The 66,137-nt window shown below is 42.1% G+C and overlaps 2 protein-coding genes across 2 annotated transcripts in view; one reads left to right on the top strand and one right to left on the bottom strand.

Annotated features, from left to right (window-relative positions):
- Positions 1-10,865: 10,865 nt before the first annotated feature.
- LOC111224624 (protein bicaudal D homolog 1-like) lies at positions 10,866-60,306 on the bottom strand. The gene is made up of 12 exons (XM_022749174.1): positions 60,088-60,306; positions 32,174-32,386; positions 31,068-31,220; positions 29,974-30,278; positions 28,923-29,097; positions 25,265-25,762; positions 24,995-25,173; positions 23,058-23,448; positions 22,474-22,668; positions 21,106-21,257; positions 20,496-20,706; positions 10,866-10,919 (listed from the first exon to the last, which is right to left on the bottom strand). Exons 1-12 carry the CDS (start codon positions 60,304-60,306, stop codon positions 10,866-10,868), a joined length of 2,745 nt encoding a protein of 914 aa, XP_022604895.1.
- Positions 60,307-62,337: 2,031 nt separating this feature from the next.
- The window catches only part of strap (serine/threonine kinase receptor associated protein), an 8,816-nt gene continuing 5,016 nt past the window's right edge, over positions 62,338-66,137 (top strand). The window contains exons 1-3 of the mRNA XM_022749823.1: positions 62,338-62,782; positions 64,374-64,509; positions 65,813-65,894. Of these exons, the coding sequence (XP_022605544.1) occupies positions 62,671-62,782; positions 64,374-64,509; positions 65,813-65,894 (330 nt within the window). The 5' untranslated portion in view covers positions 62,338-62,670. The remainder of the gene's footprint in view (positions 62,783-64,373; positions 64,510-65,812; positions 65,895-66,137) is intronic.

Consider the following 66,137-nt stretch of genomic DNA (forward strand, 5'->3'; position numbering starts at 1 on the left):
TGCCCCTCTAGGTAGATACGTAGATATGTGCCACAATAGCTGTGTCATCCGAATATTTCCGGATGTGGCAGGACTCTGAGTTGAATTTAAAGTCCACCGTATACAGGGTGAACAGGAATGGAGCAAGAGCAGTCCCCAGACACAGTTACCCAGTCTGACGTACTGTGGTCGTCTTGTCAGGTAATCCACAATCCAGGACATGAATTAGGGATCCACCCCCATCCCTTCCAGCTTGCCTATGCCTCTGTCTCACTCTCCACTCTGCCACACCTCCTAATCAGCCTCACTGTCCTCACCTGTTGCCCGAAGCTGCACTCTAGCTCCAATCAGGCCAGTATATATGCATCCCGGGTTCACTCGCTCTTTGCCCGATTGTTCTAGTATCAGGCAAGACTTTCCAGCGTTCATCTCCAGACTGACTTCCCGTTATCGACTTCTGCTCGTCCCTGACCATCCTGCCTCGTCTGTGCCCCGGTAAACACCTCAGCCTTCTGTCCCCAACCACGAGTTCTGCGTGTGCGCTTCCTTGTCCCCATCTGCCTGTCCCTGTGGCTGTTTGGCGTTCTCCAGCTCCGACGTCACAACGTGAGTGCTTCCCTGCTCGTTTCCCGATCCTTCATCTGACTCCAATTACCCGCCTGCCTGCTCCTTCCTGGTCTGTCTGCCCTACTGACTGCTCACCTGGTTCTGATCCTCCTGCTCCCTCGACAACGTCTCCAGCCCGCTCCCTAATGCTTGGCAACGCCAGCCCCAGCCTTCGTGTCCACGAACTTCCCCCTGTGTGTGAGCTCATTCACCTCGCTCCACTCACCTGACACACAGCTCTCCAGCCCTGGAGCCCTTCCTCTATCCCCAATACCCACCTGTGTGCAATAGCTCTGCTGGTTCTTTAATAAAGGTCAATATCAATCCTAATTGTGGTGTGTGGTGCTGCAACTGGTTCCTACCAACAATTGTTACATGTCTTTAAGACTGGGGGGTTGGATGGTCCAAAGGCACTTGAGAAATCAAAGAATGTAATCCTCATGTAACCACCTGGCTCATCCAAGTAAGAATGGTGCTCGTTGGAGCATTTAAAGGACGGCATCATCCACTCCAATATGTTCTTTGTAGGTGAACTGTAGGGGGTCTAGTGCATGTTCAACCTGTGGCGTCAGAAAGTGGAGAAGCAGCCGCTCGAGGGTCTTCATGATGTGTAATGTGAGGGCCACCGGTCTGTAGTCATTTATCTCAGCCGGTCGTCCTACTTTAGGTACCGGAACAAGACATGATGTTTTCCACAGGACCTAGACCCACCCTATTTGAAGGCTTAAGTTAAAGATCCTCTGGATAGGCTCAGCCAGCTGGGCTGCACAGTCCTTTAACAGCCTCGGACACACACCATCCGGGCCTGTTGCCTCTCCAGGATGTAGCCTCTTGAGCTCCGCCCTCACCTCCTCTGCTGTAAAGGACAGGAGAATTGACTCCAGTGTGGAGGGACTTGCAGCTGCAGTGTCAGGTTGTGGAGGAGATGCCATAGGAGAAGCTGAAGCAGTGGGAGAGAGAACTGGTGAGGCTGTGTCAAACCTGGTGTAGAACAGGTTGAACTCATTGGCCTTGTCCACATCACCTGATGTTGCCTGGCTGTTCTTCTCTTTATAGCCAGTAATGGTCCTCATCCCCTTTCACACCTGTCTGGTGTTGTTGTGCTGCAGCTTCCTCTCCACTTTCTTTTTGTAGTCCTTTCGCCTGCTTTAATCTCTTCAGCTCATGTCGCACACACCTGAGCTTCTCCCTGTCTCCATCCCTGAAGGCCTCCTTTTTCTGCTTGAGGAGGGTCTTGATGTTACTGGTGATCCAGGGTTTGTTGTTTGGAAAGCAGTGTACAGTACAGTCCTTGCTGGTATTACAGTGTCCATACAGAAGTTAATGTAGTCTGTGGTACATTCAACCATTCTATCAAGGTCAGGGTATTTGCTTTTATCATTTTCCTGTGACTTCAACAGTGCATTCCAATCTGTGCACTCAAAACAGTCTTTTAGACATTCACTAGCCTCTGGGGTCCAGTTCCTTAATGAGTGCGTGGTTGCAGCCTGCCTCAGTACACAGGGCTTGTAGGAAGGCTGAAGAAAAACCAGATTATGATCTGATCTGCCAAGTGGTGGTAGAACTGAAGCAGTGTAGGCCTCCTGGACATTTGCACACAACAGATCCAGTGTCTTATTTTCCCTTGTGGGACAGTCAACATACTGAGTGAAGCCAGTCAGGTGAGAGGTGAGAGTGACATGGTTAAAATCCCCTGATATTGCAATGAATGCATCAGGGTGCTGGGTGTGTACTCTCGCAACAGTCTCATGAATGATGTCACACGCGACTGCAGGCTCTGCTCGTTGTTGGATGTAAGCAACAATGGCGACGATGTGTGAGAACTTCCTCAGTACATAGTATGGTCTAAGACCAACTGCCAATAGTTCAATATCCCAACAACAGATCTTCTCATTCATGATGATGTGACCGGGGTTGCACCATCAATTGTTCACAAGCAGAACCAGTGCTCCACCTTTATTCGTTTAACCAGGTCTCCGTGAAACACATGAGACTACACTCACGATATGCTCGCTGGTTCTTCACAATAGTGAAGGTCTTTGACTCTAACACTGTTCCTCTCAATGGAAACTGTACAGCTGCTTCATTGTAGGTTGGTGTTGATCCACTGAAAGGTTCACTCTTGTAGAAAGGTGAAGACCTGGGCCCATATTCACAAAGCATCTTAAGGCTTAGTGCTTTTTTTATTATTATTACTGCAGGATGTTGTGCATGTGTTTTCACCGGCACAGATAGTCTTTCATCAACCTATCACTGTGGTTCCTACAAATGAGCTCGTCCATGAAAATTGAAGTCAGCCATAGCAACAGAGTCTCACTCTTAGCTCAGGAGTTTTCACTTTTCCTTACTAAAAGTTGGTCTCGGCAGCTTTGTGAAGAAAACTTTTAGTTAAAAACTTTTAGCGCTATGTAGGAGTACTCTTAGTGGTAAGATAAAATGCTTGGTCAATATAGGCCCTGTTCTCCAGTTTCAATGTCCATATTATGGCTGCTACTGTGTAGTGACTGAGGTTTGGCTGGACTCTCTGCTCAGCCTCTATCAGTGTCAGGCTATGATTTATCACATAGTCCACCAAAGTGGTCCTATTGTCATCTGAAATATGTGTCAGTCTATTGCCGGATCTTCTTTGTTCTGGCTTTTGTCCTCCACCTCCTCTCTGTCTGCCTCTACCTCTTACTCTTACTCTTCTTCTCACTCTCACTGCTTCCATGTTTGCACATGGAAGCAGTGAGAGTCTATATGTAGCGTATGTAACGTTTATTGAGTGAACAAATGATAACATGACACATGTTTGCCCTTTCAGAACTAGCAAACATGCTGATTCTTTTGCACTTCTTATATTTGACTCGAACCAAACTGAATGTGTGCTTCATGGTTTACACGGATGATCTGATCCTCATCTACTAATGAATTAATCAACACTTACTGAACTGGTTCAGAGCACCTGGCAGCACATTTCACTCATAGCATCACTTCTGTGTGAAGCCTACACCCAGCATGCAGAATAACATCACACAGACCAGAGTAAAGATGGCTGCAGAGATCCCTGGTGCCACAGATGTAGAATTAGGAGTGTGGTGAAACTGCTTTTATTTTACATCTTGGTTGATTCAAGTGTATAAGAAAGCTGCTCCAATAAAAAGAGACAGGGAGCAGTGAACAGGTGGGGGTGATGTCTAAAAATTAACAGCTAACAAAAAGACTGCAAGTCCTTGTCAGCATGAAATGCTGTACTTGCCAAAGAAACTGGGCTAGTCCACTGCCATGAACAGGAAAGACCGGACCAGGCGCTAAGAACCAGTTCAAGCTGAGTAGGCCTGTGGAGGTAAAGCTGTTCCTTTAACCTAAATCCAACAGCTCATTTGTTGTTATGTATGTCTGACCAGCTGCACAGGAATTCCTGTAAGCCCATTATTCAATCTAACTCTCTTCCTATGCCCATTTTAAGTATGTATGTATATTAAGTATGGACCATACAACGTTAGACACAGATCAGAGGGAAGCAACACTCAGGTGGGCTGGTTGAAGGCAGTAGTCTGGGTTTTAGTAACACAAAGATCTAAAGTCCAAATTTCAATACAACCCATAAACCCTACGAGGTTTGTAAGGGGTCACTGCTGAAGCCTTAAAAACACACTGTGACAAATTCTCACACTGATGAAATACTGAAGTCATGACCCTCCCGTTGTAAGTGGTGCTGCCCACGAACGCTTAGTATATCTGATATAATGTGTATATATAAGTGGAGGTGGGCTGAGGATGTAAAACAACTGGTTCATAGTTTGTCCAGAAAAAAATCTGAAATAAATGATTGAAAATGTTTCCAAGCTTTTGACTCTTAAATGCACAGTATAACTTCTGCCTCTAGGGGTCTCTCAATCAAAACAATAACAAAAGATGGTGTTGTGTGACATCAGCGTATAGTGTATAATAGCATGGGGTCATGGGAGTTGTTGTCTTCACCACCATTACTGTAAGCTCCTCCCAGTTTGGATTCCTTCAGTGTCAGTGTTTCAGGAAATCAAACAGAAACAGTGATTGTAACCGTTAAAAACACTGAATAAAGCAGTTTACCTTTAAAAATCAGAGATTCACCGACGCTCTTAGGTGACACAGGACAGGACGTCTCCAGCAGCTGGGAGCTGAGCTGTCTAACATTTCCTCAGCTTGTTTCTCTGATAACTTCAGATCCAGACGTCCGATGACTAAAATCCTTCATCTGTTTCAAATATAGAGCTGAAAACCACCAAGGTGTAAAAAGTGTATGTGTCTTAAAACTAGATAAAAGTCAATGTTGAGCTTCTGTCAGACAAACACACTGTTATACATGATCATAGAGGTTATGATGTCAGTGATGTGAGAATTCATGGAAACATTTGGGATAATGTAAGAACACAACTCAACAACATAAAGAATACAGGTCTATTTGTTTTTAGACATTTTCATGTGGAAAAGTTACAGATTAGAACCTTAAAGTAAGAGAATTAAAAAAAGAAAAGACACTGGAAACTCCTCTGTCTACATCTGCTGCAATGAGTCACCAATCCTCATACATTTGCGCCTCCTAGTGGTTGAAAGATTAAACCCACCAGTATTCATTATTTTTCTGCCCCACAGCATCATGTTTAGAGGAAAAATATAAACCACAAGTGAATTAAAAACCACTGTCACTAATTTGACGATGCAAATGCAGCATAAAAGGAACAACAGAACATCTCTGGCTCAGGGTGAACTGCAGTGACTGAACTGAATCATGCTACTGCTACAAGATGTGGTCATGTGCCCAGAATATCTCAAAATGTAGCTACCATGAAATATGAATGAGCACTTTAATGCTTCTCAGATAAAGGCCCAGTGTATTTTGTTCAGTATTACATTTCATACAGACTCACAGGGACCTCATTGTGGTTATAGACCTGATTCCCTAAGTTCAGGCCTTAACTAATGTCTCATCTGATCTTCTTCTTCGTAGCAGCTTTGAGCATCTTTGTTCCATTAAGGGGATACAGAGACTTAAAGAGAAACATGTTTTGTTCAGCATCATCCTTCAGCTCCACTCAGGCGTCCTCACCCTTACCAAATATGAGATCTTCGTCACCCCAGCCATGGGCTTTTAATTCTTTTTGATTCCCTTGAGAAACCTGTGGATGACATCACAGATGCCACATCTGTTTCTCCACGGATACAACACAACAGAAAAAGCACGTGTCAGTATGTGCAGTTTATTTCACATTTGAAAGGAAAATATTATGAAACAATCATTTTGCAACAATATTGCTCATTAATGTTGAAGCATCTCTTCTTCACAGTCACTTTTTATGAAGTACAGAGCAGTGACATCCTGACAGTTCAGCACAGTATTATGAGATCATAGAAATTCAAGCCTCCATCTGCATTCTCAGAGACAAAGTGGGACTAATGCAGTGCTGCAGTGTTTGGTAAAGTCATGAGTTGAGTAAACCCCCTCCTCACATCTGTCCTGTGGAAAAATCCACTCGTTATTAGTCTGATCACAGCTTAATAACCCTGATTGGAGCCTGAGGAGTTCAGGACCTGAAGTAAAGTTCACTGAGGTGACTGCTAGTCCTTTCCAAATGATCCACATTATTTTTTTCCCCAGACTCCATCTCATGTCCAGTTGAGTCCTGTTGGCTTCAGCGTCCGTGCGTCAATCAGCATCTGTGGATTGACAAGCCTGACTGTTTTCATTCAATCTGAAGCTGAGCTCTGTCAACTAAACAAAGCGGACATGTAGATGACTGATACACTGTCGGCAGCTTTTTGATGCTAACATCACACACAGCAGGTTTTGGAATGCGTTGCTTCAATTTGTGCTTCTCTCTTTTAGTGGTGAAGAGGCAGGTTTTATGTATTGGAATAAAACATGTAAAACTAGAATCACCTCCTCGTGGTCCTCTGCCTCCTCCTCTCAGACTAGTTTCAGGTTACATCCCTGTTTATCCAGAGTCATAGAAAATATGAACCATTAGTGTGAAATTTTGTCATAGTTGCTGTGAAGTCTTGAGTAATGGCCAAAAAGTGTTTTGTGAGGTCAAACTGACCTTGACCTTTGACCTTTGACCACCAAAATCTACTCAGTTCATTTTTGAGTTTATAGTGAATGTTTGTGCCAAATTTGAAGAAGTTCTTTCTATCATTACTGAGATATCATGTCTATGCGGATGGGATTGACGTACAAACTACGTATGAATGTGTGGACAAATTAATAGAGTGTAATGTTTTAAAATGCTGTAATCTCAAAGCACTGAAAGCTAAAACATATACACTGGCACATACTTCATGAAATACACATAGTTGTATGGTGCCATACTGGATGCAACACACAGAAATACACATTTTGGGACTCCAAACCAAATGTTTACACATGCGCACACACACACACACACACACACACACAGAGAGAGAGAGAGAGAGAGAGAGAGGCAGACTTGATTAATGTGGTTTTGATGATTCAAAAGACTGAATGAATGAATATATGGATAAATAGGTGCTGGGGTTCTGGCCCTGTCAGTAGGTTCAAGTGTCACAGTGTCACTTCTCCAAAGCATGTAAGTGTGAGCCAGGGACTCCTCGTGGGATGGTTTACTAGTGGCCAAGGTCCTCTGGAGAAAATGTTGGGGGAGTCACAGAGACAGATGACCATGGAGGTGGGGTGCGGCAAGCCAGACAGGAGGCACTCACGGCAGGGCGTCTGCTGTGCGGACCAAGGGACAGTGATCCAAGAGAGTCGACACACTGCTGCTGAGAACAAAAGGTAGAGATCATGGTTGAGCAACGATGTGAAACATAGGCGTCCAGTGGCTTTACATAGACCATAATGCATTGCAGCCACCTGCTGAGTAGTATGGCAGGGTTTGGTGTGCGCATATAACAAAGGAATGCTGTGAGTTTATGGTTAAAAAATGAGAAGAAAAGTAAACTTGATCATGTAAACACATTTCTTTCAGCATATCTGCTTTTTAGAGACAGTAGAGGATGACAGGAAATGACCCAGACTGGAGTCAAGCCCAGGTCACTATGATGAGGACACAGCCTTGTAAGATACCACCACTAAAACACATATTCCTTTGTAGTTTGTGAACATATACAAGTCTCATTTCCCTCAGTGCTTTTGTCATCAATACTGTTACAGTGGCATGTGTTCCTTTTCCTGTCCTATCCACCCTGTAGCTCTGCCCAGGCTGTTTCTCATTACTCCATGAGATGCCCCTGGCCTGGGAAGGAAGGGTTTAAAAGCTGTGGTGCCAGCATCAGACAGGACAGAGGCTTCCAGCATGGGGACAGCTGGTCTTGCTGCCTGTCAGCCTGGGGTTTTGTTTTGTGTCTTAATTTAGTGTCCTGGTTGTTTTTCATATTCATGTTAAATAAACCCTTTGTTATTTTAGAGGTGTCTTGTGAGTCTGATTTGGGTCACTGGTGGAGTGTTGTGTGACCCTTAGGATCACCCAAGGGTTGGCGTTAAAATACACATCCATATGTTTCAATCATTCATTCAACAAAAAAGTTGCCTCTGAACATAATCCAGCCAGCAATCATGTTTCAGTAGTATATGAATGTAACTCTGCTCAGGGCAGGCAGGGCATGAACCAACCAAACTCACAACGAATACACTGTGACCCATCCCCACATCATGGTCTGATTTTGACATTCGATGGTACAGTGGTTAGCATTGTCGCCTCACAGCAGCAGTGTTCCTGGGTTTGAACCTGCTGGGCCAGTGGGGGCCTCTCTGAGTTTTCATGTTATCCCCTTGCCTGCGTGGGTTTCAACCGTGTGGTCCAGTTTCCTCCAATAGTTCAAAGACATGCAGGTTCAACCAGTCCTCCAACCTGAACAACAATCTGCCATTTTTTTTAACCCTCTGATACAACCCCTAAGAGTGTCTCCTGAAATAGCGCACCTATGGCTGCAGGTGTACTGGACCTTGGTTGTCATGGTTACAATAATAAACACGCAAGTGTTAGAGAGTGGCGTACCTACCTTCGTCACCGTGGTTACTATAATAATGGTCATGGCTTGGTTAGGTTTAGGCTCTAAAACTACTTGTTAGGTTTAGGCATTAGAACTACCTGGTTAGGTTTTTGCACTAGAAGCACTTGGTTAGGTTTAGGCATTAGAACTACCTGATTAGGTTTAGGCTCTAGAACTACTTGGTTAGGTTTAGGCACTAGAACTACTTGGTTAGGTTTAGGCATTAAAACTATCTGATTAGGTTTAGCTCTAGAACTACTTGTTAGGTTTAGGCACTAGAACTACCTGGTTAGGGTTAGGCACTAGAACCACTTGGTTAGGTTTAGGCACTAGAACTACCTGGTTAGGTTTAGGTTCTAGAACTACTTGGTTAGGTTTAGGCATTAGAGCTACTTGGTTAGGTTTAGGCATTAGAACTACTTGTTAGGCTTAGGCATTAGAACTACTTGACTACTTGGTTAGGTTTAATATCATGATTTAGGTTAAAATAAGTACTTCCTCAACATTAGATGATCTTTGTTGTCACGGTTACAATAACAACAACGTTGAATGGTCATGGTTAATAGAAACACCATAAACTGCTACTTCCACATGAGAATCGAACACTGCTCTCCTGTGTCATATTCATCTATCCACCACAACCTGACATGGACTTTGTCTCTCTTTATATTACGTCCCCGCACTTTTCCCTTTGCTCTTGTAGTAATTACTACGACCACTAGATGCCGCCTAGCAACAAAACATAACTATGGGATATAATAACCTGCTGCACAGATGACCTATGGGCTCGTTTTTTACAGGAGGACAGTCTTTTCAGTCCTGTGAGAGAGAGGCAACCTGTGCTGGGTGTAACCTGACTCTCGCCCATTGTCAGCTGGGATTGGCTCCAGCCCCCCCACAACCCTCAAAGGATAAGCAGTATCCCATGTGGGGCTAAGATTTGACTCACTTATTCCCTACATTTGCCTAAACATTAGCCCACATGATGTCAGTAGACACTGAGGATGACTGTAAACAGAAAACAGGTGAAGAAGAATCTACAGTTATGCCAAGGGTTCTGTGGAATTATATTTGGGCACAATGGTGTTTGCACTAATTGCTAGTGTCAGCATGGTAACATGCTCATGCTCACAGAGACAATACTAAGATGCTGATGGAACCAGGTATAATGTTCACCATCTTAGTTTAGGTATTGGACAAATTGAAATTTCTGACCTGATAATGGCCCAAGATGAAAAGTCAGAGGATCCCCAAAGTGATTTCAGTTCCTCTTGAGTAGAACATGAATGTCTGTCATTAAGGATTATCCTCTAGGGACCATGAATGTCTGTTTACATTCAGATTTCATGGCAATCAATCCAATAGTTCAAATTTTTCAGTCTGGACCAAAGTGGTGGCTGACTCACCAACAGACTGACATGGTTCACTATAACCATACTGCTAGCATAACTAAAAAAATCCAAAAACAATAGAGTACCCGCCAACCTGGCCACATTTTGCACATCAGTTACTAAGCCTTAACTGTTGTCTAACATTCTCATAATATTCTTTAACATCATTCCTTTATCTTTTCATTAGAAAAGGAAGTGCTCCAGGATATCTGGGATTTAGACTTACATTTTAAAGGAGCACTCAACTGGTCCTTTGACTCACAGGCAATATTTTGGGTCAAAGCATTCTATAATCTGAGAAAAACTAGAATCATCTCCTCGTGGTTGTCTGCTTCCGCCACTCAGACTAATTTCGGGTTACATCCTTGTTTATCCAGAGTCATAGAAAATATTATAAATATGTGAAATTTTGCCATAATTGCTCTGAGAAGTGTTGAGTAAGGGCTGAATATTGATATTGACCTTGACCTTTGACCATTAAAGTCTAATCAGTTCATCCTTGAGTCCCAGTGAATGTTTGTCCCCAATTTTAATAAATTCCATTGAGGCATTAATGAGCTATCATGTCCACGAGAATGGGACGGGCATGTGAACAACTTGAAAACCGGCTCTGGCTGTCACCGGCGCAGAGGACATAAAAATCGGACAATTAGTGATATAAGTGGGGTGATTTAGGGAGGGCAGTTAAAAACCTGTCTCTAGAGTCTGCTGGTCGCTGTGTGTGTGTGTGTGTGTGTGTGTGTGTGTGTGTGAGTGTGTGTGTGTGTGAGTGTGAGTGTGAGTGTGAGTGTGAGTGTGAGTGTGAGTGTGTTTGTGTGTGTGTGTGTGCGTGCGTGCGTGTGTGTGTGACTGTGATGTTGGTGTTACCTGCCAACAGAGCTGAGGAGACCCAAACCCTCAGCTGTGGGGGGGGTATGAGGAACGCCACTGTGGCAGAAGACTACTGACAATCTGCAAAAAACTGACACTGTTAGATGAACACAAAACACAGACACACAATGTAAACACTTCAGATGATGAAGGCTTGTCGAAAGGAAGAAAAGGAAGGGCTCAACACTTACCCACACATCAGTAAGACTAAGCTTGATTCGGATTTAATGTTAAGAGTGAGATGAGACGTTGTGTTGAAGGGCTGTATGACCTAAATATACTGTAAAGTTGAACTTATGACTGTTAGGGGAATTATGAAAATGAATATTCCCGGTGTGGAAGAATGTAAGAGAGTGATCATCAGTCACCCAATGACAAAATACGACACACAAAGTATTAATTCTTAGATATTTACAGTATAGGCTATATTAACATAACACTGTACAGTTAAAGCTTTAAAATACTTGGTATTTACACGTGCATATAAAGTGGTCAGAAAGCAAACAGGCATTGGACACATTCAGTGGTATGACATTTAACAGTCTGGATGTCTGGACAGGGCATTAGCTCAGAGGTGCTGCTTACAGGAAGCATGACCAGCACAGGTCTGACTTTTGGAGTTTTAGCTAGACAGACATTTCTTAGAAATGAGTTAATCTGAATTTTAAATACAGGGGCTGGAGCCACAGAGTCACTTTCTCTGACTAAGCAAGCTCCATTAATGTCATCATGGGTGCATTTAACAATAAGAAGACCAAACATGGCAGCCGGTTAACTCCAATAAAGGCTCAACTGGATCTCATCCTCAAACTGTAACAGTTTAAAGTTGGTGTTTCTCAAACTCCAGCGACAATGGTGATCCTGTTTCCACACTCCTGCCAGTAATGGTGAGGAATAATAGTGCAACAGTAATGAGCTACAGTGTGTTATAGAGAGCAGAAGACCTGATATCACCTCAGGACTCAGTACTGCTCCACCAGCTTCTGTAACTCTCAGACTGAGGGTTTCTTTCCTCTGGTTTTCTGAAAAGTGAATGACTATAGTCATCATAACTGTTGGTTTCTCCTTTATCCATGATGTCATCTCTCAAACATTTACTCTGTTATTGCTACTGTCTAAAAGACCTCCACACCATTCAGCCCTTCCTTTACTCCTGTTCTTACAGATTAGTCACATTAGCCAGTCAACTAGCCTCAGGTCAGTCTGCAAAGGTCTTGGGCTTGCAGGGAGTAGTGTTTGTTAAATCAGCAATGATTTTAAAAATGTATAATCTTTGACTAGACACTGTTAGCTACAATCTTCACTGCTGAGCAACATTACAGGATGTTATAGGACTTAGTTGTTAGTAATTTCTTATGTGATTCTGAGGTTTTCTTACATCTTCACTATGAGGTACATTCTTACTTTGGCGCTCTGTACTGTTACAGTATCACTAAAAGCCTCCTGAAGAGAAGAACATTTTTTGAGTTAACCTATCTTTCTTACTTTTTATTTTATATACAACACTCATGGTCACAAATCCACCTACAACTGTCTCAACTAAGAGGTATTTTCACTCTATTGATGCGTGTTTATGCGATTTGGCAATATATGAAACGTTTTGAGCAATAACAGGTTTTTTCTTCCATCGAGAGACCAACTTTGACAGGGCACAGATACATAGGGAACCAGATGATTCACCGTACCTTGTGTAGCTGTTACAGTCTTAATATGCAAAGGTTTCTTGGTTATCTAGTTAGTATAGCTGCCTTTTAAGAATTCTAGTCTAGAACATATTTGACTGTCATGGTCACAAACTGAAGAGGAATTGTTACATTTTTTTTTTGTCATAGTTTTTCACCTGCTCTCCAACTGGAAAAACTGACTGTTCTTTGGTTCTGTACAGAAGCCGAGAGAGGCCACACTCGCAAATATTTTTTCATCCCAGTATCTCAGTATCATAACAAAGCTCGTTATCCCAAGATAATGAGATATTATCAGGAGAAAACGTTTTTTTTCTATCTCAAGATAACGAGAAAATTATCCTGTTGTCTTCAGATAACAAAGCTTGTTTTCTCATTATAATGACTTTGTTAATCAAAGATACAGTAGATAAGTGTAATAATCATTCAAATGTTAATACCAGGATCAAATGTTTATGCCTCTGAGACTATTCATTTCAGAAAAATCCTATTAGCTACTTGAAATTTCAAAAGGCTGCCATTTTCCAAGATGTCCGCCGTTTCCAGAATAGGAAACACATATTTTACCACAGAGTTTTCCCATTGGAAAGATTTCAATGATTTTGCAATTGAATCCTATGTTTTTGACCATAAGGATGCCAAATTTTCTATTCTTAATGTTAATTAAATATTATTTTAAATAATTAAAATTCTTTTTATCCTGACAAGGTTTTTCACTCTGTATGATTGTTCTAATTCAGCAGGACTTTAAATTTGCAAAATGTAGGTAAACAGTTAAAATTTTCACAAGTTTCATTTTTTACAATGTACTAAATTTCACCGTCTACATTGTTAAAATGTTTGATTTGACACCCAGATCATTCATATGGGAAAAAATGACATTTCCTTGCCATAAATGTCAGCCATCTTGGAAACTGTGGCCATCTTGAATGGCTATGACTGTGTTTTATCAAAAGAGTAATACCCAAGGAGGATTTGTGCCAAATTTACTATACTCTTATCCACATTTGAAAAATTTCTCCTGAAATATGCCGTTATCTGCTGCACTATGAGGATTGTTGCTAAGGACAACTGTTACTCATGACTTAGTGTATGAGCTTCAGTCGAAAACGTTTTCTCCTGATAATATCTCGTTATCTTGAGATAACAAAGAATCAATTTCTCCTGATAATATCTTATTTTGGAAAAACAAAAACTAATTTTCTCCTGATAATATCTTGGAATAATAAGCTTTATTTTCTTGAGATAACGGGATAAAAAAAGTATTTGCGAGTATGGCCTTTCTCAGCTTGCGTAGTTCTGACCCCTCTCTGAGATGATTTCTCACCGAAGATCAATTCTGAGTCGCTTTATGAAATGTCTGTATGGCAAAACTCATTTCATTTGGCTGTAATGAAGTCAGCATTTTCAAGAACACCTGATGAGTGTGCGCATGATGACACCTAATACTGTCACCAGTACAGTATTCTAGGGAAAATACCTCAGTATAATGTTTCTCTCTAACCCTACATCACATTTATTTAAACCATGGAGAATGTTTAACTGTATCATTCAATCCAGAGATATTAGGACACCAATCAAACTGCAGCCAATCAACTTCAACACATGTCTGTTGCATGAACTCTTTCCCTTTAGGTCCACAGAGATCACTCTAAAACAGCATATGAATGACACTGGTTTTCCAGTCATGGGGCAGAAAACAACATTTGACAGACTTCATGTTGTCTCTCACTGGTTAAATTTAAAAGTTTTGCAGAGGTTTGTAGGTCTGATAGGAGGGACGTGTGTGTCAGTGAGTGAGTGTGTAAGTGTGCATCTGTTTAGACAGAGGGAGGGGGGTGTCACAGAGAGGAGATCACACTGGGTTCCTTCTTTTACCTCAGCCAACATACAGATTACATCCACACCAGATCCTAATGTTCCTTCGTTTTGAGTCCTCTTTTCTCAACTCTGCATCCAATAAACATAAATATGTTGGATGTCCAATCGAGCTGTGAATGAAGAAATATTATATTATAGATAAATATTAGTCTGTCTGAGTAATCCTGCAGCACAGCTGACAATCACACTAAGATATGAACCAAAAGAATCTGCGCTTGACTGAAAATATCTCAAACTAGCATCAGGTAACTTCAGGTAGCCCCAAACCATTTCCAGTGATCAATGAGGTACCTTGGTTTGACCCATTGTCTAAAACTGATCAACATTACTGTTGATAACTGTCAAAATCTCACTGTGGTGTATTTTAATGTTTTTCTTTCTTTCTAGCTGGAATGCTGACATGATATTCTGCATCATTATCTCCTGAGCATCTCATAACATATATTATGGGAAGGATTTTAAAAATACAAACTCCCCACAGGACACTCTTAGTGACCTATAGGTGGGACATTATATTATAGGATGTTTTATGAATGTGAAGTCTCAAAAAAACATGATTTACAACAACTGAGAAAGGATTCTTACAAATACACTAATAGGGGGACGACCATTTTATTGAATAGAATAGCTGTAATATACTGAAGCTTCCAGCCACTGCACACTGCAGCACTCCAGCAGGTGAGCAGTAGGTTCAAGGAGGTTATTTTCTCAGCTATATACTGGGTAATAATGTATGAAGTGCAGGGCACACCAACATGATCTGCTGCTAATATTATAGTGTACTGTATTTGGCAGGTGGTTCTAGATCAGGGGCCAGTTTCACAAAGACAGACTCTATTCAGACTCTATTCAGATAGACTGAGTCTAAATTAAGTCTTAAGTCTAAGTCTGTCTTATTATTTTTTTCAAAATAAACAAAATGGTCGCCCGAGGAACTGCATTTAACTGCTCAGCTCCATTTTTAGCAGAAAAGGTTTGTCTTTTGGAAGAATTCAACAGTTACAAGAGTGTATGAAGAGTGTAACAACAAAGAAACATTTTGGAAAAAAAATGGCTGCTGTCTCTAGAAACTATTTCCCATCTCGCTGGGTGCTACAGGTCAGCGCAGGTGTCACTGTCACTGATTGTTACCATGGTAACATTGGTATTTGGCCTGAGTTAGCCTGTGAGTTATTTGTCTAATGTTTTGGCTTAAAATGAGTCAGTCTTACTTGTATTAGACTGTATGACTCTATGAGCAAAATGAAGACTGGACCAACACTACAGGCCAGTGGGAAATATCTTCGTGAAAGCGGCCCCTGATCTAGCAAGTTAGTTTGCACACTGTAAAATAAGTGAAAACCAGTAGCTGAGAGGAAGGCAAAACAAAAAATCCAATCCAAAATCAAAAATCAATCAGCACTCTGTAGAAAGCGCCCATCAGTGAAGTATGTGATTTGTATTAAACTTTGTAAACAACTGAAACACTAGTTTGGTCCTCTAATGGAAGTAATGTACATTTCCTCCTGACAATATGATTTGAATGACTCATGGAGGTCAGGCTTCAGAGAATGGATCAGCTCTGGTGCTGACTGCAGTGCAGTACAGATCAGGGAGGGATGTACTGTGAATGAACATTCAGTCCCACACTGAGTGTGTCTAAAACATTTTATGCTGATACATCTTTCAAAAGAAAATGTCAGTCGAGCAGGAGCTTCACTGCCATTTGCAACTTTAAAAATCAGATTACAGACACAGAGCTTCAATGGTTTAGTTAGAAAAAAATGAAGGCAAGATATTGTCCAATCATGGCAAAGACAACTGCCTGTCAAATGTGATTTTGCCCCATGTTGCATATTGAAAAACTTGTGTGTTGTAGGCATGACGGTGCATCCATTTACAGTATTAGACAGGGGTAAATATTCAGCAGTGATAGGTTGAAAGAAAGAAGAAGAGTGGTGTTTAAAGGTTCCAACAATGGAGGAGATAAAGAAGGAAAGTTGAAGAGGATGTGGGCTGCACCCAGCACCCAGCACCCAGACAAAAAAGATCTACTGACAGTTACAAGTATTGTCTCACAGCTGAGTCATTATCCAACCCACAGAAAGTGATTCAAGATAAAAACAAATACACAAAACGACAGCACTTTAGCCTGAGGCGCAGATGTGGAAATGAAAAATAAAGGAAGCACATTACAAGGTTTTGTGTCCAGACAAAAGACAATCAGCCAGAGCAGGTATTAGTTATTAGGCTACACTGTGTTGGTTCTGTATAACAGGTTCTGTAAGGCACACACAGACACAGGGAATACGGTATCATGTGTGCTGGACTGGTGGGACCTCAGATATGATGTTAGTCAACAGTTAAAGTACATCAATAAGTTTCAGCTCAAAAGAGAAGATCAACATCAATGAATGAGTGAATCGAGTACAGAGGTAAGGATGTACTGGTGTCTAGGAGCTAACCACATGCTGGGGGGTGTATTCTCATTATGGAGATGCTGTCTGGATATGGGGTCTGAACAAAACAGGTTCAGACCTTCATTACGAGCAGCAGAGCAGGAAGAACTGTTCATGTCAAAAAGTTAAAGATGTCAGAAGTCTCTGACAGCTACAATATCCACCATTCATCAGGAAGACTTAAGGGAAGTGTGAACAAACTAGCGGAAAGATGGTTTCAACTGCTCAAAATCTGAAATGAACTTAAATTCAGTCAAAAGGACCTATTTTATTTATCTGGCTTCACTTTCAATAAGCTGCTACAAAAGTGTAAACCAATAAAAATTTGGGTAATTCAGGCTTTTTATATGGTGTCATCTTGTGTATTGTGATCGCGACCAACTGCTACAGTTATCTAGTTCTTTCCACACATCTGAGACTTATCTCTGTACTGGACACACTGTACATGAAACTGATATCAGTCTTCTCCTGTGACTATACGTAAGATGTAAAACCTCTTAAATCTGAAGACTGTTCTTTTAAAGGTCCCATATAGTCTAAAGGTAGATGTCCATGTGTTGTTTGATTATAAAGCAGGTCTAGGTTCTGTATTAATACTGTGAAACTATCAAAGCTCAGTCCACAGAGAAATGCACACAGCCTGAATTCAGAAACTTAAAACTAGCTGTCAAGACTTCTGAAACTTTGTGATGTTGCAACGAAGCAGTCACCGCTCTCAGCCATGCCCTAAGCCCCGCCTACCATCCACCCTCTTCTGATTGGCTCACCGACCTGTTGTTATTAGAGAGTTATTATCCAGAGAGAAGCCTGAGAGAGGAGATGTAAAACTACACTGAGATGGTTTTTGGTTCTTAAAAACCACAAATATATCTTCTTATGGATCAACACTTATACAAACAACACAAATAAAAACAATGGAAGTGTAAAATATGGGACCTTTAAAATCGATTTGAACTTAACACTAACCTTAGGTGCTTTCTAACCTGGGAGGTCTGCTCTCCCAGCGAAAAAATATATCGTGATGCTTGTAGTCATTCTGGTTTGGTTGTTAAGCGATTCCAGGTCGAATGAAGTTTTTCACATTCCCTGAGTTTGGTGCAGTGCCATGAACGAACCTTCACATAACCTGAATACATTCATTCTGTATTGCTGGACAAACCTCTGCAGATGACCTCAGAGGCACAAGAGGGTGCTACATCATTGGTGTGATAGTTCACTGAAGTCAGCCATGAAGGTGTGTCTAAAAAGTCTGTGATCACTTCCTCTTCCTGTAACTGTGTGGATATAAAGATACTAAGTCATGTGGTCATGTGGTTACACTCTCTTATTTCATCTTGTTTTATTCATTTTTGAGAAAAAAAATAATCACTGTGAAATCTTTCATTTAAAAATGTAATCACCCAAAACTATCACTGAGATTCATTCCCTCCTTTACTTGTGGCATTTCCAAATAAAACATGAGGAGAAAGCGACTCAGACTACTGAGACACACCTCAACCTGTACAGTGACTAGACTATGGGCTTCAGCTGATCCTACAGTGGTCATATGCCATGTTTGAGTGCTCTCCACTCCACTTCCTCCTTCTCATAAGTTCTTCTCTTCCAGTCTGCACCTCTATCAGATACATTTTTCATATGGAAGGGGAAGGAAATCTGCAGAATCAGAGCATCCAAACGTGAACATGCATAGCTGAGTACATGGCTATAAGAACAAACCACTGGGTGGTGCTAGTGAGAGACAAAAATGCTAATTGCTAAAGGTTGAGTTGTGATGATGGCAACAACCCGAGGCAGGAAATGAAGAATAGTCATTGAGATGCACAGGTTTGTGTTGGAAAGCAGTGCCCACCCTGACAATATATCCAGTGAATACCAGTGACGCGTTCGTCACTCCTTACCCACAGCTACTTCATCATACAAGGTGTGTGTGTGAGTCTCTGTGAGATTATTGTGTGAAATCAAAGTTGAAACCCTAAAGGAGTCAGTATGCTTCAAACTAATTTCTTGTGGGAAACTCAAACACCATCCCCTCACACTCTTACAATACTGGAGTTTAGGAGGCTGTGTCCAATAAGTTTTGTACCTTTTTGAAAAAACTATCCAACAACCACACTGACTTGATCACACGATTGGCCAAGTGTGCGTAGGTGTAAAAACCTGCAGGCTTTTTTGTACCATTCACTATCATTAACCCCACCTTTGAATGTGGCCGCCCAAATGATACACACTGTTGTCTCCAGACACGTTTGGAGGACACTTTGTACCTAGTTCATTTGAACCATACTGAACCCTTAAGTATCTGAGTACAATGCAGTATATGAGACTCACTACTATTAAAAACAGAGTGGATATTACACTGAATATAGAGGACAGTATTTAATGTATCATGGCCCTCATTCAAAGCTATGAAAGTGTCCGCCAAGTGTCCCATCAATGTCTGAATGTCTCTGTCTCTTTTAATCACTTCATGCATGTGTGGTCTCAACCTGAAGAACATAAACACTAAAAATTCCCAATAAAAAGTCTCTTTTTTTAAACGCCCTCCTGTGGACCAATCAGCAGTCTCAGAATAAAAGGAAGGCGCTTGTGCTCCTCATGTCAAATCCCTGAGCAAGTCACTGAACATTCAGAACCCATTGGCCAAGGCTTAGGCACAGGAAAACAGGGACTGGGAAACAGGAAACCACTCTGTCCTCCTCTCTGTGAGCCCCCAATCTCTCAGGTGAAGAAAAGAGAGGCATGATGGGAGTTGCAGTTTCAATAAGGAGCCTGGTGGAAAAGGCTGAAAAAGGCTTATAGCAAAGGATTTACAGTGGGGCAGGTCAGTGCCGGGGCCGGTAAGAACTGTAGTATCTGGGGTACAGGGGTGTGTAGTGGGAGGAGTGGCTGTAGGAGGTGGAGGTGCTAGAGGCGAGGTAGGAGCTAGAGGGTGTAAAAGCAGGAGAGGAGCTGTAATAAGCGGAGGAATAGCTGTGGGAGGAGGAAGGGGAGTAGGACGAGGAGTAAGGGGAGGACGAGGAAGGAGTGTAGAGGACAGAGGAGCGTGTCAGGCTAGAGAGGGGCCGAGTTCGAGGTGAGGGGCTCCACGTGGAGCGCCTGAGCCCCAGATTAGGGGAGCGGTATGGAGAAGAGGGGGCAGATCCTGGCTGGGTGGGCCTGGTGGTGGTGGTGGTGGTGGTGGATGGTGGTGGAGAGGTGTGTGTGTCTGAGATGTAGTGCCTGGAGATCCCCAAGCTACGGGGCAGAGTCGGGGAGATATTGACATTGAAACTCTGGGAGTCAACCACAAACGTCCGCACCCCAAGGGTCCACTGGGAATGAGCCAGCTTCAGAGGGGTTGAGGGTGGGGTCCGCACCGAGGGAGTGGAGGGGGCCTCCAGAGATGGGGGGCTCTCTGGCACTAGAGGGCCAGCCAGTGAAGTGGCCACTGGTGATGACGGACTGCAATGGGGTATGTGTGAGGTAGGGGAGGTAAGAGCTGAAGCCAGGGCTGCAGTAGCTGCACTGACCATGGACGGGCTGAGCGGCACAATGGGATCATCAGGAACAATTGATGTAGGACTAGTAAGGCCAGAAACAGGGAGGCTGCCAGGGGCCAAAGCTGAAGTGGAGCCTTGGGCTGGCTTGGAGGCCGAAGCCGAGGACAGGGCACTTACTTTGGGGGTGCTCGTCTTCCCACGGATCAGCCTGCCCCCACGGGTGCGGTGGGTCTGCTCTTGATCAAAAGCCAAATCCTCCAGGCGCTGGGTAAGGGCGAGTTTCTGCTGGATGGCCATCCGGAGGAGGGAGTTCAGAGTCTTCTTCTCATCCTCAGCTGCAGCCAGCTGTCTCTGCATCTCATCCAGCTGGGTCACATACTCGTCACATCTGAGGAGAGCAAGAAACAAAATGAGAGAGGGATGAGGTCAAAGAAATGACTGTGCCCAAGAAACAGACCTGGGAAGAGCATCTATCTTCTTATCTAACTCACAACAGATAAGTGAATTCTTTAAGACTTGAACATTTCTTGACTGATGGATTAGATGCTCTGTGTTTTCTTGAACGTAACCATAGAAGACGTGATATTTCAATATTAATGCTGCAGTGATTGACATTTTCACCACTTGGGGGCAGAGTAAGTCCAAAACATGATGACAAAAAGCCCAAACACATCATCGCTTTATGAAGTTATTATGGGATTAGAATTCATCAGGAGTCACTTTCTGGACAAAAACTCGAAACTGCTCTGTGGTCTCCTGACAGTATTTCTTGTATCTGGTCTCTGACCTGGTGGCGAACATTGCTCGCAGGGAGGAGAAAGTGGCGGCGTCCTCCTTCAGTGCCTTCAGCTCGTTCCTTAGCTTCATCATGGTGTCAGTCACCATGGACTTCTCTGCCTCATACTTGCTCTTAAGGTTGGCCAGAGCCACCTCTGCCGTCTGGGTGAACACACACACACACACACACACACACACACACACACACACACACACACGCATGTATCATGAATTGTTTTATGCAGTGTCCAAATATGTTGCTATGAAAAACAAAGATCTCACTTCACTTGAATGTGTGCCACACCTAACATAACAACTCTTGAAATGAGTAGTGTTTGTATTGTATACAGCAAATGAGTATAGTTTGCACTGTGTGCAACTCCAAATCAGTGAAGGTCGTCAGAGGTGTTGGTAGACATTTTCTCAGTGGATAATGTGAACTCTAGCTGCTGCATTGAATCACTGATACACACAGGCCTTAGAAAGAAATCATATAAAACAGGCAATATAAACTAATTGCAATGGGGGAAAGGTTCAGGACAGTCAAGTGAGTACTTCAATCAACCTTATTGGTTGATGCGCTTTGGGAGAGTGTAGGCCAGTAAACAGTCAGGCTATAAACTGCTGGGCTCATTCCCTAAAGGCGTCGTTAAACCCAGCACTGGTGGCTGTGTTTGGATTTTTCATTTCTAATAAAGCCATTGTCTTTTGAAATGTCTGTGCAAATATCTGCTTTAAATATCACAGGAAAAGAAGCAGAGTAGCAACTGATATCAAAGCATATATCATATCATATCCTTCATTTATCAAGACTTTATCAAGAGATCTTGGACCCACGACCAAAACATGACAATAACATCAGCTGCAGGTAAAGACAGCCTATATTCATTTCCTCATGGGGCTGACATAATGGATGGATGGAAGGATGGATGGATGGATGGATGGATGGATGGATGGATGGATGGATGGACAGATGTATGTGTGGATGGATGGATGGGTGGATGGACAGATACGTGGATGGATGGATGGATTGGAGACTTGGAGCAGATTTATGGGGATAATATTATTGCATTCAACACATTGTGCATCGTTTCATACAGTACTCTGATTGGTTAGTTTGCAGTCAACAGTCATAATAGAGTCATGTTTATCAACTCTTTGTCTGACAGCCTAAAATCTGAACAAAAGAGTCTTTAATCGTGCACTTTGCTGAACTTATGTGAGTGTTCTAGCCTAATGTCTTTCCTGTACCTTCTTGGCTGTCATGCCAACATATGATTTTTTGGGGGTTTTTTTGCCCCATAGACCAAAATGTTGTTAGACTTATATCGTTCTGCCCTACACTCACATGAACACGTCACATGTCAGCCCTCTGTACCTGTTTGTTAGCCTTGAGCACCAGTCTGAGGGTGGCTATCTGCTCTCTCTTGGTGCTGAGCAGAGACTTGAGCTTCAGGATCTCCTCCATGCAGCTCTCCTTGTCCTTGTCCAGCAGAGGGGCCAGTTCCCTGGCTGCAGCTCTCTGTCTGGACAGCTGCAGAGACCGGTCCACTGCCCGCTGGAGGTGCTTCACCTGGGGGAGGGGAAGGGGAGAGAGGTGGAGGGGAGACATTTTGAGGGTGAGTCTGGCTAAAAGGAGAGAGTTAATCTGTGGAAGAAAAGAACAGAGGAGAGATGAACAGGAAGGAAGGAAAGGAATGAAAATACTCAGCTGAAAAAAACAAATTACATGAAAATCAGACTTTAGTTAACAGAGATGTCAGATCTTAGTGAAGAGAAAAGAGAGAGATGGAGGAAAATAAATGGGGGGAAAAGGACAAAAGGGTGAATCTGGAGGGAGGGGGGTTGAACTAGACAGAGACAGTTATCTGAAAATAATGATCCATTTGTGCTGAAGGTGAAAAGTGTCAGAAAAGAGGACTGACAGGACAAAGTGACACCAGCACAAGAACTGTGTTCTACCTGGTCTCTGATGATGGCGTTGAGGTTATAGATATTCATGGGCTCCTTGCGCAGCTCACCGGCTGGCTCCATGGCAGGCGATGATGATGATGATGACGATGAAGAGGCACTGATACTGGGTGACCGGGTCGGAGGAGTGCAGGCCGTTGGGCCCTGCTCAGATGGCATCTGCAGGCCCTCTTTGTCTCCCTCCTTCTCTTCCCCTCCACCCTCCCTCGACAGGGGCTCTTTGGATGGAGACTCCGAGGGGCTCCGCGACTCCCCGGGACTTGAGGTTGTGGAAGCGACAGCGGCCAGCCGCCTGGCAAGGCGTGGTGTGAGGAGAACTTTGCTGTTGTCCGAGGACATGGCTTTGAGACTGGCACTGAGGCCCCTGAGCCCTCTGCCTTGTCTACAAGCAGAAACAGAATGAGAACAGCTTTTTAACACATACAACCTTTAATATGTTAGTGATTATCTGCTGCAGGTATCCACTAAGTCTGAGTTTGAGGGCTCTATCTTATACCCTGCACAAAGCGTCGCAAAGCGGGACACAAGCGTCTATTCAGTTTCAGGCCAGTTGTTATTTTCCGATCGAGCTACCACGTTGTTTAAATAGCAAATACACTTTTCCACAATGGGCGTGTTGGTCTTAAAATGAGGGGAGGTGAGGAGCATTGTTGGTGCATTACTATCTTAAAGCAGAAGAAAGTGATTGACCAACAAAAACCTGGTCTGAAGTCAGTGTTGCAGTATTTCACTGTTATAGGAGCATTATCAAGAGAGTAATATACGCCTTCATACACAGGCGCACAGAGCACATGCACTCTGCCTGTTACACACAAGCAGAGTGAGCTGAAGATGCTCTTAGATGTTGGTATAAGTCAGGTGGAACATTACAACACAGCCTCAGAAGGTCGGAGCTTCTGTGTGACGTGTGTTGTATGACGTGGTCATGTGTCATGGATATCTCTATGTGAGACTGGAGGATTTACCATGTAGTAAGAAAGCTTCTCCACAGTGTTCCACATTCATCACCTCAATTTGTCCACAGTTTTATAATGAACTGAAGATTTATTCGCACGTCTCATCATATCACATCAAATATTTCTAACATTGTGATTTGTGCCGTTACTTCACTGTGGAGCTGAGTGAAACACCGGTCCATTATAATAGCAGTACACCAAGCTGCAGCACACCTGGTTTTTAAAGGGAATGGGAGATGCGCCCTGATTGGTTTATTGGATGTTACACCCAAAACACTCCTATGAATAATTTAAAGATTAAGTACAACCCATTGAACCATGCACGTTGAGCAGCGTCTGTTTTTCCCGTCGTTAAAATAGCAAAAGTGACAAGCACTGAATGCACTTGTGCCACACGCTCCAGACCATTAGCTTTGGATCGTTAAAATAGAGGGCTCTTCACCACCCTGTTGCCAGTGTGGTGAAGAGCCCTAACTTATGCCTCTCAAAGTGTGGTCTGCTAGCCAATAGCATCTTGCCAGTGGTAGCCTGTAAACATATTCTTGAATTAATAAAGCACTGTGCCTTTATAATTTTCCTTCAGATTTCTCTGTAACTCCTGTGAATTTCCACTTGGAGATGAATAAACTCTTGTCTTATTCAGACTCCCAGTGAAAATTGGCTGCAGACAAGGAGCCAGACTACAGGCACATTCAGAGCATTAAAAAACCAGCCTTCTGAGTAGGTTGACTGTGTTTGGAGCTGCAATGGCACCAGAGAGAGCTCTGGCAAAAGTACTGTCCAGCATCATCAGGAGAATCTGTTGATGACTCTAATCAATGATGATATTAACAAATTAAATGAACAGTTTAGACTAAATCTAGATTTTATTGTGAAATGTGTCACTTTGAGCCTCGGTCCCTGTCACTTTGAGAAATCGAATTCCCCTCTTTTACTGCTGTGTGTTTGTCATTGACAAAACAACAGTCAGACCTGTAGTAGTCCAGCATGACGCGGTTGGGCGTCTCATTGTTGCACAGACAGACGTGATGGTAGAGCTGGGCGAGCTCCTCACTCAGCATCACCAGCTCGTCTTGAGCTGCAATCAGCGCCCCCTGGCTCTCATTGGCTGCGGACTGAGCTGCCTGCAAATCCAACTCCAGACTGGAAATCTGAGGGAGGAGGGACAAGAAGAAACCCTTCATCTTCATGTAACCATCTCTCGATCTGTTCAGACAGACACAGTCGGTCTACAGTGGTTACCTTCTCACGTCCCTCCCGGCAGCTCTTCTCCAACGAGGCGGCCTGCCTCTCCATCTTGTGCAGCTGACTGTTTCGTTTTGGCCTCTCCTCCGCCGCCGCCTCCTCACACTGAGCCAGCCTTTCACGGAGGCCCTTCACCTCCGCCTTTAGCTCCACCACCTCTGTCACAGCCACACGGTACTTGCACTGCATGATCTCCAGACCCGGCGTTTGGTATGAAAACACCTGATTTCTGTTCAGTGTCTCGCTCCTATCCTCCCCAGTCTCTCCCTCTCCCTCAGCCTCCTCCTCATCTCTGCCTAGCTCCATCAGGGCGTCGGGGTTGAACTGGGAGATGACACTGCTGTGGGCCCTTCGATGCAGGCGGCGGAGGGCGGTGACTTTCTGGGTAAGGCGGAGCCCCTTTTCATACTGCTCGGTCAGGGCCCCCTGGGTGTGTTGGAGCTGAGTCTGGGACTCCTGCAGGCTCGTCATCAGCGTTACTTTCTCACGCTCCACCTGAAGGAGGAAGCAGCAGGAGAAGAGAACGCCATGTATTGATGTATTAATCCCAGATGTTTTGTATATTTTTTACAGGCTCAGACCATCTAACACATCAAATTTAGACTTTGACATTGATACTGACAATGGGCACAGCCAAAAAGAAAAAACAAAAATTTTTGTATCTTATTCTGAAAGACAGTTTTGCAGATGTAAGGTTCAGATAACAGTCAAATTCCCAACAGACTGTCTTCAATTCACCTATCATAATAATCAAAGGGAGAAATCTAGTCCTCGTCCTCAGTTTGTTTGTATCTTGTGCTGCATTAGCCCTCGCACAAGGACAATCGTGTATGCATGTGGATGATGTGATACACATTAATTGCTAAGTGCAATAGTGAAATACATTGTAATGTTAGTGTTTTAGTTCATTGTGTAATGGATCAACAGGCTCAAACTCAGTTTCTAAAGATGGTGCTAAATCCTCAGAAGAAGGACAGTACTCAACTTAAACTGTTTATCCACACACTGCATGGATGTTTTCAGCAGCTGGTGACTCCCATTTCTCTACACTAAGTTCAACTGTCCAGACACTTTTCTTTACAGTTAATGTCACATCTCACAACATTTTTACTGCAACATGATCACTCAGAGAGGAAGTTAGAAGACACAGACTGTCTTTCTTTTTTTAAAGTAACTTTTTCAAGCATTAATACTTTGTTATTCATTTGCCTTTATTACAGTCCTAGTGAGAGAGAGAGAGACGGAGAGGACATGCTGTAAAGGGCCACAGGCTGGACTCGAACCTTGGCCACCGGGGCAAAGACTAAGACCAAATGTCACACGCTTCACCAGGTGAACCACCTGAAAGATAGTCTGTCTCGGGCCCCAGACAGACTGTCTTTCTTATCGAGTCTCTCACACAGAGCACAGCCTCCGTCTGGATCCACAATAGTTTAGTCTTTATTTACTTCAACTTCAGAATGTAACAGACTTTTATTAGAGGCAGGTCTTTATGTCTAACTCCCTCTGTTTGATATGTAGAGTTGGTCATAGTCGTTAGTACAAAGCCTCGTTACCAATGACTTCTCTCTCTCCCTCCCTCTCTCCTGCTCTCTCTGCTTCATGTGTCTTATGTTTAGTTATTCCTCTGCCTCCTTTAGTAATAATGATACATGGAATGAAAGTCTTATATTTGCTGTAATGGAGGAGAGGCTCAGTGTATTGGGAGTGTTCCTCCTCTTCCCTGCAGTTCCTGAGCAGGAAACCAGAGTGGCTCAATAGACTGCGGCTTGGCACTCCACTGACCAGTGGTGGAAATATCATCCCTCAGTCAGTCAGTCAGTCAGTCAGTGAGGGACATTGCAGAATATAGGGCTGACCCTGCTGTTGTGTTCTGGCATCTGATAAGTCCTTAAAGCCATGGATGACTTATTCACACCTTCCCTTCTCAGGCCATATTTAATTGTCACACTGATGCAGACACAGTGATTTTGTTCCTAACACAAAGTGTGATATGTTTGACTGAGACACACTATTCAACACAAAAACACATCTCTTACCACCTCCACATCCAGACCTGAACTAAAAACTTTTAACTTACACTGAACCATAAAGACTGTCTCAAAAGAATCTTTGAAACTGCACATCTTCATTGTGTTAGCTCATACAGAACCACTTCACCAAATAACACTGAGGTAAACAGTTCAAGTTCTTCTGGTTGTGAAGAAACAATACTGCAGTTTTACGCAGTGGGGATACTGTATGTCATTAATATAAAGCCAGCAGTGAAACCCACCATCTACTGGGGCCTGGTCGATAGTGTGGTGTATCAGTGAGATATAAATAAACTCTTCCTGCAGCCCGGCCTATCACAGAGGCTGCAGAGAGCAGGGGAGGATGGGATTACACCTACAGGAACTGAAACAGAGCCACACACACACACACACACACACACACACACACACACACACACACACACACACACACACACGTGCTACACACACAATATACAGATTTGTGGTGATCTGAGCATGAACTGATTCACTAAGTTTGAGAAATGCTCAGAGCGTGTGAGACAAAGGTGCTGGGAAAGAAAACAAGAGTGAATGAGTTAGAGTGTGACAGGAGGAGACAAGGGGAGAAGGTGACAGACAGACAGACAGACAGACAGACAGAGAGGGCTTTACACAGTGGGGATACTGTATGTCAGCTTGGTTTCACATTAAATTATTCAAAAGCTTTGTTTTTTAAAGAGGAGTCAGCTGCTGGATTCTGAACCAGACAGACACTGAAAATAAAGAATAGAGCTGTCGTCTGTTTTTCACAGTGTCACATACAAACTGTGCCACAGATTTTATGTCACTGAGTTATTAGGTGATTACATTACGTGTTCTGTAACACCACCATCAGTGTGTTATTACAAATTAATAAACCAAAAGGAGGCTGGAAGACTGATTCATGCCTTCCTTTCAAACCGACTTGATTACTGTGATTATATTTTTACTGAGAGACTTCAGCTGAGTCAAAATTCTCCAAAAGCAGAGACCACATCAGTCCAGTTTAACTTCCTGGTACATTTAGAATTGATTTTAAGCTCCTCCTCCTTATATACAAAGGCCTTAATAGCGGAGGACCAAGCTACATTGTTGACTCCCTGATTAACTATAGACACTGAGATCATCTGCTGCCGCTTTATTGAAGGTTCCAGTCACAACTGGAGAAAAACACAGAACCTGCAGATATCAGAGAAGCAGTGATTATTGATTTTATGCCTTGTATGTAATCTTTGTTTTTTTAACTTTATATTAACTAACCCTAACCCTTTAAATTATTATTTCTATGTTATTATTTCAATATTATTCCATCTCATTTTACAATTAAGCAATATCACACTCAAGGCCGTGACGTTATTGACTTTCAGCACGGCATGTTTTCATGTCTTTTCATGTGAAGCACTTGGTGCATCTCATTTCTCTGTTCTAAAGCATTTTGTGTTACATTTCTAGTATGAAATGTGCTATACCAATAAGGTTTTTATGATAATAATAATAATTATTATAATAATAATAATTATTATTATAATAATAATTATTATCATTATTGTTAGCTCTGTGTAACACTTTAACACCGTGATCCAGGCCTCTTTTTAGCAGGCTTGATCAGAGAACACACTCACTGTCATTATGTGCTGCTTGAGCTTCTGGATCTCAGTCAGGTTCATCTCACTGTAGAGGTCCAGCGTCGCCGCTCCCTCAGATTTTCGACCCGGCCCCCGACATTCTCCATTGGCCCTGGGCACAGGCCCTGCAGCTGGCCCTGCTCCTGTCCCGCCCTGGAGGTGGCCGTTACATCTGGCAGATCAGGGCAGAGTAGACCTTTAAAGCCCATAAATGAACTTCTACTTCCAAAAATACCAAGTAGAAGAAGTAGTTAGAGATTTATAACCAGCTCAGTAAACAAAGTTTGAGAGTGCAAGTCTTTTACAATCATTACGATTACAATACAATCGATGAGTTCTGTGGTCAATTGGCAGAGTCTCATTGTAAAGTGGTACCCATTTTCCTTACTATCAAAAAATCCCATGTTCCAACTCAAACTAACAATGAAAACTAATGAAAACACACCAGTGAACCTCACTGTTACACTGGGTGACGTGTTGCTTGAAACAAAAAACAAAACACCAAATTTGAATTAATGTGGTGGAGGTCAAGAAGCAGAGCACGACCAACAAGAAGAAAATGAGTGGGAGGGTAAATGAACTCACCCTCAACATCCTAGTGCGTGTGTAACATTTGCTAAAAAACTACGCAGTCCAGCTGTTGTAGGAAATTACTGAGTCTCTTTTTGAATGAAACTATATGCTTGTGATCCAAAACCAATGGGCTTGGAGCTGAGAGCCGAGGACAGAGTTAACAAGTCAAAGTGTTGAGAAAAGAACACATTAAAGGTCACATTGTTGGTTTGGGAATGGAGAATATTGCCAACCTTGTTCTTTAATGTTAGAGAAATATGTTGACCTTTCTAACCTTAAAGTGTTTCAGGAACCTGAACCTGACAATATGTGAATACACTGCCAGTGTGCATAATTCAGGAAATAGAAAACATGTCTGGTAAAGCAGATCAATAGGATATAGATGGATTTTGCTGGAGACAGTGTTAATTATTTGCACGTGAAGCTCTTGTGATCACTAAAAATCAAAATTTCATTTCAAGTGTGCGACATCCACCTTGTGGGCTCCTCTGCGTTGGGGGAGAGCAGAGTTGTGGGGGTGGCGGTGCCGCTGGGCGGGGCAGAGGTGAATGTCAGGTGGGCGCTGCCGGTGTAAGCCACGTCACACATGCTGAGGTGGTGGACCAGCTCCCTGCGCAGGTGTTTCTTCTGCTCACGCTCACTCTTCAGAGACTCCAGAGCCTCCTCCAGCTGGGCGTCTGAGATCTCCTTCAAACGCAGCGCGTCCTGTAGCTGGCTGTTGAGGAGCTCCGTCTCCTCCTCCAGGACCTTGATCTCATGCTTCAGACCTTCATATTCCACCTGAACCACAGATGGAGGGATAGGCACGTTCATGGGATGAAAATCAAGCTGTGCATCATTGATTTCATTACATCTGTTTTTTTGTAAACCTTCTGTACATTTCATGTGAAATGAACTGACATTGTGGCTTTAAATATCTCTCTGACTTCTCCCTGTCCCTGAAAAGACAAAAGCAATATTGTTATATTGTTTTTTTATATTGCAGGAGCAAACATGTTATATTATGAGCATAAAAAAAAAAAAAAGTAAAAATACTAAAAGACAAAACTGTCCAAAGAGGATTCTTTAAGTTTGGACATGTATTTCATTTCATTTCATGTTTTATTAATTTCACGAGTCCTTGTGTATCTTTGTCCTGTTTCCTTCCTTGTTGACTTCCTGCCCCACCCTAATGTGTCACACCTGTGTTTTATCACCCTTACCTCCCATGTTTCCCCTGTGTCTCCTACAGATTCCGTTTTGTGTTCCTGAGTTTTTACCTGGATTCTGGATTATTTCTGACTTGTGTTATGCCTGTATTGTAAATTGGTTTTCTTTACGAAATCACCTTTATTCCACCTTCTCCCTTGGATTGTCTGTCAGGTTTTGTGTTAAGGACCCAAATGCAGAGACTGTTGACGAATGTATAATGTTGCTGAGTGACTTGGCTTCAGCCAGAAAAAATATATTTAAAGTCTAAATGAAAGGACAACGAATCATCCCCTGTTGAAGAAAAAGTGATTTTTAAATATATTCTGAATATCTTCTGATTCTCTATAGCAAGTCCAAGTGTGTCTGAATGATTTGTACCTGATTCTGTTTCAGCGTTGACACCAGTTTCTGCAGAGAGATGTTCTCCTCCTCCAGCTCCGTGTAGTCCTGCAGCAGCCGCGACTCTCGAAACTTGTATTCCCTGATCTCCTCTCTCATCCGGCTGCGCTGCAGCTCCAGCATCTCGTTACTCTGCTGAGACAGAGCAGAAACAGAGCTGAAGCTGCATGATGTTAATGACACAGTCACTTTCATCCATACTGCAGTAGCTGTCTTGGGTTAGCTGGGTTTTCATAGAAAGAGAGAGGAAGGACTCATTGCAGTGCCTCTCCATAGGAAACCTTCAGCTACAACTGGATACCATTCTACCACTTCCTGTTTGTTTCCATGAAATTATGAGTACGGGTATTAGGGCCACATTGAGGAAAAAAAAGATATCGTCCTAATATTTCAATAATTAAAAATGTAAAATTTTAAGAAAAAAAAACAACTTTAAGGAATATTACATCAACCAATCAAACAGGTCAAAGGAGAGTCAGTGTCAGCCTGAACTGCTTCTGCTGTTTGTTTGTCTAACAATGGAATAGACTTAGTTTCTTCACAATCTTTTCAACGTCCTGATGATGAAGATGATGATGCTAATGAGAGAAAAGATGAAGTATCTCCTCTGCTAAAGTAGAACTTCACAGGATTCTCCACGTTCCTCATTTTAAAGCTTCTGATGTTTCCCCTCCAAAACACGAAACCTGAAATTACTTTTGGAACTTTATTATTGTAAAAATTACAGCTTTATTCTTGTAAACTTTTGACTTTTTTTTTTCTTGAAATATGATTTTATTCTAAAAATTGCAACTTTATTCTCATAATGTTATGACTTTATTCTCATAATTTCAGATTTTTTTCCTCAGTGTGGCCCTAATACTCCATCATATGAAATAACAACCTCTGGTTAGTTTGTATTTATATATTTATCTATTTATATATTTTAATCTGTGTGTGGGGGAATGTCACAAAATGTTGTACCTTTGCTTTACATTTTAAAATTGAAACCTTCTGTACATGAAGGTGTCCTGTTTTAAAAGAGCACCCAGCCACTCCCTGTAAGACATGGTAATGACATCATAACCCTCGCTGGCGTAGTGTACCTCCCTGAGCTCCTGTAGCACGGTGCTCAGGTGCTCGTTGTCAGCCTGGGTGTTGGAGGCTGTGGCCCGGCTGTGTTTCAGTTCCGCCTGCAGCTCCAGGAGGCGGCCCATGTAGTAGGCCTCCTTTGTGGCAGACTCCTGCAGCAGCGTCTCCTCGTTGGTCTCCCCATCCTCTGCCACCTTGCGCTGGGTGGAGTAGGCCTGGCCAAACGCCTGGAACAGAGCAGGGGAGGACATGATTGGGTGAATGGTCTCTATGTAAAGTCCACAAGTTGCTGCAGATCCATGTTAAAGCGAAAATGCTCTATTCGATCCACAAACAGAACTATTTCCTGTGAGGTATGAACATTGAGATAATAGTCTATGAAACCAATGAACCCATGAGCAACAATTAGTATATTTGACCTTTTATGAATGATACAAAGCTCACTCCATCTGAAATGTTTTCTGCTGATTCATCATTTATTTTACGTAGTAAAAAGTAAAGTAAGATTATCAAAGATTATGGAGAATCTGCTTCTGGATAAATGACTGAAATGATCAACAGCCGACACCATCGTTCAGACACTGAAAGGTTCAAACATGACTGACAGTGGAGGAGTTGGCTGTGATTGGTTTTTCTCCTGTGATGAATACAGTGTATGATCTATCACATTTTCAAAATAAAATAAAATAAATTCACTGACTAAAAGCTCTTTTTCAAAGTAAGAGTAAATCATAAGTTTCTAAAATACTCAAGTAAAGTACAAAATATACTTCAGTACAGTACTCAAGTAAATGCACTTTGTTACTGTCCACCCCTGGTTTTAACTCATAACAGCTCTGGCTCGTTCTTCTACCTATCTCTATCAGCAATATATATGCAGTGACACTCATGTCTTCTCAGCTTGTATGTGTAAAATGTAGAAGGGGTTTGTCCATGAAGACGCAGCTCTATAAGAGAGACAGGACACAAGGCAAAGAGATCAGAGAGGTCCAACATGTAAACAGCTGAGTCAGCTTCAGTGGCCTCATGATTACTGAGCTGCTCCACATGAACTGCCCAGTCCTGCTCCACTGACCACTGAGGGAAGACATCGACTCAACTAAAACTCAATGACATGAACTCTAGGCTGAACCTATAAGGTGGACAGAGGTCTGTGGAAAACTACAGAGTCTCCTCTCTTCAACCCTTCACTCCTCTAAGTCCTGTCAATATGTGATTTTGATTAAAGACACGATGAATAGAGAATCGCTGTACACAGGCAGAATGTATAACTGTGCATTGTCCCGCAGGGGCTGCAGTGTAAGTACAGTTTCACACAGGAGGCTGGGACTCTCCTCTGTCCCTCTGCTCGCTGATGCGTGTGAGACTGCACACGTTAGGGTGTGTTTACTTTAAGTGATTAATGAGCCTCCACTGAAAACACGGCATTGTGGGACTTTTACTGTACACCCACATTTAATTTGTACAGGTAAGGTCTTCTTCCTGCGGGGTTGTAGGTCTGTTCACCTTCCCTTTTGTTAGGTGCGGGGTCATCAGCCATCCCTTACACCCCCTGCAGCTAACCTTCTGCAGGAGATGCTCGGTCCCCACGCTTAGCTAGCTCCCCATAGCCCCAGGTCCCTGAGTAGACGCATTGCTGAGTCTCCAACTTGGAGAATCTGTAAGCTGTAGGGTTGCAGATTTCCCCTGGGAGATGGAGCTGTCTGTCCAGGTCCACCTCCGTCCTCCACTCCGACCCTGATGTCAGGAGCTTCGGTGCTGGTCTCCTGTTGGTATTGGTTGCAGGCTCCCCCCCTGCCTTAGAAAGTGGATGCTCTGTTGGCTCCCCACTGGACTCTCTTTGTTTACACCACCACTTCAACCAGCTTCCTGAGAACTTGGTCATGTCACCATCTAAACCCACCTTGTGGCAGAGTTGTTTTAGAGCCTGACCGGACGTGCTACAGAGAGGCACGGATGGTCGCGCAGTGGTCACCGGTTTGCTCTCTCCCAGGCCATCGATGGAGGTATAGAGGGCAGGGAAAGGTGTTGTAGGTTCAGATGAGAAAACCTCAGTCAAGCCTGTGGCGGTGTTCAGAAGTCTGCCCAGCTGATCGCTCGATACACGACACCCTCCCACATCCCATTCTCATCAACACGATATCTCAGTAACGCCTTGAAAACTTCTTCAAATTTGACACAAAAATTCACTTGGATTCAAGGATGAACTCATGGTAAAAGGTCAAAGGTTAAGGTCATGGGGACCTCACAAAACATGATATTGGCCTTGTGAACACAATATCTCGAGAACTCTTCAAAGGAATCCCTTCACGTATGGCACATATGTCCACTGGGACTCAGTGTAATCGGTTTGTCCTTGAGTCTAAGTGAATGTATGTGCCAAATGTTCTGTCACAGCGTTACTGAGATACTGCGTCCACGAAAATGGGACAGATGAACAGACAACTTAAAAACCAGATCATGCTGGCATTGACTGTCACCGGCACAGAGGCATAAAAAAATTCAATGTAAAGGAAAAATTTGAAAACTGCTAAGGTCGTGTAGAAATGGTGGAGGTGATGTCCAGTAGTGATATGTTAATCTGCTGCTTGCCTTTACTGTCACTCTGAGGCCAGTGTCCTAGTTACAGACACAGTGCTTCACTGCCAACTCTGACCTCATCCTGTCTGACTGAAAGAGACAAGGACGAGTCCAAAACAGACACAGAGATGAGACAGGGTCAGACAGACAGTGTGGACAGGAGGAGTCCACTGTGACAGGACAGAAATGAGCAATGACACTGATAACAGGGATTCATCTTTTTCATTCATGTACATAAAAACACCCACAAAACTCACATCATTTCGTCATGCCCTAAAGTCTTTATCTCACTCTATTTCACCTCCCTCTTTCACTCGATCTATCCAACTAATTTCTCTCCGTCCAACTCCCCTGTGTCTTCAGTCGGTTGCTCTGTCAGCATACTAATGCAGACAGACTGAATAGTTTCCCATAAAAGTGTCCCTGGCTCAGTGACGCTGTCGGAAGGTCTGAGACATCACAATGGGTTTATGGTGCAGTGACTGATGCTGGCTGAGAGTCTGGGTCTTAAAACACAATATTCACCTTGTGGGAAAAGATATTTGTTCTTGCAAAGTGCTTGATAGTGTCTTAGAGACACGATACCATGCTGACCAACAGATTTGAGTTGTTTGTTCACTGTTCAACCATTTAAACTCCATGTGACACAGTAGCAGACTGGTGCATCATGCAGCCATTCATTTTAATTTAATCTGTCTAACTCCAGTCATCAGGCTGACCCAGAGTCAGACAAAGGCAGCGTATAGTTAGTTTGTATTTCTAACCTCATCTTTCCAATTTTCTTGTTCACATTCTTGCCCTCTCACCATTTCCTCCCTTCTTTCATTGTTCACACTGTCACTGGTGCATGATGTTATCAGCCTGCAGACACCCAAGCATCACATTACTGATCCTTGCCCAGCTCAGCTGATACAATTCACATCCTGGATGTTTATCTAAGATTTCCATCCAGAGTGACTTTAGCAGACAGTTCAGTACCTAACTGGGGTCATATTTATGAGTTACCTGAGCCACTGACACATCTATGAGGTTGTTTTGTTGGAGAGAATTTTATATATTCAACCAGATGCTGTATGATGATTCTGTGATTCTTTCACAGGGATAAAAAGAGGGAGGATTTCATATGAACATATTGAAATAAAGTATGTGTTAGAATGCACCTGTTTGCCTTTTTTGATTTAAACATGTTTTATACAAAAGGGAATTTCTCATGTGATGATAGCAAATGAAAAAAAACAGTCAGTGACACAAGTGAACCACAAGCAAAAGGATTTGTTCATAAAACATCTCTTCAATGATATGACATTTCAATGTGACCCTCCCACCATGACATCTGGTCAGCTCGACAGGCAGCTGATTTAACTGTAAGCTGTGTTGATCCGTGTGTGTGTGTATGTGTGTGTGTATGTGTGTGTGTGTGTGTGTGTGTGTGTATGACCGACCTCTGTTAGTTGAGTAAACAGAGCCTGGCTGCCAGTATTCTAAATCAAGGTCAATTTACTGCCAATTATACTGCAATAGATGCAGGACACACACACACAGACACATTATTATTTAGAGCGTTTCCTTCCATGCAGGGATTCTGATTTAAGAAGCAGCAGACAGCAGGCGTCCTCTGACCTTGTGTCTTCCGAAGGCACTTCACAGTTTATACACAGGAACTTCCATCAGCTGCTTCTGATGTTAGTTACAGGTTTACATTATTTCAAACCACAGGGGGTTTATTTTACTTTAATATCACTGATAAATCACACATAGTTAATGACATCATCCTCCCAAGAGTCCAAATGAAGAAAAAGGACCAATAATGCATTTGCTTTAAGAGTTGTGTTTGTCTTTTAAAATAGACTTCCTGAAAACAGCTATAGATAATACCTTCGCTTCCTTAAATTACATTAATGTAGGTTACTCATTTCTCACTGATGCAACTCATGTAATGTGAGGAATGTACTCCTTTTGCCTGAAGGAGGTATAAAACAAATAGTAATTCTACATCAGTGTGTTTACATTTGTCAATGTCCTTATTCAAAACTGAATTTTTGCAGGCCATTTTTCTGTGTATAGTGATAACTAAAACTAAAACTAAAAACTGGCAGGCTAATGCTAAGGTTAGCTAGTAGTAAGCTAGCTAAAACCACCATGCCATTTACAAGGGAGTCTGTAATGCATGGTGAGAGCTTTGCCAAAATTCATTGACCTAATTATCAAATGCTAATTTGATATAGTCATGACCAGGGCCTATGGTCAATGATAGGAAGTTTTATGTTGTTGCCAGCAACAAGAAGAATTAAAGGGACATTCAAGAAACAGATCGACAAGTGATCTGTCCACCATCAAACAAAAAATTCAGTTTCCCCTGCTTTCAATTTAATCCTAAATGTTTGATCATTATTATTAAAATAAAAAGTGCTCTGAGAATGTGGTAGCATTATTTGGCCTCCGTATTGTTACAGGGTCAGATGTCGGAACATTTTTGAGATTTTCAAGTGGGCCATGAGTTGAAAAAGGTTGGGAACCACTGATCTAAGGCAATCAGTTTCCTAAATTCTTTTGAGTAAACACAACTTTTCACTTAAGTCAGACTAACTTGTTTTGCTGAAGTTGCTAAGGAATAACTTCTGTTGACTTCACACGTGTGAAAAGGTCTCAATATCAAATCAAATTTAAAAAAACCTGGAGATCCACAATGTAGATCTGCTGGTGACAAGTAAGGGTCCACATGAACTTTCCACCTGTACCTCAGGGTCTATGGTGGTGTGGACTGTGTGCATGGACTGAACATGTCAACAAACATATATGAACTAGTACATCAGCTGTGTCCACATCTGTTATTGGACTGCATGAACAGACATTTGGTAGATCTGCTGTATTTTCTATGATCTGGAACGTGACTTACCCCATACGGCACTGAAACAGGAACTATAGCTCTGACCTTGGTAAAAATGATAGGACACTTGGGTGATGTATTCGGTCAGAAAGCTTTAATCATTAATTTAGAGTGGTTTCTTTCAGAACCGAATATGTAGAGATATTCACAACAACTACTTGCTCACGAGCCGATGCATCAGAAACAAAAACACGTATATACTTCTTGGATATTTGGGTGTTGTGTCATGAAAATAGTGCACAGTGGTACCTCTGTTTAGAAATAATGAAACTAAAGCCTGAGTTATCTGATTTCTCAGTGAGACCCTGAAGGAAATAAAAAGAATTATAGCCTTCATTTGTAGGAAAAGATCTCTCTCTCCGTCCTATCTCTTGCTCCACATTAGCTGTTATCTGTGTGAACAGCTCGAAGACACATGGATCAATATCCACATAAACCCTGCAGGCGTGGGAGAACAGTGTCCTCTTTAATCTGCTACTGAGACAAAGACAAAGACAGTAGCAGGGAGGGAAGGAAACACATGGAGAGAGGAAATCATATGAGATCCTAGCTACTGGGTTTCATTTCATGGAGGCTCGAGTCTATGTGGACTCAAGAAGCTGCTGCATGATGTTCACTTTACGACAATGTTTGCTTTAGATTTACATGATCTGTTGCAGCAGAACTCTTTGTGCTCAGCTTCCAGTGCTCGTGCAAACTGTCCGGTTATTTCAAATAAACCTCTGATACTGCTGGAAAACCCAAATACATCACTCTGCTGTGCATAACACCAAATACTGTGTTCACAACAATCATCAGGTTTAAAGCTATAATCTGTAACTTTTCCACGTTAAAATGTCTAAAAATGACTAGACCTATGTTCTATATATATTCCCAAACCAGAAAAATCTGTGATTTTAATCACAGTAATGTTTCATTGGTCACCTGTCAATGACATCATATCCTCTATGATCATGTGTCAGTGTTTTTCTGTCAGAAGCACAACATTGACTTTTATCTAGTTTCAAGCCACATACACTTTTTACACCTTGGTGAACCAGATGAAGGATTTTAGTCATCAGATGCCTGGATTTGAAGTTATCAGAGAAACAAGCCGAGGAGCTCAGCTCCCAGCTGCTGGAGACGTCCTGTCCTGTGTCCACTGAAGAGCGTCGCTGAATTTTTAAAGTGAAACTGCTTTACGGGTGTTTTCTACTGGTATTAATCCCCTGGTTTGTTTGTTATGGAGAGGAGGACACCTCTGTGGATAATTCAACTGCAGGTAAAAACTTGCTGAACATCTGGTTCATAAGTTATCGGAGAAACAATCAAAACAAAGGTTAGCATCAATCTCAGCTCCAGCTCTTCCCTGACGTCTCCGAGTGTCACTGAAACTGATTTAAAATGTGAAACTACTTTATTCAGTGTTTTTCATGGTTATAATCACCGGGTCTGTCTGATTTCCTGAACCACTGACACTGAAGGAATCCAAACCCGGAGGAGCTTATGGTAATGGTGGTGAAGACAACAACTCCCATGATCCCACACTATTTCATAACGTCACCCAATGCTATCCCTTGTTATTGTTGAGTGAGAGATTCCTAGAGGCAGAAGTTAAAGACTGTGTGTTTAACCCAGACATGTTGAAACTGATGCCATGTAGATGACAGCATTTTAAGCAGAGCTCAGCGATGTGGCTGATCTTCCATCACATTTCTTCTGCACAGAATGTCATAAATTACATACATTATGTATGAAATGTGTTTGGCTCACTGGTTATTAAGTTTTAATGGATAATTCCAGTTTATTCCAATTTGGATCTTATTTTCATCATTTTATCTGACATCCTCATCTGGATTCATAAAATCTGACTGTCAACAATAGATCTTACGTTAAGACACCCACATCACCAATACAAGCAGTGACAGTAATGACAGTGGATCTGACTTCTGCAAACGACACTTCTATAAAAATGTATGGAAATTGGTCTGATACTGAAACAAGACAGCTTCAGTGCCAGATGTTCCGTTTTAGGAATAGATCAGGAGGGTGCCATGGTGGATATCTAGGCAGGGTGTAGAGGGGGTTAAAAATTCATGGGGGTCATCAGGTGGGCACCCTCCTTCATAGGTGTTTCGATGACAGGCCCACAACACCTCCAGAGGGCTCATGGGCAACATCTGGCATCCCAGGTGCGCCCCCCCTCTGCTTTAACTCCCTCTACTCACGCTGTTGCTGCAGCTTTTGTTTTGGGGTCCAAGTGATGTCTCCCCTCTTGATCCAGAGCCAACAACTAGCCTGTTCAGCTGCACTAGAGAGAGCTTTGATGGCTTGCCAAATTTTTGGTTTGTCCTCGAATTCCCATGTCATTAAGTAGCCTGGTGGTTGACTTGCCCACAAAACCTCTGCAGCCGACCTCCACTGGACAGACCCTAACTTTCCAGCCATGTTGGTAAGCATCAGCTGCCAGCTTGGCATACTTGAGGCTTTTCCATTAGGCCTCCTCCACGGCATCCTCCCAGGGCATAGTTAACTCCCCTATGAAGGCAGTGCAAAAGAGAGGAGGACCAAAGCACGAGATCTGGTCTGAGATTTGTTGTAGTGGTCTCAGCTTGCTGGTTCAGATCCACCGATAACCTGGCCAATGTGTGGCTTGGAAGGTAGGACGTTGATGGATGTCTATCTGGTCTCTAGGGTAGCTGAAAGACATTTCAGCACCTGGTTGTGCCGCCAGGTGTAACAGCCTCGCGTAAAGCTTGTCTTGGAGCCCACCAGAAGTGCTTCAGGCTGGCTGGAGATGGACAGAGCTGGCACATAGGGTCTTCTCCGTACCACTGGTTGAGGTTAATTGGAGATGGCAGGACGTCGTAGGTGGCTCGAATGACGAAGCTGGTTGGATGCACTTCCATGTCCCACAGCTCTTTCCAAGAGAACTTTCTCTTCTCAACCTCCTCCCATTGCGTGCATTGCCCTGCTTTGCTTGAGAGACCACTTTTGCACACTTCATTGCCTGCTCTTGTCGGCATTCCTCTTCAACCACCAGACTGCGATGGGGATGCTTTGTGCCAGGATGGCACTGTCTCCAAGGCCAAGACCTCCTCTCCCTTGCTGTATGTGACCAACAATGACCTGATGCTTGAGGGCTGACTTTGCCTGCTGAGTAGCTACAACTTCCTTCCAGTTGCCACGGTAGGAGCTGTTCTGGCAACATATGGATCATGGATTATGTCAGTGGCATTTCCAACCTTACTTTGGAGCACTACTACTCTGTAAGACTGGACACTGGTAATTCCAGACTACCTTTTTCATACAGTGCTGTGTTGGTAATGCACCCGGGAAAGACAAGCCATATTTTGGCAAATGAGCTGACCAGCCTTTCCAGTTTGTCAGGCATAGAGAGTGGGATCTCATAGATGGTCATGGGCAACATAAGTCGGGGGAGGAGACCGAACTGAAGGCACCAGAGCTTCAAACTGCCAGGTACCAAGGACTTGTCAATGGTCTCTAGGCCACTGATGGTGTCCTGCCTAATCCGGTCCACTTGGTCTGTGTCCCTGAGGGTTGCATAATATCAGCATCCAAGACTTTTGATTAGTTTCTCTGCCACTGTTGGTATGGGTTCGGTGTAAAAACTTTACTTGGACAGCTTCCCTTTGATGACTGATATGCTCCTGGACTTGCTTGGCTTCATCTTGAATCGGGCAAGCTCAATGTTCTCTTGCAGCTTCTTCAGGAGTCGCCTAGTGCAGGCCTTGGTTGTGGTAAGTGTGGTCAAATCATCCACATATGCCCTGATAGGAGGGAGTCGCAGACCAGGTTTGAGCTGCTCTCCTCCTACCACCCAATGTGAGGCTCGGATGATGACCTCCATGTCCATGATGAAGGCTAATGGGGAGATTGCGCATCCAGCCAAAGGCGTTGGCGAGATCCAAGTGCAGATCTCTTCCATACTTTTTGGCAGCTTGGATTTGGTGCCAGATCATGCTTACATGCTCCAAACACCCAGAGAAGCCGATCCCTGCCTTCTGCACAGAAGTGTCGATGTAGTTGTTCTTCTCTAAGTAGCCTGTCAGCCTATGAGCCAGGACACTGAAGAAAACCTTTCCTTCAACATTCAGGAGGCTAATGTGGCGAAACTGGTTGATGTTAGCAGAGTCTTTTTCCTTTGGGATTAGAATACCCCCTGCCCTTCTCCAGGCTGTTGGTATTGCCTGTTTCTGCCACACCACCTTTATCAATCTCCACAGGAACCGTAGTACATCTGGTGCATTCTTGTAAAACCTGTACGGTACTGCGTTGGGCCCAGGGGAGGATGCGGCTCTTGCCTGACATACAGCTGCTACCACCTCACTCCACTTGGGAGGGATGATGTCTAGTTAATGTTCAGGAGAAGGTAATGGTGGCATGCCAGGTGGGGGGGGGGGTGAACTGCTCACACCATCGGCTGTCCATGTGGACTTCTTTTAGGTGAGCCTCGAGATCTTCCCTTGATGTTGCAAGTTTTCCGCTTTTCTCCTTTGAGAACAGACAAACCTGAAGGGGTCATTCAAGAAGTTCAATCTGGTCCCATCCTTCTTTCTGCACCTCTTTCTCAGGTTCTCTGCTCTCCTTAAGGATGAAAGTCGGTTCTTGATCTCTGCTTGTAGCATGTTATTCCCTCCTTCTCTTATTCTGCTGCTTTCCTCCACTGTTACTTCAGCTGCCTTCTATGATCAGCCGCTCTATCTCCTGCTGTCTTCTGGATTTGGTTGGGATGAGAGGTGGTTTCTTCCTTTTTTCTGCAACTCCGAGGCACTCAGCTCCATAGTTGTAGATGAGTTCTCCCATTCTGTCCAGCTTCTTCACAGCAGTTCCCTTTAGTTGGCCCAGAAGGTCCAGAGGATTGCTGAGGTCTTTGTTGACCCACTCACTCTTTACACAGGATTTAGGCCACTTGATTAGTGGCTTTCGCCCCTGGGTCTTAGTCTCAATTGCAGGCTGTGGTAAACTGGGCTCATTGGTCTCTGCTTTGTTTGACTCCACCTCTCTCTCTGGGACAGGGGTATTGCTGTACTGCCAACTGTGGTTTCCTCCTGCTGCTGAACTTCACTTGACTGACTCGACTTGCTTCGTAAGAAGTAGTGGTCAATGTGAGGTCCCTGTTCCACTACCTTCAAACATCTTTTCCTGTATTCTCAGGCCTGCAGAGGATGTTACTTGAGACCAGCTGCAGCTGCAAATCTGGAGCTTGATTCCTGGATCTGGAGTTGTAGTTTCCGGTAAGGTGCTGGCCATTATTCTTGTTGTCTGCTTTGTTCCAGGGTCGGTTGCCATGTTGTCTGTTGAAGAGTAATATTCCACCCCCACTCTCACTGACTCTGGGGGTATCTTCTTGCTTGAAGTTTTCATAGCCGTAGGTACGATAATAGCGCCAGGTTCCTCCTGCCACAGGTACCAGTTTTATTTTGAAAACTCTCGGGTGGTGTTGTAGTCTGGACTTCATAAACATGTGTGACATCATGGAGGCTACATCCATCTTTATATACAGCCATAGATAGATAGATAGATAGATAGATAGATAGATAGATAGATAGACAGATAGATAGATAGATAGATAGATAGATAGACTTTATTTATCCCGTAGGGCAAATTCCTGTGTCCATTAGCTCATTGTTGATAATAATAATAACAGATAATAATAAATAAACAATAATAATTAGATTAGTCCACCTCCTTTGGCTGAGGTGATGTATAGCCTGAGAGCAGTGGAAACAAAGGATCTCCTGAACCTCTCTGTTCTGCAGTGCAGTGAGATGAGACATTTGCTGCTGTAGCTGCTTCTCTGCCCTGCCAGAATGTTGTGGAGAGGATGGTTGGTATTGTCCAAGAAGGCCTCCATCTTACATTGCATGCATCTTTCCACAACAGTCCAGACTCCTGCCACACACAGACCCAGCCTTTTTGATCAGCTTGTCCAGTCTCTTTGTGTTCATGTCGGACATGCTGCTCCCCCGGCAGACTGCAGCATAAAAGGAAACTGTCTACCACCGAGTGATAAAACATGTGCAGCATTTCACTGCAGACATCAAAGGACCTGAGCTTCCTGATGAAAAAGAGCCAGCTCTGCCCCTTCAGGTAGATAGCATCGTGTTCAGGGACCAGTCCAAGTTTACTGTCCAGGTGCACACCTAGGTATTTATAAGTGTGCACCACCTCAATGTCCTTCCCTCTAATGTTGACTGGCTGAAGGGTGAGCCTAGACCCCTGAAAATTGATGACAATCTCCTTGGTCTTGGAGGTGTTCAGACCTTTCATGTGTGACATCATCTGATGGTGGCAGAGAAGTCACCAACCCGCCACCAAATCACTGGTGGTCTACAAAATCTAGCTCCTCATGTGTGTCATGCTTCTCCCCCATTTTAAAAACCTAAACTCACAGACCAGAGTGCTGTGTTCAGGAATCCTCATGAAATCATCATGACCTCATACTTGAATGAATAATTCAGCACGTCCTCTCCTCTCTGTGTTTGTGTGTGCGTGCACATGCAGACACAGACATGCATCTTTCAGACATCCGGTCTGCTGTTAAGTGCTTCTGAGCTTGTGGCTGTCATATCCAGATCTACCAGAGAGCACGGGGTTAGAGACCATAGAATGCAGGAGTTGGAGGACTTACATGACACAATCCAAACACAACTACAAACTACAGCATCAAGACAGACCATCAAGTTGAATCAAACCTCTGTGACACGTTCAACAGTTTTTCATCACATCAAGACTTCATCTTGACTCACAATTAATTTCCAAAGACTCGTTTTTTCTGCCATCATTGTTTCTTCTTCCCTAACAGAGAAACAGATCCATAAACTCACTACATCCTGAACCCTGGTTAGAGAGGGAGGTAGAGAACTCACTTGGAGTCAATGTCTGGTAACAACAAGTCATGGAGGGAGGTGTCACCTTTAGTTGTGTGACATCACTGAGGAATAACAGAGCGTCCTGGGGGGGGGGGGCACTCCGTCCTGTTCTGTTTTTAGCCCCAACAGCTGCACTGAAGCACTCTCTGCATTTTCTATCACAGCTCCACTAACACATTCCCTCCCACTGCCACTCTGATGTGGAACCCCACTGACCTCTGTGACCATGAACTCTCATTGTAGCCAGAGATTAAAAAAACAGCCACAGTGGACGCCATGAATGGAAGCCTATGGATGTGACAGACTGTATATGAAAATGGACAAGACTGTCCTGCAGTAAAAAACAAGTCTATAGTTTTTTTTGTGCAGCAGGTTATTATGACTAATAGTTATGTTTTGTCGCTCTGCGACCTTTAGTGGTCATAATCATGATGACAGGAGCAAAGGAAAAAGTGCGGTGACGTTGTATGAAGAGAGACAAAGTCCATGTCAGGAGGAGGTTGTGGTGGATGGATAAATATGACACAGGAGAGCGGTGTTCATGTGAAACTAGCAGTTTATATTGTAACCATGACAATAAAGACCGTCTAATGTTGAGGAAGTTATTCATTTATCCCAAATCACAATCTTTTCCTAAACCTAACCAAGCCATGATTGTTATTATAGTAACCACAGCAACAAAGGCAGGTACGCCGCTGTCGATACAGTCCATGTGTTTATTATTCTAACCATGACAACCTAAGAGGTGCTAGTTCACGAGACACTCCTATTGGTCATATCCTCCTGATGGTTGTTCAAGTTGGAGGAGTTGTTGAAATGGACGTCAACTCCAGGTCTGGAAATTGAAGCCTGTTGGAAGTGCCTTTAACCTGTATTCTTTCTAATGGCCAGCAGGAGGGCGACTCCATTGGTTACAAAAAGTACAAAAAAGAAGTCTATGAGAAAAAGACAATTAAAGCAGACTATACTTTAGGGCGTGGCTACCTTGTGATTGATAAGTCGCTATCACACACAGCCACCTGCCAATTAGTGTGAACCTATTTTTGGGTGAACTTTGACCTTTCGTTGTGTGTTTTCAGGTCATCAAAGTTAACATTTTGTTTGGCTAAAAATGTCCTGTTCAGCATTTGGTTGTTTAATTTTCCCTGTAAGTACATTTTGTTTAAAGCCTGTTTTTCACTTTAGTCAAAATCAGTATCCCATTTCGCATTAGCTAGTAAATTAACATTTGTGTTGTAATGGTACCTGGCACTGCCGGGCTGGTAACCTGTGTTAACTATAGACTGTGGGGGTGTTAACTTATGCATTAATATAACGTGTTCAGTCAAAGCCTGATAAGCCTGATACATTTGTTTTGTGTTTCTGGTACATGTAACCAAGTTTAAGTTCATTCAAAATGTGATACCGGGGGCGTGAGATCGCGTTCAACATGTGAGGCTGTGAGGTCCTGGAGCTCTGCATGCAACTTTTAATAAAAGTTTAATAATAAAGTGTTCTTAAGAGTGCTTAATTCTGATAAATATACCAGAACTTTGTCTCAACGTTATATAATGTCAGTCAGTTTTGTTGGGCGGAAAAATATTACGTCTACACGGAGTTGTTCTTGTTTAAAACATGTCTAGCAGTAGCCACGCAAAAGCTGCTAATTCAGCTGCTAGCAAGAAAGTGGCTAGCTCTCCCACTGATGCTGTTGCAATGTCGTTTTCTCCGGACTCTGTTGATAAGATTATGATGGCGATTGAACTGTTAGGCACGAAAATGGATTCTCAGACGGCTGCCCTCTGACAAGAAATAGTCTCCATTCGTCAAGAGTTGCACACGACTGTCAGCTCTCTACAGTCCGCTAACGCACAGTGTGCTAAGCGCATCGATGACCTCGAACAAGCTACCACCGAGTGGACCTCAACAGTGGTGACTCTTGAAACTATAGTGAAGCGTCTGCAATCAAAAGTGTGCAACTTGACAGAGAAGTGCTTGAACTTGGAGGGTCGTAGCCATCGCCAGAATATCCATCTAATTGGAATAGAGGAGGGCAAGGAAGGGAAAAACCCACGACAGTTCTGCGCCGATGTGTTGAAGGAGATATTGGACTTAGAGGACACTGCACGTCTGGACCGCGGTCATCGTTCACTGGCACCAAAACCCCGTGAAGGAGAGAGGCCCAGGTGGTTTTTTTTTTGTTTGTTTTTTTTGTGTGTCTTTTGAAGATTTTGTTTTTGTTTCTGTTTGGTCCCATGGTTGTATTTTATTTCATTCTTGGTCTTCGCCAGAGTCCTTATTGTGGTGGGCAAACTTTATGGTCTGCCTGTAACATTAGCCTGTGTCTACGCAACTAACTGGGATGACTCTAAATTTACGAATAATTTTCTGTCAACTATTCCATACCTAGATACTCATCAGCTCATATTAGCAAGTGACTGTAATTATGTAATTAATCCCCTTTTAGATAGATCTTCCACTCGCATCGTCACTAAATCCAAAACGCATTTCTTTGCAGGAAATTAATCAAAGTGGGAAATGTCCAGGCCCAGACGGCACTCCCAGTGTCTCCCACAACCACTGCACCAGGCATCTATATCTCTTCTTCTAAAAAAAGGCAAAGATCCTCGTAGCTGTTCTTCCTACCACCCAATTAGCCTTCTTAATGTTGATGTGAAGATACTGGCTAAGATGCTCGCTCTCCGTCTCGAATCGGTCTTGCCTACCATTATCTCATCTGATCAAACTGGATTCATGAAAAACAGACATTTATTCTTCAATATCAGGCGTGTATTCAATATACTTTACACATCATCTTCCTCTCAGTGTGGGGATACCTTTATTTCCTGGGTGAAATTGTTATATACTTCCCCTTTGGCTTCTGTCTGAACCAATGACACTTATTCACCATATTTTCCCCTCCAACATGGGACCAGACAGGGCTGACCCCTGTCCCCGTTACTTTTTGCCCTGGTAATGGAGCCTTTAGCGGCTACTATGAGACAGTGTACTGATATCAAAGGGATCTTCAGAGACAACCAGGAACACAAAATGTCTTTCTATGCAGACGATGTCCTCTTGTATGTATCAGACCCTCTCACATCTATTCCACATATCCTTAATATCCTTAAAGTTTTTGGTAGTTTTTCAGGGTACAAACTGAATCTTGGCAAGAGCAAGCTCTTGCCCATCACTAAGGTTGCCTGTCAGCTCCCACTTAACTCTCTGCCTTTCAAATTGACAAATAATAAGTTTAATTATCTTGGTGTTTGCATCACAAAGTTTCATTCTCAACTTTTTAAGGCCAACTTCACTCCGCTTGTTGAGAGTACCCAGCAGGATCTCACCCGCTGGTCTACACTGCCTTTATCTTTAGCCGGGCGAATCAGCAGAATCAAAATGAATATCCTTCCAAAGTTTCTATTTTTGTTTCAGTACATTCCCTGTTTCCTTACAAAACATTTTTTACTAAGCTTGATAGTCTTATTTCATATTTTATTTGGAACAATAAGGCACCTAGGATCAGGAAATTGTTTTTGCAAAGACCTAAAATAGATGGTGGGATGGCCTTACCAAATTTTCAAATTTATTATTGGGCTGCCAACATAAAAAGCCTATTGTATTGGCGATGGGACACATCCTCCAAAGACCTTCCAGGCTGGTTACAAATTGAGTCTAGCTCCTGTCGTCCTGTCTCACTCTCAGCTCTTTTGTGCTCCTCTATTCCCCTACCTTCACCTCAGGCCTGTCAGAATCCAATAGCATGCCGTTCCCTGAAAATCTGGTCTCAGTTCCGAAAACATTATGGGCTAGCCTCCATGTCAGTTTATTCCCCTGTCACAGCCAACCACTTGTTTCCGGCCTCTCTTCTAGATGATGCATTTAGTCTGTGGCAGAAGAATGGGGTTCTGAATATTAAGATGCTATACAGGGATGGCATTTTCATGTCTTTCGATCAGGTCAGAGAAAAATTCTCTTTACCTGCACATAATTTTTTCAGATATTTATAAGTCAGACATTTCATAAAGAATCATTTTGCTCGGTTTCCCTCAATACCACCAAAGTCACCACTTGATTCTATTCTTGAAACTCCACCTGAGGTGAAAGGTACAGTATGACGGCTGTACACTATAATATTTGAAATGGAGGGTTCCTCATTATCGATAATAAAGGATCACTGGGAAAAAGATATGGGTACAAATACAGTATAACTGGAGAACAATGGTCCGACATACTTCAATTCAATTCAATTCAATCTTCCTCCATCTGTGCAAGGCATAGGCTCATTCAATTTAAGATTGTACATAGGCTCCATATGTCCAAGGTTAAACTGTCAAAAATCTTTCCTGATGTTAATCCCATTTGTGATAGGTGTAAACAAGCACCTGCCACTCTCTACCACATGTTTTGGTCATGTCCTAGCCTAACGGCATTCTGGTCTTCAACTTTTGAAGTTTATTCAGCAGTTTGTGCAGCTACCATTCACCCATGCCCCTTCATTGGACTCTTTGGTGTATCAATAAATGATATTTCCCTCAGAAAGCCGCAATTGAACTGTATAGCCTACCCCTCCCTTCTGGCACGTCGGCTTATTCTTTTAAATTGGAAAAGTGACCGCTCCCCTTCTTTTGGCAGATGGATCTGTGATGTTATGTTTTTTTTAAAAATTGAAAAAAATAGATATACACTGAATGGATCTGTGACCAAGTTTAATTTGACATGGCGTCCTTTTATTTCCCATGTAGAACAGCTAACTATGCATTCTGACTCTGAATAAGATGTTTTACATTTGTCTTTCTGGATAACCACTGTGGACTTTTTTTTGTTGTTGTTTGATTGTTTGTTTTGTTGTTGTTGTTGTTGTTTTTTTGTTTTCTCTCTTTTTCTTTCCATGTATTATGTCCTGCTTTGAGGGTTTGTTTTCTGTGTAAATCAAAAAAAAAAAAAAAAGTTCAATAAATATACATTGACAAAAAAAAAAAAAGGGATTCCTGTAATAGACATATTAGATGTTTCTATGTATTAGACATAGAAACTCTTTAGTGTGTACTGAAGATTTGACATTTCAAAGCAGTCAGGCTGTATTGATATGGCAGGTCCTTGTATGATAAAAAAAAATATCAGTATAGTCCAGCTCATGTACATTAGCTTTATTCATAACTACAGTTATTGTAATTGAAAAATGGTTTTAATAAATAACCCTACCATGATAAAACAGTACTGAGAGCATTTGCTACATATTATGGTTATCTAGGAAATATCAGCTGCACTAAAACATTTGAAAATAATCCGGTTTCCATGTTGGTCTGATTAGGTAAAAACATACCAAGATACTTGAATCCATTTTACACTGCATCACCATTGTAGCTCACTTGAGCTGGCACTGAGCCCGATTACAGCCAGCACAGAGTGGAGATGAAGCCACAGTACAAATCAATGTGATGGACTCCTGTTGAGCTAATTAGCAGCGAGCTGTGGCTCTTTACAGCCCCATGGTGGAGCTGTCTGAGGTTTCCTCCTGCTGCAACGCCTGCAATTATCACATTAAACCAGGAAGTCCATGTCACCTAATTAGCTAATGCACATGACAACAACTAAATGCATGAAGGCTGAGAGTGAAAACATATGACCTCCATATTGCTTAACAAAAAAACGTCTTTTTTTCTCTCTTCTTAAAACTCTTGCAAATAAAGTGAGACAACTGTCTGTTTGTGTACAATCTGATATTCTTCAATGGATTTTTCTGGAAAGACAAGAACATAGCCAATCACTCAATTGACTGTGACGACACAGCTCTCCCAACTTCAAGTGTTCATTTCATGAGCGAAAACTATGATGTAAAATGTTAATTGACCTTTCATCAACAAAGAATCTTTAAAATGAAAACTGATGAAATCTAACAATTTTCATCAATTAATTAAACAATAACACGAGAAATGGAAAAACGGACAAATTACCTCAATACTACTCCTACAAGCTGAGTGTCGCTCCTGATTGGTAAAACTACAACCACAAAAGCCACATTGAGGAAAAAAAGAATTTTGAGAATAAAGTCGTAATATTACAAGAATAAAGTCGTAACAGTATAAGAAAAAAAATGTAAAATTTTGAGAGAAAAAAAAAAAAATTTTAGGAATATTACATCAACCAATCAAGCATGTGAAAGGACAGTCAATGTCAGCCTGAGCTGCTTCTGGCAGGTGCTGTTTGTCTGTCTAACAATAGAATAGACTCAGTTTCTTCACAATCTTTTCAATGTCCTGATGATGATGATGATGATGATGATGATGATGATGATGATGATGATGATGAGCCAAAAGATCATTTGTGAAACCTCTGCTAAAGTAGAACTTCATAGGATGCTCTACGTTCCTCATTTTAAAGCTTCTGATATTTCCTCTCTAAAACAACATGCAACCACTTTATTCTCATATTATGTCTTTTTTTTGTAATATCATGATTTTATTCTCAAAGTTATAACTTTATTTTTTGAATGACATCTAACATTTTTCCCCCCTAATACTCTGACATATAGCTCCCTCTTGACCTGTTGCATAAATAAGCAGCATTTTACATTTTAGTAATGCTCTGTCTCTGCCAGTAATTTTAGTCGATGTTAGACATTCTTGGAGGGAAAGAAGTTAGGAATGAAATTTATGGATTAAATTCATCTACAATAACAGGCTGTGTATAAATAAGTTACCTAACTTTTATGTAACAACACCCGCCAACGTAATAATAGCCCACAAACTTAATAAACCACAAACGTAATACAAATCTGCACCTTTAATGTAATAATCCCACAAACGTAATAAATTTCCCACAAACATAATAGCAGTTGCCTACTACAAACGTAATACAAAATTTTCTGCAAATGTACTATTACATTTGCAGTATTAGCTATTACATTTGCAGAGATTTATTATATTTGTGGGAAGCTGAAAATCTTCAGTTTTCAAAATTGTAATAACTTCCCACAAATGTAAAATGAAAATGCCAATAGGTTCAAGTCAGCTCATTATAAAATATCACGGGTTTGGGCAGAGCAGGTCAAAACGTGTCAAAGCAGCGCTCTGGGTAAGTTATAAATAATTTCCAGAAACATTGCGTGCAATATAGGCTGTGCATTAACAAGTCTAACCTTCTCTTCCACTTTCTGTCATTCTCTCTCTCTCAAACACACACACAGCTTTATCATTCCTTGTCAGTTCACAGAATTGTTTTGAGGCACGTAAATATCTTGTTTAAATAGATTTATTTTATTTTTTTGCATAAGCAAAACGCCTCTTGTAATGAGGATTTCCCTGCAGCAGGTTCATCTGAATTTCAGTAGCCTTCCAGTTCAGCACCACGGACAGCGCATGGACAGGTCGATAGCCGAGACCCTGACAATTACGTATTACGTTTGTAGTAGGCAACTGCTATTACATTTGAGGGAAATTTATTACATTAAAAGCTGCAGATTTGTATTACATTTGTGGTTTATTACGTTTGTGGGCTGTTATTACGTTGGCGGATGTTACACGAGCCTTTCTCATAGAGTGGTCCACAGATGACCCCTCATGGTCCACGAGTAAATTTGTTAAAACATTGTTTCGAATTTAGTGTTTCTCAAACTGTCTGAGTGACCACAAAGTCTACAAGACAGTAAGTGTTGTTTTCTATATTAAATCAACTAGTCTGTAAATTCAAACATTATAATTTGAATTGGCTGTTTTACACTTTTGTCAGACTTTACTGTAACTAAATGTTTTTTTATGACTCTGTCTACTCACATAGCTACAGCAGTTTATGTTTTAAGATTTATGTGAACAATGACCATGTTTCTTCCTGACTGGTAAGTAAACAGCTGATAATGCTAACATTAGCTATGCAGCAATAGTAAAACTTTATTTGTTTATTTTTTGGTCAAAAAATGTGATTAAATTTTATGTCTTGATAAAAATTTGTGGAGTCTTATGTGTTGCTTTCATCCCATTCATTCTCAGCATTCTTAGCTGCCAAAGTGTATTTTCATTCCTCCGCACAACCAGACAACCAGAGAAGAAGACACATTGTTTTCTGGCCGTTCGTCCATCCGTCCAATTCTCATGGACATGATATCTCGTTACCTTGACAGAACTTCTTCAAATTTGGCACAAACATTCACTTGGACTGAAGCACAATCTGATTGGATTTTGGTGGTCAAAGGTCAAGGTCAATGTGACCTCACAAAACACTTTTAAGCCATTACTCAAGACTCACAGCAATTATGACAAAATTTCTCACAAATGGTTCATATTTTTACTGGATGTAACCTGAAACTAGTCTGACTGGCAGAGGCAGACAACCACGAGGAGGTAATTCTAGTTTATACTATTACTAGCAGTTGCTGTCATTGTCAAATCCTATAATGATAAGTTACACTAATCCAAATTTTTACTTCAACAATGGATCCTGTGATAATGTGTAATGTGAGCCATGTGAACCCACAGAGAATGAGAGGATGTTGGACTTCACTAGTTACACCACTGCTGATGTGCACCTCCTTAAAAATATATGGGGCAATGGAGAAACCATGTGGGGACTGCAGGAGCTGTGACTGTCAGACTGAGCTACTTGTGTTTCCCTTGAACTTTCTGATGACAGTAGAGAGCAAAGACAACATGATGGAAGTTTAGGAAAAAAAGCAGTAACATATCTAAATAAGCCATATACTGCAAACCCTCTGCTTAACTGCAATCACTACTCTCTATCAGAGTGGAAGATCGTAAACAGAGTCTCATACACACTAATAAGAAAAAGGCAAAAATTTCACAGTGAATGACAGAATACAGACAGTAAATAATACTGTGAATCGTGCTTGCGTTGCTTGCATGTCCATGAAATAGTAATGTTTCTGACGACCACGTGCTTCAGTGTTGAAAGTATGCTACAGTGAATCATTTATAAAATAAACTCTTTATATAACTTTAGATCTGCACTCAGTGGCCCCGAGCCAGGCCCTAACAGGGAGAGCTGATGTGTTGATTAGTTTTGGTCACCTATTTTCATTTCAAGTGCAAATCCGAGTTGCTGAAACAACTGCTTCTGAAACACTTTAACTTTAACAACTTCAGTTGTTTAAATCAGCGTTTTAATTAGAGCAGCGCTGCACAGTATGTGTTAGATAGCACAATCTTATATGACTACTGCACATCCCATGTTCACAGTCAGAACTTTAATGTATAAGATATGGTTAGAGGGAACAAGGCTTATATGCAGTTGTCCATTGTACCGACATGCACTTTAGCTATGATGGCTCCAGAGATGGCAGCGATGGTTAATCTACACTGAAATGTATCAATCAATTGGTAATCAGTTATATTGTTATCTAGCACCATCCCAAGGTCAAAATTTTAATTTGTCCAACATTTTGTTTTATGTCAAAACCCCTGAAGAACTAATGGCATTCCCATGAGACTCAGCTATTCTTTGTGTTATGTTGGCTATGTTATGAGGCTAACACCTTAAAAGGCTCATGCTAAACAGTCCATGCAACCCCTCCTATCTGTAGCCTGTAGCCTATGTGTGATTTGCCCTGCAGCTAGAAGTGAATTCTGTGGGTTTTCTAAAATCCAGTCTTCCATTTTCAGTTTTATTTCTTTATTTGACATTTTGAATTCATTTAAACAAGGACATTTTCTGTGCTGTTTTTAGACAGACATACCGGCTTTAATTTCCCCTTTAATTGCAGTACAACTGCAATTAAAACACTGGTTTAAAGGAATAAGGATTTGCGTTTTAGCAATTTTAACAGTTCCTACTGCATGTAATGTTAATCCATCAGACAAACAGGAAAAAGACTTTTGTCCACTGTTGCCTGCATCACTCATAAAGAAAAATCAATAATGTAATATTGTGTAATATTGACAGTTTTTAAAGAGGCTTCAGTTTGGCTCTCAGTGGGAGTGTGTCCTCTAAACAAGCTGCTGTGCAGATTATGTCTATCAAAACAAAGATGGCGGTGTGGACACACAGGAATGTTTCAGCTTTCCACAGCTTTCCTTGTGTAATGTCATTTAGCATTTTGTCCAAGTCAATCTAAGTTCAGGATGATATGACAGGTGGAAAAGCAGTATAATCTCCTTACAACAGTGTTGGCTCACTACACCAAGGTGTCATTCAGCTCACAAGTCTTTTGTAGCTGAAGCTCAGTGGCATTTGTTTTTCAGAGAAGCTAATAATAAGCTAATTTAGCTCTCTCACATCAGCGAAACCATTTTCCCCCAACAGCACGTCTCGTGACAGAGGGAATCAATAGTGGTTCAATGAGCTGAAATGAGACGTATTGAGTTAGCAGGGCTGGAATGGAGACCAGCAGAAGACAGTGTGTGTACTGATGGAGGCAGCCTGTGGGACAGAGTTTACAGGAATGGTGAAAATGATCAAGGGTGAAAGGGATCTTCTGAAAGCAAAATGTTTACTGTGTTTTCCTCAAAATGTCCCCTTGTATTAAACTGAGGTTGCCTCAGTCATGAGTTACATGATGAGGAATGTGAGGCAAAAAACAGCATCCACAGTGGTTTAACTTGCCAAACCAGTAACCAGAGTGAGGTAAACAATCAAATGATATTTTTAAAACTAGACACGAGACACACATTAGAGGATGTTACTATTATGATCAGAACGTCGTGTTCTGGGTGCTCCTTCAGTGTGTCGTGGCAAGGACAAACATTCTTATCCCATCCCCTCCCCACAGGAGTGCCCCAAGGATTATTACTAGGACCCCTCCTCTTTGCAATACACCACCTCTTTGGGTCCAATTATGCACTCGCATGATGTCTCATATCAATGCTATGCAGACAACACCCGACTCTACCTGACGTATTCACAAGACAACCCCACTGTCTATGAGCGGATCTTGGCCTGTTTTTCAGACATATCCACATGGATGAAGGAACGCCTTCAACAAAACCTCTCTAAGACTGAACTCCTGGTAATCCTTGCCAATCAGTCTCTTCATCATGATATCAATACTAAATTCGCCTCTTCATCTCTCACACCAACTAAGGTCACAAAAAACCTGAGTGACATGTTTGATGACCAGCTCTCCTTCTCTGACCATGTTGAATCCATTTCCTGGTCGTGCTGCTTTGCTCTATACGACATCAGAAAAATCAGGCTCAAAATCAGTTCTTGGTCCAGGCCATGGTTATCTATCTATAACTGCAATGTCCTTCTGACAGGCCTCCCTTTGTGAAACCCTTGCAGATGGTTCAGAATGCGGCAGCCCATCTGGTCCTTTACTCATCAATCTACACTGTCTACCCATGGCCACCCGAATCTGATTCAGTCACTAATGCTGCCTTCAGAGAGACTTCTGGGTCAGCTCCATCTAATTGAGCTCAATCATTCAGCCTTGTGCTCCTTCTCAGCCACCTGTGTTCCTCCAAGGAATGTGGTCTGGTATCACCATCCCTGCACACAAGATAGTCTCAGTCCAGACTGTTCTGGTCTGTTGTTCCTCGATGGTGGAACAAGCTACCAAAGTCTATCAGAGCAGAAACGTCCCTCCCTATCTTCAAGAATCTGTTGAAGACTCATCTCTTCAGAGATTACCTCCTCTCCTAACACCTCTAATACCATTACATGTCTACCTCTCTCACTACACTTCTTTACCTGATCTCCTTCACTTATTAAATAGATGTAGAATTTACTTACACCAAGGTCTGCTACTGCACTGACGCTTTACTGATGTTCCTCACTTGTAAGTCTCTTAAAAGTGTCTGATAAATGAGTAAATGTAAATGTAAATGTAAATGTAACTTCATGGTGCTTCCCAGTTGGTTTAAATCAATAGACTGAATTTGAGTATCTGGTGAGGGGATATGAATAAATAAAATCCTCACCTCCCATAAAGATGAAAGAGACTGCTTCTAAAAAACACCTGACTAGTTTAAATGTTAGTTTTAATGGAAAATACGAGGGTTTTCATTAACTGGTTCATTAAGTGGTATGTAATGTTGATCAGTAACATTCAAGTGAGAGTGTTGGGGTTTGCTGCTTTCTGTTTTATGTCACTGTAAAGTGAATATCTTTGGTTTTTAGTTCCGCTGGTCAAACAAAACAAACAGTTTAAAGACCCCACTTCAAGCTCTTAGAGATTGAGATGGACAATTTTCCCAATTTTCCATTTTTTTATTGCTTGCATAATCAAGAAATAATCCACAGATTAATCAAAGTTAAAAATAATCATTACTGCAGCACTAAACAAGCCAACTTCTCAGACTGAAACTATTTAATTTGGCGGCAAAACTGAAAGAAAGTACACCTGAAAAATTGGTATTAACCATGTTCCCAGATCTTAGCTGTTAACTTAAGCGCAAAGTTATTATTAGTGATAGAAATAAAGGCCAAAACTATACAAATAAGACCCGGGTTATAATAAACCAGAATTACAAGATATCAATAACTATACCCCCAGCTGTTCCAGCTGAGCTCCAGCTCCCAACAGTGCAGCAGTAGCTACTCTGGTTGGTATTTACTCCCACAGACCGCTGCTGTCAATAGCATATCCATCATTTAAAAACTGTTGACAGATCATGTGTATGAACTGGTACTGCTGCTTGCTTCCTCATAGCCACACACACACACACACACACACACACACACACACACACACACACACACACACACACACACACATACACACACACACACACACACACACACACACACACACACACACACACACACACACTCACACACACACACACACACACACAACACACACACACACACACACACAGTGACCTTCAGGATGTAACTGCACAGTCAGCTTCAGAGTCAAACTCCAGTCTGTATTACAGCTAACAAACTAGTGAATTAGTGTTGACATACATGACTCTACATGTTGGGAAATGCTGCTTTCTGTTGATTGATCGATCAGAAAAATGAGTTCATCATAAGTCATGCATTAGCTGTCTCATTAGCTGAGATTGATTATCAGACTCAGTGGAGGTAAATCACCCCCTGAGGCCAGAGGTGGAACAGAACACTATGCAGAATTACATGAACACCACAATCAGATATTGTTCTAATTAGGCTAAATATATGTGAATGATCTCATGGTGTGGGTTTGGTTATGAACACAGCCTAACACAGCAGAGGCAACATTCTAAAGTGTCTCTACTGCCAGAGTGCTCTGGCAAATACTGCTCTGACTCATAAACTATAGCTCACAGCTTCAAATACTCTCACACACAATTAAGAGCTGATTGCATGCCCTAATGGTTCCTGCTATTCTGATATCATACGCATAGCAACATCAACAGTATGTGTTGTGATTTCATGTTCCTCTGGTGACATGGCTTGTACTTAATGTTACATTAATCAATATTTTTATATAAACAATTGATGAAATTACTATGTGTAATGTAAAACATTTCCACAGAGAACTGTCTCCAATTCTGCAGTTTCCTCTCTATAAAGCTATTTAGCCCCTTTTAGCTCAAATGTTTTGGTGCTGTGGCTCCAAGCAGGCAGCTGTTCTGCGAAAAGACTACACTACCTGGAAGCTACACTACCAAGGTCAGTAGCAAACAGCAGATATACAGATAGTAGTTAGAAACTAGCTGGTGAAGACAGTGGAGCAGCCAAAGACTTACAATTACTGGATGTCCAGAAAAATGACTCCAAATGAATGGCAAGTCATAGCTAACCTGTTCACCATAACAACTTTATATGGTGATTTGTTAGTGTTGTGTATGGAGATTATTTTGCTGTCCCAAAATGGCCAGAAAAATAAATTAGAAAGTTGCGAAAGTTGACTGCATGGCTAGTTGAACCAAAAATGGAGGCTGAGGGCAAAAATGAGCTACAGGCTGTACTATGCCCAGACTACACATGCCACTAAATTTTGCCGACAGCCCCAAAAACCAGCTAGTAGCCTATATTCTGTGCTGAAATACAACCTGGCTCCAGATTTGCCGTGTGTCAGTTAGTTTGTGCAATGTGACGAAATATGCACCATGCAACATCCACTTATTTAATATATGTCAATTCTTCAAGTCTGGTCGGTGTCTGATATTAACTTTCAGGCACCTGTCAAAGTTGTTGGAAGTTGTGGAAGCCAAGATAATGAATGAAGTTTTCATTCATTGGTATCGCACAATCAATGACATCAGTTACAATGACTGTCATCTTATTGAACTTAGTGGGATAACCTGCATGGTATTCTTATCTAAGTAGCCTATCCTACTCATTTTCAAGGGACACCTGAATATTATAAGCTATTTTGTACCAGGTATTTATGTAGGGGAGACCAGGGATGGTTGTAACATGGGTCAGTTGTAACACTTACAATTTCTCCAATCAGGTACAAGTTACAAATCACCTGATTTACTCATGTTATACATGTTCAATTTAGTCCTTATTCCAAATATGAGGAATTAGCAGCCTGTGAGGTAAGAAAGTTTATTTTTTTACTTCATTTGTTTTTGTAATAGCAGCTGCCTGATTTGTAGTTCAACTCTTCAAACTTATGTCATGTTTATTTTGAGTCTAGATATTTTTCATGCTAGTTGTCAGTGCTAATGTTAAGCTAGTTCATGGCTACAAGAGTCTGGGTTAGTTGTAACAACAATACACATAGGCGGACACACACACACANAGGTGCCTGATTTGTAGTTCAACTCTTCAAACTTATGTCATGTTTATTTTGAGTCTCTAGATATTTTTCATGCTAGTTGTCAGTGCTAATGTTTTAGCTGTAAACTGCAAATTAAGCTGGTTCATGACTACAAGAGTCTGGGTTAGTTGTAACAACAATACACATAGGCGGACACACACACACACACACACACCAATTATGTTAAAAAAAGACCTTTAAGTGTTGAATAAAAGTTTTCAATGTCAAGTTTTTGTCATAATCGTTGTCATGATGTTACATTTCACCCCAGTGTTACAGCTAACTTGGACTATGAGGTGAATTGTAGCATTTCACTCCTTGTGTGTGAGACTTAACCACATACATGCTCTGTTTGTGTTGCAGAGATAACACCTATACCATTTAATAGTTTGTATTAAGCTTTGGTACTGGCTCAAAAGATACAGACAGTCTGCCCTGCTCTCCCCTACTTAAAAAACATTAAAAAAAAAATAGGCCTACTAAAGAACACAATTACATCACAGCAGAGCAAAAACAAATATTAAACATAAAGATAAGCATTATAAAACTTTTCCTGAAGAGAATGGACTTCCAGAGAATTAGTATAAGTTAATTATATCATATATTCTACTTTTAAAACGTTATAGACTATACTGGCTCTACGTGTCTCACTATTATGAGCTGGGCCTCTCTGTTCTTAGCTGTACAGGTGTAGGCTAAATACAGGTAGCCAGTGGGTTGAATTACAGCGCACAGAGCCGTGTGGTAAACAATATGAATCCATATACATGTAGGCTATATAAACACATTATCTTCACTTATTAGTGAGGTGATAGTGGTGCAAATGTAACAGAAGACTATATAGTAACAAATCGTTCATCCACGCCATCAGTAACGACATCAGGCCTTATTACTTCTTATGAGTCATAACAATGCTTTACTTTTTCGAGTAACGAGCCATACCCCTGCTGAGCCCACCTCCTGCAGCTGCTCCAGCTCCAGCCTCAGCGCCTCCTGCTCGGCCTCCAGGTCGGCGTACTGCTGCTTCAGGCTCTGGTTCTCCTCCAGAACCACCAGCCCGCACTCCGCCGCCCGAATCTTCTCGCGGTTGGCCTCCGCCAGCTCCCGGGTCAGGCGCTCCACCTCGCCCCGGTACTGCTCCACCGTGTCCCCGCATCCTGCTCCACCGGCAGCCATCGCCCCACTCCCTCCCTCTGCCCTCTGAGGCAGAGAGCCCCGCAGGAGGGAGAAACAACCGAGGAAGGCAACAAACCCCCACCGCCGCCGCCCCTCTGAGGAATCACACCGCTGTTTCAAAGCTCATGTAAAAAGGAACAATAAAGATCCGTAATTATCCACAAAGCGCTGTCATCGTCATCAGAGAGAGTAACCTCCTGCCATGTGATGCTCTGAATGATGCAGCTTCTCATCATCCGCTGCCCGCATCCTTCTCCCCTCCCTCTGCTCTGTTTTTCTGCTTATTCACCGGCATCAGGACGCCATCTCTGCCTGCAGCCGTGAAGCAAGGCACACTCCCCGCTCTCTGTCATCCTGCTGCAGCCTCACACTGTCTGGATCCTCAGAGAGTGGTAATACAGCTCTGCTCTGCCCCGCGTAATCAGACGCAGAGTATCAGGAGCTGGATGCGCCCTCTGGAGATCAGCTATAGACAAGTTTCTCCTCACTTATACGCACTATTTTCTTTTAAAGTTACTGGTCCCACCAACATCTGTCATTTTACATGTTTCAGAGTTTGAATTGATATATAATAGATTTGAAATGGCTTCTAATAGTCTGTGATTTAGAAGCATCTGAGCAGAAGGTGATATATTTAACCTATAGGGAAAGTTCTGATACAATAAATTTTACATGGGCACAAAATATGCTACATAAACATACTTTTTGTCTGATGATTGATTATAATTTATAACCAAGGCTAGTGGTCCAATACTACTATCTTATCCTTAATAATGAAATATTAATTAAGACCTGGAGCACTGGGGCTATAAGTACATGTAGGCTATATTCATTTTAGTAGCCTATATGTCACTTTGGTATCACAGTAATATAGCCTAGTAGGGTAAGTCGGGGGTCTAATTCCACAAATCAGATAATCAGCCATTTTTTGTGACCATTCAAACGTTTGAACGCAATTAAAATGAGAATGATTGTTCTAACATTATTTGAGTATAATACTCTACAACCTATAGGGTAGGCCTTCTCACAAAACAAAGTTCATTATTAACAGTTCCCAAGTTATAGGCTCAGTTGACACATCTGACTTCAAATGCAAATTCTGAGTTTATTCTCATATCAGTTTATCTAGTGTAAATAGTCTCAGAGTAATAGAGCAAAATGCAAAAGTACTACTACTTTATACTCACATTTTCCTGTACGCTAAATATTCTTTACACTTACAAATTTCATAGTTTTGGCAAAATTTACTGTAGCCTATAGGTAAATACAAAAAATTAAGAGGACAAAGAAGAAAACATTTATACACCATTTATTGATATATTAGTCATGGGACAATGGGAAATGTGTGTGTTTAGTGTTTAGTCTGAAATAATCTTTACTGTACTTGATGATATCTTAATCTCCTATCAAGTAGTAGGTTATATAATATAGAAGATTTTAAGAGAAATATTGGAAATCTCAGGTGTGAGATATTTAAGATAATCATTCAGCTGCAATACAGGAGTAGAAGACAAATACATCTGAGGATAAACTCCTTATGATATCTTAAATCAAAGATGATTTATCAGTATCAAGTAGGCAATTATTGTCCTGTAGGGGGCGGAAATACACTCGAAATGCATTTATCCTCATGACGCACAGGAGAGAGTCATCGTTAAGCCTTCAAAATAAAAGCAAAAGAAGTAAGAAAATAATAATAAAATGAACCAATTTATTTTGCATATTATATAATTTTTACACACACAATAAACACATTAAGTAAAAAATAATGCAATTGAATGCAAAAAAACTCTTATTATGAAAAGAAGTAGAATTAAATAACATTTCGCTATGATACTTGAGATATTTTACAATCTCATGATAATATTACAATCGTGTCATAGTTATTCACGTGATTGTTTATTTTATAATGTCTTATTTATTTCTCTAATATTGAACACTGTTTCCCCAGTGAATCAGCAGTCAGGTTGAAGAGGTGACGCCTTTATTGTGAAACATTTCACACCGGAAGTATGACTCTTGTTGTGGGCAGCGGAACACCGGCTATATCATCTATGCGGTAATTACGCCGCGTTGCACGTTGCTAGTTAGTTGCAATGTTGTAGCTATTAGCACGAGAGCCATTCCTTTGCTGGGAGGGAAATCCACCATTTAGTTTCTCAACCCTACTTCATAACTTCTCAGCCGTTCACAGCCAATTCAGCAGAGCTAACGGAAATTACTGACCAGAAATACCTGCTAGCTTGTTGTCTGGTCTTTCTCTTAGCCTGCTAGCCTATCCAGCCAGCTTGCTAGCTAGCTAGCCGCTAGCATTCTACCGCCTCCTCCCTCAGAGCGAACCGTCTCCGGCCCGGCTGGAAGACCATGGCGATGAGACAGACTCCGCTCACCTGCTCCGGTCACACCCGGCCTGTGGTTGACCTGGCCTTCAGTGGAATCACTCCATATGGCTACTTCTTAATCAGCGCCTGCAAAGGTGAGACCTGTGGGCAGTATATAAGGAAAAATTAGGTTTATCAAGATATCGGAAAAGATTTTAACGTTTAACGTTGGACACTCTAAGTGGTTCCAAGACGAATCCTGTCTGTATTGTAAAAAAAAAACAGCCTAATTCCCATCATGTGTCTGCTGTCTCTGTAGTAATGCCCATAAATGCAGGGTTCCTATGACCACTTTTATCAATACTGAGGTTCTAAAACTGGTGATTTAAACCCATTTCCTCTTCCTAAAACCTGGCTTTCTGAAAGCTGTTGTTACAATGCTAAATCAGACGTTATCTAAGTGAGGCGGTCTGTGGCTTGTCTGACAGACACCTGTGGACAGCAGTATCTACAGGTTACGTCGGTCTGCTGGTACACTGTCCTAAGATGTACACTGTCACTGTCTCTGTGCAGATCTAGGCTTCTTTCTCTCCACATGGATGAAGGAACACCACCTACAACTAAACCTCTCTAAGACTGAACTCCTGGTCATCCCAGCCAATCAATGTCTTCATCATGATATCAATATTAAAATCACCTCTTCATGTCTTACCTCATTCAAGGTCACAAGAAACCTGGTGTCAAGTTTGATGACCAGCTCTCCTTCTATGACCATGTTGCATCTGTCTCCTGGTAGTGTCACTTTGTGGTTCCCTGATTGTGGAACAGGCTACCAAGGCCCTGTTCAGACCTGGTATTAACATCTGTCTGGCTGATTCAATCACAAATGGTCAGCTCTAAATTCAGGTGTGAAATTACCCAACACACATTGAGGACACATTTGAGAGCGGATCACTCAGACCACATTCAGAGGTGGTCTGGACCACGTGTACACATTCTTTTAGCAGTGTGAACACAAATGTGTCCTGGCCACATTGAAGGACTGCCTATTCAACTGACGTCCTGTGCCACAGTCTGATTAGTGCCGCCATAGTTTTATAATGAACGGAAAATATTTTACTATTTCAAATGGATAAAACTTTATTTCACTGTGCACAATGCATTCATTCGCTCAACCCCTCAGTGCCCCTCTTGCACGCTCACTTTCTCGCTCTCTCTCACTCTCTCACACACACACACAATTACAAGTAATGGACCTGTCTGTCAATTGGCTTAAAACGACGACACATACCTGTTTATTTGCACATAAAATGGAGGAAATGCGATCCGATCACAAGTGGTCAATCGAGCCGCATGTGCCTCATTTTAAAGCCAGGTGTGAACTGAGGTACTTAGAGCTGACCACTTGTGATGGACGCATGTTAATACAAGGTCTGAGCAGGGCCCAAAGTCTATCAGAGCAGAAGTGTCCCTCTCTATCTTCAACAAATCTGCTGCTGAATCTCTTTAGAGAGCACCTCTTCTCCTAACACCTTAACATGTCTAACTAGCTCTTACTGTGAACTTTTGGTGTATTTCCTTATTCAATCTCCATCAATTATTAAATAGATGTAGTACTTACACCAAGGTTTCCTACTGCATTGAGGCTTACTGATGTCCCTCACTTGTAAGTTGCTTTGGATAAAAGTGTCCCCAAATGAGTAAATGTAATGTAACACGTGCATCCTCTTTGCTTTTCTTTGTCAGATGGCAAGCCCATGTTGCGCCAGGGAGACACAGGGGACTGGATTGGAACGTTTCTGGGTCACAAAGGTGCTGTCTGGGGAGCCACTCTGAACACAGACGCCACGAAAGCAGCCACCGCCGCCGCTGACTTCACGGCGTGAGTAGCAGCAGTCCTAAATGGGCTAACAGACTCCTGCCTACATGTCTATGTTGAAAACAGCCTTAAATAGCCTATTTACCCTGAGTGCACCTCTTTACCCCAGACTGCTTCTTATTGCTTCAAAGACAGATTGTTATGTGATGTTACGTTATTACTGTGACAATAACTTAAGTCTATTGCATGATTCGGTCAATAATTTGATTTCCTAAACCCTCCATAAATAGATGATGTAAGGATATCTTAACACACCATGTTCCTTGCTTACATAAGCAAATTACACACGTCCAGTAAATGTTAACAAATTGCTAATTGATGATTGTTCAGGTAAATAAAAACATGAGCATTAGAAGAGGTAGTATTTTTGTCCTGACTCCAGGGGCCTGCATGTGGGTTAACCTGCTACCTCGGGCTTAGTTCAGGTTTTCTGGTATAACAAACCTGGTTCAAGTTTATCTGGACTGGCCATGGTAACCTGCATTGTAGGTGAACTTCAGAGCATTAAAATGCTGCCCCTCTAGGAGGAAATAGGGGAGAAAAAAGTCTACATTCCTTCAGGATCAGGACATGGAAAAGGTGCAGAGTTTAAAGTAAGGAAAAACAGACACATTTTTATAGGTCAGTAGAATCACCAATTTTTATGTTAGAGATTGAAGACTAGTTTTTTGCTCTCTGGGTTTAAAACAGGACACAAACACTGTGTGGCCACAGACAGATATAACGTAAAATCCATAGAATCCCACTGCTGGCGAAAGTCTTAGATACATGAAAGAGCTGTACCATTACAATGAAGGACATGTTCTTTCATTACAGTTCACATATGAGTAGCAGCTCAAAAAGCCTTTTTGTTCTCACCATGGTGCTGGAGAGCAGCAGTGAGTAAGAAAATAGTGACTAGAAAAATAATAAAGGAGAAGAGTGTTGTTAGTTCTGTCATTCTGTCAAAAGTTGCATCACTGATTTTTAAAATATGTTTTGCAATTGAATATTTATCTCCATGGTTTAATGTGCATCGTCAGCACCACGCCCCACTTGCTCAAGCAGATCAGTCCATCATAGTGAATCATTGGATTTTGCCATTGTTTTGGTTCCTGTATTAGTTGGTCACTTTTGTGTATTTTCTGCGATGGATGGATAGATACCTTCTTATTATGTCTTTTGTTACATATCTGTTGTAATTGTCTTGTTCAAATCACTGAGCAAATCCTGATCTCCAACACACTCTGTGGAGAGATGGATGTTATTAAATCAGTGTGGCTACATAAAGTATTGTCAGTTAAAACATGACTTCTGTGATTTTCAGAAAGGTGTGGGATGCAGTGAGTGGAGACGAGGTCCTCACACTGGCACACAAACACATCGTGAAGACTGTCACCTTTACTCAGGTCAGTGCAGATGAACTATTCAAATAACATGGTGGTAATAACATCCATGGTACATGGATTCAGGTTCCATGTTTTACCTTTTTTGTTCAAAGGTGTCGGAGCTCTTTATTGAGAGCAAGGTAGAAGTAGCCAGCACAAAGAAAACGATGATGAGGGGGGATGCATCCAAGTTATTTCGGGTTGTTTCAAATTTGTTTGATCTTGATTTTTTTCTTTTCTTTTCTTTTTTTTTTTTTTTTTTTA

Source organism: Seriola dumerili, unplaced genomic scaffold, assembly GCF_002260705.1.
Source record: "Seriola dumerili isolate Sdu_G_001 unplaced genomic scaffold, Sdu_1.0 BDQW01000138.1, whole genome shotgun sequence".
Classification (NCBI taxonomy): Eukaryota; Metazoa; Chordata; class Actinopteri; order Carangiformes; family Carangidae; genus Seriola; species Seriola dumerili.

Excerpts from the sequence above, each read along its gene's own strand:
- LOC111224624 (XM_022749174.1), bottom strand. The coding sequence starts at position 60,306 with ATGGCTGCCGGTGGAGCAGGATGCGGGGACACGGTGGAGCAGTACCGG. Across the intron at positions 25,763-28,922 it reads TCAAGCAGCACATAATGACA|GTGGAGCGTGAGAAAGTAAC; the intron begins GTGAGTGTGTTC and ends TTCCTCCTTCAG. Across the intron at positions 10,920-20,495 it reads GGAAGACGAGCACCCCCAAA|ATTGTCAGTAGTCTTCTGCC; the intron begins GTAAGTGCCCTG and ends AGTTTTTTGCAG.